This window comes from Anomaloglossus baeobatrachus, chromosome 1, assembly GCF_048569485.1.
Source record: "Anomaloglossus baeobatrachus isolate aAnoBae1 chromosome 1, aAnoBae1.hap1, whole genome shotgun sequence".
NCBI classification, from domain to species: domain Eukaryota; kingdom Metazoa; phylum Chordata; class Amphibia; order Anura; family Aromobatidae; genus Anomaloglossus; species Anomaloglossus baeobatrachus.
The window spans coordinates 518,447,964-518,520,052 of NC_134353.1; positions in this window are offsets into that span (position 1 = coordinate 518,447,964).

A 72,089-nucleotide genomic window follows, 5' to 3' on the forward strand; every position below is an offset into this window, starting at 1 on the left:
ACAAGGAGGGTCAGCCTGTGTTTCCTCAATGTTTCAGGTAATGGAGGAAAAGCAGTAAAGTGTGCAGTCAATTTATAGCCAATAACTATTTATCAATGTTGACTACAACTTAAATTTGAAATATTTTTCATATGTTCAAGACAGTCTTGACACTTGGTTAACCCCTTAAGTAGAAATGAGGGAACCTAGTTTTTGGTTTTCGAACTGAAAATCAAATTTAAAAGTCAAGGTTCGGGTTTGGTGTACGGATGCTTTATGTATAAACAAAACTCGCGCGAGCAGAGCTGTGCTCAGGTATGCTTGGTGTTCAGACTTGTGTGAGCCGCTTCCAGTGTTCGAACGGCACACATTGGGGGTAACAACAGTTACGGATGTAATGTGCAGAAAAAAAAAAGTTTGAAAAACCTGCCCACACTCCCTCAAAAGTAATCTGCTTATGGCTGGCTGTATGTGGGCGAAGACTCAAACTGACAATCAGTGACTGGTTCAGGGGTTTGGATCAAGCACAAGCCTTTGGAGCTAGGCTCGTTTGCTGCCTGTGAATTGAGCCTCAACAGAACTGCTCATCTCTACCCATAAGTGCGAGCTGCTGTGTACGTTATTGACCAAGCCTCACTTTTCAAATTTGTCTAGTGTCACTTTGTGAGGTAATATCTCTGGAACACTTCAACATATTCCAGTGATTCTGAGATTTTTTTCATGACACATTATACTTCATGTTGGTAGTACATTTTGGTTGACATGATTTGCATTAATTTAGAGAAATATAAAAAAAAATTGGCAACAAATATGAGTACTTACCAATTTTATCATTTTTAATTTTGATGCCCTTAAATTAAGTGGTTATACCAAATAAAATAATTAATAAATAACATTTGTTACTTGTCAACTTTACATTAGCAGCATTTTTTAAACATTTTTTGTTAGGAGGTTCGAAGGCTTAAAAGTTTATCAGCAATTTCTCATTTTTCTAACAAAATTTACTAAACCACCTTTTTATGGACCACATCATATTTGAAATAACTTTGAGGGGCCTATGTGATAAAAAAAAAAATATCAAAAGTGAAACTGTTTTAAAAAGTTCACCCCTAAAACTGCTTAAAACCACATTTAATAGGTTTATTAACTGTTCAGGTGCTTAACAGGCATTAAAGCAATATCGAAGTGAAAAATGAACTTTTTCCTGAAAAATGTAGCTTTTTTATAAGAGTAACATGACAAAATAGACAAAACAGTCTGTTGTACAATTTCTCCCGAGTGTGCCAATACCTCTTATTGGGGGAAACTACTATTTGGGCACACAGCAGGGCTTATATGAGAACAAGCGCTATTTAACTTATAGAAGACAAAATTGGCTGGAGTTGATAGCAGATGCCATGTCGCACTTGTAGAGCATCTGATGTGCCTAAACAGTGAAAACCCCCAACAAATTAGCCCATTTTGAAAACTACACGCCTCAAGGAATTATCAAGAGGTATTGTTAGCACTTTGGACTAACAAGTGCTTCACACAATTTTAAAACGTTTTGCCATGAAATTGGAAAAATACATTTTTACTACAAAAATGTTGCTATAGCCACACATTTTGCATTTTTGCTAATGTCTGATGACTCAGTGTCATACTGAGATACTGTATGTCATTGCTGCTAAACATTAAGGGAAAGCCCACTCAGCCACGCAAAATAAAATTAGCCGACTCACTGATGCTTGACATGTGTTGCAAATATTCCTGGTCAATGTTTTGTTTCTGTGAAAAGAAAATCAAATCTCAAAGTGCTCAAATTTGCTCTGAATGGCTTATTTAAAGAGAGTTAATTTGAAGCCCTGCAGTAGCCTTCCTTTTACAAATCCCTTGGCCAGTTTCTATTAAACACTGCTCAGTAGGTATTGACAATTAACAATTTATTCTTATTGGCTAGTCAGTTCAAATGCCTTTGGCAGAATGTTACAATTCTTCCCTTCAGAGATATCGAATAGAGATCAGCAAATATATTTGAATGAAATTGAATTCCATTCAAAAAGTAAAAAAATCTTCATTCAACACTTTGTTGATCTGTAAAGGGCAACCTAAATGTTAAAAAATAATACTTATACTTACCGTATTGCTCACCTCTTTAGCCCCTTACTCGTCACTGTTACTGGTCCTCATCCCATATTCTTATCATCGGTTTGAACGCTGAATTACTAAATGGTTTCCTCTTGGTTGAAAGTATACTACAAGTACCAGATGAGTGATAGTGAGGAGCAGAGGGGCAAAAGAAGTGAATGGTGTGATTAGTTTAAGTACTTTTTATTACTTTGAAGTTTTTGATAGTCCTTTACAAATCAACAAAATATTGAATTACATTTTTTTATAGTTGAGTGGAATTCAGTTCCATTCAAACATATTTGATCATCTCTATTCAACAAATAGGTTGAGGCTTATGGCACCGATGAAGCCCTTAATGATTTTCCATATGTGCACAAGGTAACTGTTACGAACTGGCGCCACCATAGCCGCAAGCAGCCTGCTGCAGTTCCTGTTGCGCCCAGGCGCCGGCTGCCATTCTTGGTCGTGCCTCGGGTCGTCCAGTTGGCTGCTCCTTCCATCACATCTACCGGCGGCTTTGCACACTACGACATCGCAGGTGCGATGTCGGTGGGGTCAAATTGAAAGTGACGCACATCCGGCATCGCATGCGACATCGTAGTGTGTAAAGCCTAGATGATACGATTTACGAGTGCAAAATCGTCGTAATCGTATCATCGCTGCAGCGTCGGCGTAATCCATAATTAAGCTGATGCGACGGTCCGATGTGGTTCCTCATTCCTGCGGCAGCACACATCGCTGTGTGTGAAGCCGCAGGAGCGAGGAACATCTCCTACCGGCGTCACTGCGGCTTCCGTAGGATATGCGGAAGGAAGGAGGTGGGCAGGATGTTTACATCCTGCTCATCTCCGCCCCTCCGCCGCTATTGGTCGCCTGCCGTGTGACGTCGCTAGGATGCCGCATGACGCACCCCCTTAGGAAGGAGGCGGGGCGACGGCCAGAGCAACGGTCGCAGGGCGGGTGAGTGCTTGTGAAGCTGGCGTAGCGATAATTTTCGCTACGCCAGCTATCACACGATATCGTACCTGCGACGGGGGCGGGGACTATTGCGTGTGACATCGCAGCATCGGCTTGCGATGTCGCAATGTGCAAAGCCCGCCTACGTGTTGAGAGATGGCTAGTGCGCATGTGTGCGACGATTTACCCCAGCCAGAGTCTAAGCCCGGTGTTTTGCCTAGTGAGCATGCTCAGCCTGATTGTGTCATTTCTGAGACTAAGTCCTCAGTTCAGGCTACTGAGCATGCTCCCACAATTAATCCTAACAGCCTCTTTGCACAGGTACTTGGACTTCGTGCTGTGTTGAAGTTCTGGGATGTGCCTACTGAGCATGCTCAGGCAGTCTGATTTCTGAGTCGGTTGTTCAGGTTACTGAGCATGCTCAGGCACTTAGTGCATCAGAGGCTAGGTCCGGTAATGACCACACTTAGCATGTCCATGAGGTGGCAGGCCCTGATAGGGCAGAGGATGTCAGGTGTCCTGATGACGTGGCTACTCCGGACTGGCTCACAGATGCCCACCCCTATGATCTGGCACCTCACCATTGGTCGTCAGATGATGACTGGTGAACTGTTTGGGGCGTGGCTGCCATAAGGTCATCAATTACGTGGCGGTTCCGGATAGGTCGCTGGTGACGTCACTGATGACATGGCACTCTGTTTTTGGACCTTGGTGGTTCCACCCTAGGTTTGGGGCGGACCCAGGTTATAAAAGGGGCTGGAGACAACATGGAGGTGTGCAGTCTTCACTTAGAATTCATGGTGGCATAAGCCTTGTTGGAAACGGTAGGTAGGGCTAGGCGAACGGTGCTTGTCATGCCAAGATTCGTGGCTCAGCACATCAGAATCAGGCGCTGTGCTTCCTTTCTGCTGTTCCAGTTGTGCTATAGCAGTCCAGTGGCGTTAACTGGACTGCGGCTGCTTTGTCACCTGTCCGTTTGTGCCTCCTATGCACACGGACAGCATACCTGTTGCGTTACTTGTCCGGTTATGTCCTCTACGCACACGGACAGCATACCTGCTGCGTCACCTGTCCGAGAGTGCCCTCTACGAGCACGGACAGCGTATTTCAGAACCCTGTGGAATTAACAGGGTGTTCCTGGATTGGGTTTGTGAACCCTATTTCTCTCCTCGGCTTCCCAGTCAAATGCTACTGGTGTGACTACCTGGTCTGACTTGTCCTTCACACACGTGGCCAGTCGAGTGGTGACCAGAAACGCTAATCAAAGGACCGCTCGGCCTGACGTGCCTTACACACATGGCTCACAGGGCACTGTCGCAGCGGTCTTCTCGGTCAACGCTAACTGGTTACCATCCGGCCTGACGTGTTCCCTACACATGTGGTCAGAGTAGCGCCCGCTCCACCAAAATGCTAACTGGGTTGTCATCCGGTTTGACGTGTCCCTACACACATGACCGGTTCCCAGGTCTCCTGGGTTATCTCTGAGTCATCAGCTCTATAGTCTCCGCCTACCCCACAGGGTGCCAGCAGCTCCATTGCCATCTGGAGCACGATGGGCCCCGACTGGCGATTGGGATATATACCCCCTGGTCCTAATCTTCCGGTGCCCCCGTAACAGTCATGGCATGATGTCAGAACTTACACACATGCGCAGAACCATCCCGAAATTCAGCACTCATATTGGTGATAAGAAGACAAAACTAGGACACAAAAGGTGATGGTTGGGAGGGGAGTTGCTGAAATGTTGAGCAGTAAAGAGAGTATGAGTTTGTGGTCTAGATCGACGAGAGATTGTAAAAAGGATCTTTGATTCATAGACAATATCTTCTCGGCAAATTAAATTTCCTAGGCATGTCCATGTTAATAGACAGTTTTGAATTTTGCTTAATCTGCTGATCTCTAGAGTTGAATCTAAATTGAACTAGCTAAACACAAAGAGCCATTGTCCAATGTTTGAGTAAGAACAACGGCCTCTGACAGTACAGGAATGGCAATATTGCAGTACATTATGGTAACAACTTCTGATGATTGCTTCTAGAGCAAAAAAATGTTACCATCTGACCAACATACCAATTCTATGACTCCAAAATCCTCTGTGCCCATGCCCCTCCACCCGCCCAACATAGATAAATAAATGAAGTAAATAAAATCAATTCTTTTCACATGATGCTTTTTGATCATTGAGTAAAACAAGTATATATCAAAAGTTAATATTTATTATACTGCAATAAATAAAATTGTCAGATAAAATGCAATCATGAATCTCAGCAATAATGAATGTTGGTATATTTCAACCATTTTTACTTGGAGTTTTCTCTCAGTTTCTGTTCTAAAAAGGGTTCTGTTTGCATTATGTCTTGTAAGTGCACATGTAAAAACAATTGCTGTATCCTTGAAACCATCACTTCTCATAGTTCAGCAAGCAGATCTTAATGAAAATGACAAAAGAAGAGGAATGACCAGGAAACCAGAATAAGCTTTATAAAGTCTGTTCAAATAACCATCATAATGGAACTGTCATCTCTACTTAACTATGATTTCCCCTAACTAGAAAATGATGGTCACTGACTTTAACATTGTTTTATGTGCCCATACAAACAGGCATCGGAGCTGTACAAACCTTTTATACACTAGTAAGAATAAAAGCTGAAAGTAAAATGATGACCGTAACTAATGCTATATTACTTATTTTAGTTTCCTTTTGGAAATGTGGCTGGGCAGTAACATAAAAGAAAATCTACACAAATAATCTCATTTATTAACTTTATAACAATATCCTCAAAATGATTTTTAAAATGTCATGTAACAATATAAATATAATAATATGGTGAAATATGCCATACTAGTCTAATTAGTATTGATCTCACTCTTGGACCCCCCATCTATGTCCTGTGATAGCTGCTAAAATGATTAGGTACATTTCAGGGCTGGACATGAATTTATGCTCCCTTACCATTACACTTTGGGGCATTTACAGAAACAGATGGCTATACAGCTGTCTTATGGCTCTGGATTACAGATTGGAAGTGCATGAAGAGACACATGCTGCAAATGCTCATTGCTATGTACTTCAATGTAAAAAAAACCCTACTATTAGATCCAAAGTGCATATTGTTAACTTATTCTCTTATTATAGTCATTTCTATAGAGCCAGTAATTTCACATCACTTTTCAGAAATCTTTTTCACTCAACCCATTGGAGTTCACTGTGTAAAATTCCTATCAGTGTTGTTCCTTAGTATATTGGAGGAAACCTATGAAAACATTGGAAAAATATATGTTGCAGATGTTGTGTTTGGGCAGAGTTTAAACTCAGGACATCAGATTTGCAAGGCTACTGAACTAATCATGGACCCATCAGGGTTCAATACAGATCAAGTAATTTAATTGAAAACAAGGGTGAATAATATCAGCTTAACTGAGGTATGACCATGTTGTACAATACATTAAACAACAGGGGTAGACACATTATTGGTGCAGCCACAAAGGATCTCAAGAGTTAAGATAGCCTCCAAAGCAGGTCATTATGAAATATTGGAGAATAAAGGCCCATTTTTTTTTTGCATAGGGCATATTTCTGTCTGTCTTTACTCCTGGTAGACAATACAGTAGAATCACATCCATGAAATGGAGCATAATAGTCAATATCATTAGTTGTTCTATTTGTCCTTAACACCGTTGTTTCAAAGAAGACTCCCATTAAGATTATTCATTCTAAAATGGTTGATCTTGCTCACAGGTATGTGTTATTTTTCCATAAAAATACAACTGTTGAAGATAGATAAATCATTATATGAAGTTATCTAAAGTATTTTAAATACTCACATTGTTTACATGGTCTCTAGTAAAGACTGTAACAGAAAACCTTTTTGGGAAAGTTTTTTGGAAGACACAAAAGGTTTCTTGGTCTGTCAGCACTAGTCAAATCAGGAAATGATGCATCACAAGATAAGAGATATAAAGTGTCAGTGCACAAAGCTGGTCAGTCTTGTTAACAGAGACAAAGATTTTTATTGAGTAAATAAAATCCCTTTCACAAAACAGTATTTTGCCATCAGTCGCAATTTGTCGAAATGAGAAAAAAATTGATCCAGCGCTGGATCAGTTTTTTTCTTATTGACTTGTACTAGAGACGGATTGCAATGGATGGCCTGACGTTGAATCAGTCGTAGAACAAATTCGTCAAAAATGTCTTTGCGGCTGACGGAAGCGACGTCCATAGGACGTCACCGTCAAAAAAAAGCATGGCGCTGGATCTGTCACCATCCGTCATCTTTTAGAATGGAAGCCTATGGGCGCAGGATCCATCCTATGATGAAATCCAGTGACGGATTCCATTTTTTTAAACAGAGCATGCTCAGATGGGGTAAAACAGTGTCTGTCTGAACAAATCTCACTCTCTCTCTCTCTCTCTCTGTGTCTGTCTCTCTCTCTCTCCTCTCCTCTCCTCCCCTGGGTTCATACGTAGGTTTTTACTAGCAAATAACCTTTCACATGAAAAAAAAAAAAAATTATACAACGGATCTGTTTTTTTACAGGATCCGTCACATCAGTTTTACCACAATCTACAACAGATCCGTCATATCAGTAACAAGACGGATTGTGAAAGAGGCCAAAGTAAGAGGAAACGTACTGGCAATGAGTGAATTATTTCTGCCTACATGGTGATTTTAACTGCTTAACGACCTCTGGCAGTAATATTACGTCCTAGCAGTCATAGTATTACTGCCCCCGGTCTGTCGCCGGCAGCATGCCGCGATCGGCGCACATCTCAGCTGATTTTCACAGCTGAGATGTGTGCCTGTTAGGCATGAGCAGAATCATTATCTGCTCATGCCGTTTAACTCCTTAAATGGCGCTGTCAATATGTGACAGTGCCATTTTAACAGCATCGGTGGTAAACATTTACTTACCACCCGATACAGGAAGTCACATGACGTGGTGACGTTACTTCCGGTAGTTGTCATAGTAGCACAGGGTCATGTGATGACTCCTGTAGCTGACATGAATTACTTTCGGTTTCACTCGGCAAGGAGCCGAGTGAAGCAGAAAATGAACATATCTGCTGTTTACAGCTGTATAGCTGTGATCAGCAGATGTGGCACAGCGATTGGATTGTTGATCCATATAGCCCCCTAGGGGGACTAGTAAAATAAATAAAAAAGTAGAAAAAAGTTTTAAAAAATTAAAAAAAAAAAAAAACCTAACATTTTAAATCACCCCCCTTTCGCCCTATTGAAAATTAAAGGATTAAAAAAATGAAAAATATACACACATTTGATATCACCGCATTCAGAAACGCCCGATGTATCAAAATATAAAATCAATTAATCTAATCAGTAAACGGCGTAGCGGCTAAAAAATTCCAAACGCCAAAATTACATTTTTTGGTCGCCACAAATTTTGCGCAAAATGCAATAACAGGCAATCAAAATGTAGCATCTGCGCAAAAATGGTACCGTTAAAAACATCAGCTCGAGACGCAAAAAATAAGTCATCACTGAGCCAGAGATACCGATAAATGAGAACGCTATGGGTCACGGAATATGGCGTAAAACGTGCGTCACTTTTTTTGGACAAACTTCTGATTTTTTTTAACCCCTTATATAAAAGTACACCTATATATGTTTGGTGTCTATGAACTTGCAGTGACCTGAGGCATCATATGCATACATAAGTTTTACCATATAGTGAAGACAGTGAATAAAATATCTCAAAAGCAATAGTGCTATCGCACTTTTTTTGCAATTTTTCTGCATTTGGAATTTGTTTGCTATTTTCCAGTACACTATATGGTAAAACATATGTTTTCATTTAAAAGTACAGCTCGTTCCACAAACAATGAGCCCTCACATGACCATATTGACTGAAAAATAAAAAAGTTACGTCTCTCGGAAAAAGAATGGCGAAAAAAAAGCGGAAAGCGAAAAATCGGCCGTCGTGAAGGGGTTAAGTCTTGAAACAGTTTCTTGTAAGACAATGCCCTGTTATGCTGCCTTTATAAGCAAGACTTATAGATTTTAAAGAAAGAGAGTATATCTAAATTGAATTAATAAGTATATATGATTTTCTTGCCATAACAATTGCTGTTTTTTTCTTATTTACAAACATTTCACCTACCAGCTTCTTCTCTAAGCCCTGATAGCAAAAAGGGGAGTTAATCCATTTACTGGTGGGTTTCCTGTCTGTAAATCATACTCATCAGGAGTGAGAGCATTGTTTTTTATTACTACATGATTGGACTAATGATGTCTGATTGTGTTACAGGTAAAATATATATTTGTACCATGCTAGCCAGTATATAGAAAACAAATTGTTTAAAAGAACTGAGAGTCCTCAGTGGTTGATACCTTTTAATGGCTAACTGAATAGATAGTAATAATTGCAAGCTTTCCAGACTATGCAGGTCTCTTCATCAGGCTCAGTATAACACAAAATCTGAAGAGTCACATATTTATACACAACAGGACATAGAATGGAGCAGTAAATAATACAGGTGACATGAACCAGAACTATCAGTATATGAAGGAGACAAATTGTTGTAGCAGTAAATATTACAGCTGTTCATAGATAAGGAGTGTGAAAGTTTTATTGTCCTCTGATTGTGGTCTGGTCCAGGCTGTGATGCCTCCAGATGGTCTGAGGAGCACCTTTCTTAACTGATGTAAAAATATATAAATCCATGTGACACATTCATTCCTGCTCTGAATGTGTCAAAGGTCATCATAAGTCTCTCTGGGATTTGAAGTTTCCTTTCAATACCAGCAATTTAATTTCCATGATGCTGTGGTCTGGGTTACAAAAATGTTTGGCCACAGGTAGATCTATCTTTTTTTCTCTAATTGTGTGGCAATAACAATTCATCTTTATTCTGAGCTGTTGTCCTGTTTTCCCTACATACAGACCTCCAGTTGGACATTTGGTACATATAATTAAGTACACCACTTTAGTTGCGGTGCAGCTGAAGGTACCTGGGAACTTGTAAGCCTGATGTGAGCTGGGAATATTTACTGTATCTTGTCCATTGTGAATATAAATGGACAGGTTTCACATTTTTTCTGGTTGCAGGGAAAGGTTCCCGTTATTGTAGGAGAGGACAGTGAGCTTCTGACAATGATGCTTTTTAGATTCAGGGGCTGCCTAAAACACAGAAGTGGGGGTCCTGAAAATAGATTTTAATCGGGCATCTTTTTGTAGTAATGGTTGTAGTTTCCATGCAGCTCCTCTTAACACCTCCAGATTTGGATTGTAGAGGATTACAAGAGGTACCCGATTGTTTTCTTCTTTAGTTTTACAATGTAGGAGATGATTTATTGATATTCTGGTTAGAGTTGAGCAAGTACCCAACTATTCGTACTCGCTATACTCATAACATGTACTGTCTACTAGTCGTGTATTCATTCCAAATAGCATGTGCAATGTAAGCCACTGGGGAAAAACTCGCAAAGTAATGAGTAACCAGAATGCCATACTATTCGTGCGAGTAGCGAATAGTACTGAATGCAAGTAGCTCATTACTTTGCGCGTATTCCCCATTGACTTACGTTGCACATGCTATTCTGAACAAACATGCAAGTAGTAGACAGTACTCATTACGAGTATAGTGAATACGCTTAGTTAGATACTCACTTAACTCTAATTCTGATGGCTCTTGTAATCTGATTTTGTGTAATTTCTACATAGAGCTTTGAAAGATAAACTCTAGTAACTACATATACATACAATAAAAGCACAAAAACCTGAAGTATACCCTGCAATATGTCCACCAGCCACCCACAAATGCTGTTGGCTGCAGTGGCAAAAATATAATTACTTGGATGGGTCTTGTTTTGTTTTTGCCCTAACCCAATGTTTTTATTGAAATCTTGGGATAGATACGATGTTTTCATCAACTGTTAGAAATTTTATATGTTGTTGCTCCTTCCAAAAAATGCAATTCTGTTTTTTGATTTTTTTCTATCAGACTTTTACGAGCACAATGACATCACATGTGTATATTTGTATTTTATTTATTATTTTTAATGGGACCAAAGGGGGGTCGTTTGAACTTGTAAACATAAATTAAAAGTCTCCTATGAATAACAGCAATGGGTTAGATTTAACAGGAGTGTTATCATGGGAGGCAAAAGGTCATCAGAGATCTCTTCACGGGAGCACTGATTGGCACAAATAATCATGTGACCCACTGCTGGTGAGTTGGAAATGCTGCTGTCAAAGATTGTCAGCAGCATTGAACAGGGTAAAAAGAGCAAACAGAGCTACTTCCTCAAATAATGTTTTGAGATAAAAGAGACACATTAACTGCCAACAATTTGAAAATAAAGCAACTGGGAACCCATTATCCTCCAGTGCAGTCATGTTCCAGAACTCCAAACTCCATGGGGCTCAAAGACATGACATAGCTAAGGGACCCTGAAATCCGGCCATCACTGAACAAAAAATTTAAGTTGAAACTTCAAGACTGGGGCAAGAAAAATTTAAAGACAGATTTTTTAAAGGTTTTATGGACTGATGGGCACAAATCTCCAATGTGTATAAGACATCAGCAAGGTGAAGATGTGGTTGTTCTATGGACTGTGGTTAATAAAAAGAGCCAGTTGACTCAAAATAAATTTCCTAACCTATTGCCTGTTTTTTAAACATACTTTCTTCAAACAGTTTTAAAGAAAAAAGTCTGCATCTTTTCAGAAAACCATGATTTTGTATGCAGGATAATTCTCCATAGCCCATATTGAATTACTCTTCTGATTGGGTAGCCAATAAAAGCCTAAAGGCCCCATTACACGCTATGATTTATCTGACGATATGTCATCGGGGTCACAGTATTCGTGACGCACTTCCGTCGTCGTTAGCGATGTCATTGCATGTGACACATACGAGCGACTCAGAACGATCGTAAAACTAGCAAAAACCATTGATCATTGACACATCGTTCATTTTCAAAATATTATTCGTCATTGCGAATGCAGCACACATATTGCTACGTTTGACACCCTGCCAAAGACGAACAACATCGTTAGTGCGTCCGTCATCAGCGACGCGGGCGTGTCATTACAAGCAATGCTCCAAGCCTCCTCTGCTCTGATTGGTGTCACACCAGGGTGTATGCTATGGACAATTATACGCCTCTGAGGTTGCCGGAATTGTTGGGAGGAATGCTGTATGATGGTGTCCACACGACCGCCTTGGTCAAACAATATATCGCTGAACGATGCAGCGTCGTTTGTAAGATGGGTATGTGTGACCACTACGAAACGACCTATGAGCGATCTCGGGAAATCATAGCAACAATCTGGGCATGTCACATCGCTAACAAGATCACTAGTGATGTTGTGTGTAAAGCGGCCTTTAAAATTAAATAAATAATTACAGTACATGGATCTCTTCATCCCCTGATCTAAACCTTGAACTTGTGGTTCTGTCATGCCTTTGGATTCAAACCAGCAACCCTGTGCTGCGTGATTGTCTTCCTTCTCTGCTCAGGCACATCAAGTTCAGTCTCTTTCTAGGTGGTGATTATTTTGTACCTTTGTTTCATTCTTTTTGGTCAGCAGGTGTTTTCAATTGTCATTTGGTCTGCCCTAACACATTAAGGGTGCTGCTAGTTATATATTCCTCTTGCTGCTCTTCTCTGCTGGCTAAATGCCAATGTGGATCCTGCTTGCAGTTTCGGTAATGCTGCCAAGGATTTAAACTGATGAGCTAAAGTGTAACAATGTTTTGAACTTTTGAATTTCAGGTTCCATATCTCACCATTCACTACAGCATCGAAAGTGAGACTACCTTCATTTTATAGACAATCAGCTATATCGTACTTAAATTTAATTGCAACTATTCAGCATATGATTAGTTAGGAAAACATTTTTTTCTTCTAGTGTATTACAAATTACAACCTGTTCTCACAATCTCTAATAGCTCAGTGTGTTATTATGTTGATTCCAAAGCGAAAGATCACTGTTTCAAATTGAGAAGAAGCCATGAAAAAAAAGTTCAAATAATAGAGAAACAGCATCATCCAGCTCATCAATTTTGGCCAGAAAATTGCCAAACTGCATCATGTGAGGGCCATGACAGTTTGAAGAATATGAAATAAAGCCTGTCTATGCAATCAAAAGTCAAAAGGCAGACATCCATGCAAAATATCAGAGTAAACAAATCAGCTTATTATAAGATCTCTCAATTCTGGTGTGAAAAACACGGTAGAGGAGGTGGAGCATACTTTGTAATTGTGAGCTTACACACATCTATGCAAGCACCATGTGATGCACATTACACAAATCTTTAATGGTGGCCCGAAAAAAGGTGAATAAGAAAAATATGGAAAGTGGACAGTAGAAGATTGGAAATGGGTGATTTGCAACGATGAGACAAAAGTCAATAGACTACAGTCCCTTACAGAAGTTCTGTCTCTTATCCATGTTATGTAAATAACAGCTTATAACCTGACTTTAAATTCATCCATTAGTTTCATAAATTATTCTTTCGAAAGCTGAAATCCCCCCAAATTTGGTTTAGGTTAGGAAAATAAAGTTGCTGCAAAGCTGAAATATTGATCATTTAATGAAGACAGAAAGGTCAGATTTTAGCAAGGCAAAAGTTTTGTCTCCTTGCATCCAATCCTAGTTTACATCCTCACCTGTGATCACTACATGATCGGTTAATTAGTGGGTGTGTATAAAAAGAAACCCAGCACTCCAGGCCTTCAGTTGAACTGCAACTTGACCTCTAACAACATTTTGAAAATTCACCCTGCGACCAAAGCCTTGATTATCAAGAGGCTGAAGACCACATCCACTGCAGAGGAGGCTTGGACCTTTAGCACATGCTCAACAATGCTCTTTATCTGAGCATAAGGTTCACCTGCTGTTTATTACACTAGGTAGATCATGGCTGTTGCCTGTGTCTTTCCATATTGGGGATCATTTCATTAGTTGCTTTACTAGCATCATTCTTTTTCTAGTATGCATCTTCTATGTGCATTATGTTTGAGTATAGGTTTATATGCATTGCTATGATCATTGTGGACAATTGCTTTTCCCCTGTGCATCAACAACGGGCTACATTATGCTTGTGGTTGTCAGACTTTATTTATTTACTTGCATTATATCACATAATAATATACATAAAAAAAGGTTTTTGGGTGTTGGTTCTCATGCATTGTGACATACCATTTTAATTATTTTTAATCATGTAATTGTAATAAAAGTTTTGTTTCTATTATCTTTCTTATCTTGGTTGTGCTTGATTTTCCATGTGCAATAGCTTTTCTCTTTGTCTCTAGTTTGTCTATCTATTGCACTAACAAGCACTCTGTTGATTCATTGTTTTTTTTTATATACACACATTTAGTGGTGCACGCCTTGCTTTTTCTAATGAAGCTGATTGAGAGCATACCCAGAAGGATTCAGGCAATGTACAAAGCCAAAGGTGCATATATAAAATTCTAACAAAATAACACAAATTTAAATTTAGATTTTTAGGAGCAAAACAGTAACAATGCAGTGACATGACAAGAATCTGCATAACTAATCCTGTACTAAATAATTGAAATTATTTTGATGTATGAGATAGTCCAGATGATTGTCTATAAAATGATGTAGTCTAACTTTGAAAGTTGTAGTGGATGGTGAAATACGGAGCCTGAGATTCAAAAGTTTAAAAAATTTGTTACCCCTTTATTGATTACTGTATACCAGTCAGAAAGAGATGAGCTAGGTTTATAATCTTTGCTGTCACATCTATCTATCCTACTCTTTTCTTCTGCCAATAATAAGGTATTGAAGGCTATTCTTTCTTGCAAGAACTACTTTACTTTTTCCACTTTGTATTTGTGGTTTCTCATTTTGGGATTATTTCTATCTATTTAAGCATTCATTATTCAGGATCCTCTCTCTACAATTCCTAAGGAGGTATGAGAAACACTTCATGACTTTTGAGGCAGAGAGGTCCAAATTGTCATCTCCTAGTGTTGCGGTTTAGGTTATTCTAGCGTGCACACGTTCCAGCAGTAACTGTTCCGTTAGGAGCTTTAGTCTGTACAGGAACCATTTGGGTTAGGTGCAGGACATAAGAGATAGGCCTCATTTTCCTGTGTGAGCATACCAAGTTTGCATAACAGGTTCCTTCTTAAATGTGAAATTTACAATGAAGGAAAACACTACACCTCTCTAAATAATTAAATATTGTGGTTTATATTGCCTAAAAAGGGATCAGCAGCAGATTATGAAACTGTCAAACTCCATGAATGGAAGGCATATGATCGCTTTTCAAAAGAAGATTGGCTTTATTAGTCATTAATATTTCTGAAATGTCAGAAATTTATTTTTGCAGATTTTGAGTTGCTTAGTTAATATTCTCACCTTTACAAATGAAATAAAGAAATGAGATGTGATTTTTGCAAACTAATAGTTGTTCAATAATTCTGCCACATACAGTACAGACCAAAAGTTTGGACACACCTTTTTATTCAAGGAGTTTTCTTTATTTTCAGGACTCTGAAAATTGTAGATTCTCATTGAAGGCGTCAAAATTATGAATTAACACATGTGGAATTAAATACTTAACAAAAAAGTGTGAAACAACTGATAATATGTCTTATATTCTAGGTTCTTCAAAGTAGCCACCTTTTGCTTTGATTACTGCTTTGCACACTCTTGGCATTCTCTTGATGAGCTTCAAGAGGTAGTCACCGGAAATGGTTTTCACTTCACAAGTGTGCCCTTTCAGGTTTAATAAGTGTGATTTCTTGCCTTATAAATGGGGTTGGGACCATCAATTGTGTTTTGCAGAAGTCTGGTGGATACACAGCTGATAGTCCTACTGAACAGACTGTTAGAATTTGCATTTGCAAGAAAAAATCAGCTAAGTAAAGAAAAACGAGTGACCATCATTACTTTAATATATGAAGGTCAGTCAGTCCGAAAAATTGTGAAAGTTTTAAAAGTGTCCCCAAGTGCAGTGGCCATCAGAGTCATGAAAATAAAGAAAACTCTTTGAATGAGATGGTGTGTCCAAACTTTTGATCGGTACTGTATATATTTTCATAAAAAAGATAAAGCCTCACTCTTATTTTCTTACATTTTTAGATTTCACATGTATTTATCTTTTGGATTGACCTACAGCATTGGAGTTATTCAATTATAAAATTAATAATCAAAAATACAAATTGCCTAATAATTGTGCACACATAGCTACCCGCTGTGGAAAATTGCATTATGGTTTAGAAACTTATTACATGTGACATGAGAATAGGTGAAAAAATCCTTGTAGGCATAATAAACATAGTGCAAAAGCAGAAGTTTGTTGTGACACGCCTGCACTGGGGCCTGAGGGTTACTCGTTACGGGGCCGGCTCTGTTCTGCTCGGTGGATGTCTGGTGACAGGGCCCAGTTCCGTGACCCCCGGCAGTGTCATTTTAATAAATGGCTGATGATGGTGGGGGAATATTTACAGGGGAGATGTCGTGACACCATCTGTGGTATGCGGCAAGATATGTTCCGCCGCTGCTGTTCAGTTTCCTCTGGGGTCGGTGGTGACGCAGCAGAGTTGGAATCGCTATCCACAAGTAGAGCTGGGCCTCACGGATGTTGGGAGTAGTAGTCTGTAATAGCGGGGTGCAGGGCCGGAGGTGCAGGGAATAACCGGTCAACACAAAGATGCAGTCACAAGGTATTTACTCACAGTTAAGAGTTCCAGGTTAGCATGTCTAGACAAATGCTGCCCTTGGGATGCTGAGACCTGTTGTGATGGGCTCCAGCCGATCCTGGATAGTTTGGAGGCACAACCCGGTACACCCTTCTGTGTTCCTTTCCTGGTCATTTTCCTGCGCTGACATCCCCTGCCTGTCACGTGCCTACAAACACAGAAGCCCGAGCCAGCGTCCGCGGACCCTGTCAGGTGGCTTGATGCTCTATCCCTTGGCCCTATGTGGTCACCTATTCACTGGATATATGTGGATATGACTTTGGCACTTGAAGTAACCTCAGTCTCTGGTTTGCTAGCTGAGTCTTAAAGTTCTCCACTAGTTGAGAGGTGGTCCCCTTCTGTGGCCAAGTCCCTCCACTCTGGTATGTCATTTGTGGAACAAGACCATGGGAGTATGGCACACTTCCCGTGGGCTCTAGGACCCTTTCTGTCATGTGCATGGGCCGAACTACTGCAGCGCCAGACCACAGGTCTTTACTCCTCCACTGCTCCTTCCTGACTGCCCAACATTCTACAGTCTGCTCCCACTAACTAGACTTCACCTCCCAGCCTGGCTCAGACTGTGCATTCTTATGGCCTATCAAAGGTGCCACTTGCTCTAACCACAGTCTAGTGGAGTGTTGCTAAATGAGAGTGTCTGTGTTGTGTGTATACCAGTTTGTGTCCCCCCTTACCCAGTGCAGTACCTCTGTGGCGACTAAAGCCTCAGGGGCGCCACACTTGCATAAATTAGAGGATAAAAATATAAGGTTTATTATAATTCAGACAAGCAGAGTTCACACAATGATAAGCAAGGGAAATAATGCTGCACATTTTTTGCTGTTTTTACTTTATATTTTCAGCTATCATTTCATCAAGATCGATTAAAGGATTTAAATAATACAATGCTAAATGACTACTGAGAACTGAATTATCAACATATTTAATTATGCAGATTGTCAGAGGAGGAACCTGACTGATTCATAATTATATACAAATTACTATTTTAAACACTTCATACATAATTGCTGAAACAATGTATCTATCAATAAAATGATTAATGTTAAAGGAATTTTTAATCAATGTAGTTTTACTGATAATGTCATTTACATCATAGCAGAATACAATTAAGTCAGAATGATATTAATTAATGAGTTAGATTATAACTGACTTATGAATACTCTATGAACATATTTATCCATTATGCTATTTTTGTGATATAATTTAGCAAACCAACATGCAAATAATTCCTTAACATTGAATTGTTTGTGTTATCCTATTTTGTATTTTAATGCAAAATTAAAACTTAAAATCACAATAAAAACATCAAAGACTTACAAGAAAGTACAAAAAAACACTTCAACAGCAGAAATATGGTGTCACTCACTGGTAAATATAAAATAAACTCCTAATTCTATATAATTTACAACCTCGTCATAGTTAAGCCACCATTTAACGACAAAGGACGTTTGACTATAAGGGAACCATGTCACTCAAAAGCTCAATCTTAATCAGGCTACTGATTGAAGACAGAATGTACCCCCAACTGGTCCACATACCTAGTCCACTTAACAAATGCTGTTACTACTTACCGAAATGAGAGTAAAGGGTGCTTTACACGCTGTGACTTTGCTAGAGATAGCTACTTGTGCGTGATACTACCCGCCCCCGTCATTCGTGCGACAATTAGTTATCGCTGCCGTAGCGAACATTATCGCTACAGCAGCGTCACACGCACATACCTTTTCAGCGACATCACTGTGACCGCCGAACAATCCCTCCTTCAAGGGGGATGTGCGTTCGGCGTCATGGAGACGGTACTGAGGCGTCACTGAGCAGCCGCCCAATAGCAGAGAAGGGGCAGAGATGAGCAGCCGGAACATGCCGCCCACCTCCTTTCCTCCTCATTGCCAGTGGACACAGGTAAGGAGATGTTCGTCATTCCTGCGGCGTCACAGATAGCGATGTGTGACGCCGCAAGAACGACGAACAATCAGTGGCATGTACCACCAACGATATTATGAAAAGGAGCAACGTGTCAACGATCAATGATTTTTGACATTTTTGTGATCGTTGATCGTCACTCCTTGGTGTCACATGCTGCGATGTCGCTAACGGCGCCGGATGTGCGTCACTAACAACGTGACTCCGATGATATATCATTAGCAATGTCGCAGCGTGTAAAGCACCCTTTAGTCCTAATATCATGCACACAGTGTATTCATTGCACGCAGGCCATAGAGAAGTCACTTAATGGTTTTGAATACTTAATCAAAGCCATAAAAGATTTAGGCTTTAGTACACAAAATGTATGGTATTTAATATTTAAAAACAATAAGAATCAACCAAACCTACAAAAAAGTTCTGAAATAAAAGGTGAAAAAGCAGGAAAGTTCTATACTTATCAGTATGCTATAAGAAAGCCTTCACTTCTCCCTGAGACATGCGTCAGATTGTGGATATGTCCAATTATTTTTTGTTCCTAACTTGTTTCACTTAAGAGAAATAATTAATTATATGCAGCCCATGATTGGGGATAGAGTGGAGCATTACTGTATTATCCTCCTTCTTGAGTTCAATCATTAGGAAGGTTTTTTTATTACACAAGCGCACCCACCATTACCCCCTTCAACTACTGTATTTGACATATGCAGACACACATGAATCTTAAGTGAAAAGTTTTACAGTTACATGATGTCCAGGATGCAACTCAGTTGGGGTAGCAGCTTTCACAGCAACATATGGGGATCAGTGCCATTCTGCGATCTGCTTCATGTCACAGATGAATTCTGTACACGAAGAGAAAAAAGACACACACACAAGGAACTTTGAATATAACAAAATTCCCCCTTTATTAAAAGGAAATTGTTCTGCTGTAAAAAACAGTCCTCAGAGTTGGGGAACATTGCCTGAGCAGAAGGAAGCAACTGTTTTTCCAGGATAATCTTGTATGTCGCTTGATTCATTCATCCTTCGCAAAATTTAATCGGCATAATTTCAGCCTTGCTGAAGCATCCCCGGATCACCACCGATCCTCCACCAAATTTCAAAGTGGGTGCAAGAAACTGTAGATTGTACGCCTCTCCAGGTCTCCGTCTAACCATTAGATGACCAGGTGTTGGGCAAAGCTGAAAATTAGACTCATCAGAGCAGATTACCATACTCTAGAAATTAGGCTGGAATTGGGCAGATTAAACTTTGCGAAGAACGTATAAATCAAGCCGCATAGAGGGTTGTAGTGACCAAAGTGACACCGCCTCTCTACTGTGGCAGTGACTGGGGCCCGTTGAAGAGGGGGTCACTGGGGTTTAACACAGTTAAGTAATTACCCCGGGGCCCACCAGGCCCCCCCTCTTCACTAGGCCTGATACACCAGTCATGGTTGTAATGCCCTGATGGCAGCCCTGCATGGGAGTGAGCATCATGTTCTATGGTGTCGGATGTGAGAATGGGTGAATTAGAGATGCCATATGGGAAGCTTACAAGTCGGGGTATGTTTCCAGAGTAATCCCCAATTCCTTGCAAGCTTCTTGTATTTCTGACGATGTTCTTGCCTGGATGCATTTGTCTTTGCCTGAGATTGCAATGCCGAAGGGATAAAGCAAGCAATATTGAAGCTGGTTCTGGCATAAAGCATCTGTGAGAGACTTTAGTAGGCGCTTTTTGTTGAGGATAGATGTGGCAAGGTCCAGGAAGAGTATTTTGGCATGTAATGGTATCTGACTCCCTTGCTCTTCTCAAGATCAAGTCTTAAATTTCAAGTCTAGAAAGCGGACATTACATAATGTATCAGCTCATTCTGTTTGGTTCTCAGTCTCAGTGACCTGTGTGCTCTTAGTAGTTCAATGGCAAGTGGGTCCTCAGATTGTAGAAGGTTTGTGAAAATTTCCAGGATGGCAGTATTGATGGCTTCTGCTGCTACTGACTCTGGGAGACCTTTAATGCAGAGGTTATTTCATCTATCTCTATTTTTGAGAATGTTGTACATTTGGTTGACGTGCTGTTCTTGGGATTGCAGACAGGTCAAGGAAGTGTTAGACTGTTGGCTTAAAGAAGATTGTCTGTATTATATTGCTTCCACTCTGTGACCTATTTGTGTTATGTTCTGTTTTATATCTGTAAGATCTTTCATTATGGGCTCCATTGTTTTTGCTACAATGCATTTCTTGAAGGATCTAGAGACAGAATTATAATTTTGGGAGCCTTTGCCTTCTTTGTCATTTTCCCCATCTGAATCTGATTCATCCCTACATTGGATGTCTGGGAGTGATGAAACCAGGGGTCCTGGTATGGGCAGGTTTCTTTGAAGGATTTGTCCACATCTTCTTGAGTAGTACACACACATGGCCCTGAGACGACTCCTGCAGCTTTGTTTCCTATTTTAACTATCGTGGTGTTTTACGAGGGTTGCGTTCTAAAGTTAGACAACTCTCATCTCCCTTTCTTCTGGAGAATTTGAGTTATTCCCTTATTATTTGGTAGGGGGGTGTTACGAGGGGGACCCGGGGAAGCGTGCCAAGATGGGAAATGGACTGCTTCCGCCGGTCAAGGTCCACTGTGCGGTGTAAGGGACCGCCGCTATGGTGGGTGAAGAGTGAGCGGGTTGCTGCTAGCGATCGTCTGGAATGTCACAGACGATCTATGTACACCGATCTGCCCTAACCCGTGAGGGTTGTATGGCACAGATCTCACGGCTCGGTGTACCTGTTGCACGGGGAAGCACAGAGGTGCCCACGCACGTGTGCCAGTGGAAGTCACGAGAATATGGCACGAGGGTAGCACAGAGGTGCCCACGCACGTGTGCTTTCAATAACCAGGTGAGTCCAATGGAGACTTGAGGAGCTCACCTGGGACAGGAACACGGCCTGTTGACGGGGGTACTGCCGGAGCAGCAAGGCAGGAACACGGCCTGCAAACGAGGTACTGCCGGAGCAGCAAGGGCCAAGCCCACAAGAGACAGTAATGCCTGAGCAGTGGCGTGGCAGCACGCTGCCAGACATCCAAACATAGAAGGACGGTCGCGCGCCGCCATGATGGCAGGGGGAGCTTTTAAGGAGGTGCAGCTCCACCCGAGGGCGGGCGCGAGGCGGAGATGACGGACTTGACCCAATCAGGGTCCACGACGTCCCAGCCTGGCCAGTCAGGATTCACCACGTCACCAGCCTTGTCATCAAGCCGTGTGACGTCAGTGAGCGAATCAGGACCCACCACGCATTGCACATGCTCACCCTCCTGCCTCTGGGAAATAGAGGCGGGATCCTCGGTCTCACAATGTGGAGAGATAACGGGAATCTCACTGCTTCCCTGAGCAGTAAACCTCTGCACATTGCGCAGCCTCGCAGACCTTCGGGGCCGCTGAGCAGGAGAGTCTGTGGCAGGCCAGGAATGGGAGACCGCTTCACTCCTTGTAACAGGAGAACCACTAGGTGTCACCCTTCTGCTGCCTCTCTGAGAAGGTATCTCCTGCAGTCTGGCAGACCTTCGGCGCTGCTGAGCCGGAGTGCTCGTGGCAGGCAAGGAATGGGAGACTGCCTCAGTCCTTGCCTCAGGAGAGCCACGAGATGTAACAGGGGGGGTTATACAGATTAGAAAGGTCTAGAAACCTAACCCACCAAGCTTGTAAGGGATTCCTGGATGGAGTACAACCAAAGATACTCTGCTTTAGGCTTCTTCTTGTATGGTGAGCTGATGAAGTTGGGCTGTGTGTTAACGGTTTCACCATAAGGTGGAAGCAGAATTCTGTTTAAATTTGCCTGGAAGTAAAATCCTAATATAGTTTATTAGAATTGAGATGTTGCAGTGGGGGAGGGGTAGGAATCCTTAAGATGTTTATTTACTGATTTATTTTTTGTTCCCTTAGAGTCTGTAGTGGGTGTCCTGCTGATGTCCTCTTAGATGATATGGACGTCAGAGGTCCTTATGGCAAGCTTCTCTTCAGGGGCACCAGCACCTTAGACCTGGGTGTTTTTGCAATGCAATCTGGCCCACTGGTCGGCATGTGGTATAGTGCTTTGTGCACCACACGACGTAGGAAAATAGCTGTGCTCCCTGATGTGCCCTTATAAGCAAATGTCCTTTGTGCATTGCGAAACAGCTTGTCCCTCTCTTGGTCATGCTCTAAGCTGGGCGATTCGCCGCTCCTGTGAGGACTGAGTTCCTCTTGCAGTGCGCAGCAGGGCGCACGAGCGACCTCTAACTGCAATTACTAAATTGATAGCCCTGGACTCCGAATTGCATGCATTGGCTGGCAGACCTCCTTTCAGCAGTGGCTATCAGGGTGATAGTGCAGGTAAGAGCAGTCCTCCCAAGGGTTGGGAATCACTGGTGAGATTTGGCCCAGAATGCGATATAGGGGCGCTCCTGAGCCTAAGCTCTGGGCTCTGCAAGATGGCGGGGAGTACCCCTAGCCCTGCTGCTTAGGCTGCCATGGGTGTTTTGGGTCAGTGAGATGAGAGGACTGAGATGACGGTGTTTGAGGCAGCTTCCCGACACTGGGAAAGACTCAACACAGCCCTCAGAGGAGATGCCTGCTGTCTTCCTGTCCCAATGTCTATTTAATTTAAAGGTTTTTAAATTTGAAGACTCCAATATGGGTCTCTAAGTTGTGTCTTTTCTGTGGCAGCAGTGTTCTGTGAGCAAGAGGCCTACGCATGTCACTCATTCATCTCTTGATTTTTTCAATGAAAATGCCAGCCCACATCCTGTGTGTTGAATGGACAATATTCCCTGATGTGCAAACAGACTATGGGGAAATGAGGGAAATTGATGCCGCTGTCTTGCTGTACTGCTTTCTGCCTGAAAGGTCTTTAAATATAAAGACTTCAATATGGGTCTCCAAATTGTGTCTTGCCTTTAGTGCCAGGGTTGTGGGAACAAGAGGCTTAGGCCAGTCACTCATGCATCTCTTAATTTTTTAAATGAAAATGCCAGCCCACAACCTGTGTGTAAGTCAATGCAATCAGGCAATGCTTAAATTAATATGTATTGGAGAACGCAATCACACAGCTGCAGAGTTGTGGACCACTATCCAGGCTCAGTTTGATCTATGGGGAAAGGGGGGGAGGAAACTGATGTTACTGTCCTGCTGTCTGCCTAAAATGTTTTTAAATATCAAGACTCCAGGATGTGTCTCCAAGTTGTGTCTTATCTGTACTTGCAGGGTTATGGGAGCACCAGCCTTATGTGACGCCCTGGGCAAGCCAGGGGTCACAGGTCATTACACCACCACACCCTACACCCCAGTTAGGTACACCAAAGCTAAACTAAAATCCTTGTTGCCTTACTCCAGGGGCTGATGTTCACACCAGGGGGTGGGCCAGGCGGTTGGCTCCGCCCACCGAGGAGTACACAGCCCTGGAGGCAGGAGAAACCAGGCAGATTAGCTCAGGGGGAGCTTGAGTAAACAGCTAAGTGAAAGTGAAGTAGTAGTGGAAGTGGTAAAGGAGGAGTAGGAGAAGTTGAAGGAAGGTGAAAGGTGACAGAAAGAAAGCCTGAAGAGAGTCCAGCTGTGTGCAGGACAGGGTCAGCAAGGTCAGCAACGGCGGTGACTGTCTGGAGGGGGACTGTTTGGAAGTTCCTGGAAGGACCGCGGACGGGTAGTGGCCCGGCGGTCTGGAGCAGTGTACCAAAGGACAGTCAGCACCAGGGCAGGGGCCTCTCGGACCCCGGCAAGGCTAGGAGTCACCATAATTTGCCGAATCCGTCAGTGAAGGGGACGTAGATCCCCCAACAACCAAGTCCCGATTGAAGGCAACAGCCCAACCATTGTAGCAGAAACACCGCCACCGCCAGTGCACCAGTTTCTCAGGGCCAGCGCCTGCGGGCAAAGAGTAGAGCTCCTCCGGTCCAGCTTGAAGCCGGGGAGCGGGTTACCGGTGGGAACCCATCGCTACCAACACAGAAACAAAGGTGCAAGGAAAAGGGACATCACCGTCACCTACTGGGAGAGCAAGTGCAGCCGTCCGTGGGAACCGTCTTTCCAGCCGTGTGGTTTACCGTAAAACTGTGTCAACGTCTCAGGCTGAGTGAGTACCACAGTGCCGCAAGGCACAGCGCTGCCCCCGCGTCCCTGCGCCCACCAGGCCCTGCATCTCCCATCTCATCACCGGGCCCCGGGATCACCAACCCCTACCCACGGAGGGGCAACACAACACCTGGCTGCTCCGCATCACCACTCCCGGGATCCCCATATTGAGCAGCGGTGGTGAAATCACCACAACCGTGGGTGGCGTCACGGACAATAAACAATCCCCACACCCAACAAACCCCCTTTCACTCACGGGCGAGGAGTGCCGCTCGAGAACCCCCGGGATCCGGCCCACAGCTTGAGCCACCACTGAGCAGTAGCCGCCGGACCCGAGCAGAAGGGGTGAGCGTAGTGTGCTGACACCCTCCTCCCCGCCCGCGACAACTTGGCGTCACGAACAGGATCTTACCGCTCTGCCGTTTGGTAGAGGTGCGCCTTGTTACCGCCGGAGGTATCCGGCTGTAAAATTTCAGAAGCCGCCATCTTTGGCGCGAAAAGTTCCTGCTCGAGCGTCTTCTCGAGTAGCAGAGGCGCGAAGGCCAAAACCCCGCCCTGAGAGAGGAGGGGCCGGAAAGAGCTAAGGGGGACGCGATGGCGGCTGGCTGCATGTAGCTGCAGCTATAAAAGCAGGGACGCCAGGACTCTGCAGACCTACTGGGTTCCTGGAAAGCACGACTGCCAAGATGTCCGCCCCACCTAGTTCTGCAGAGACTACCGAGCGGGTGTCTGCAACAGCGGCATGGTTGAGGGCCCAGGCGGCGGGGATCTGCCGTCGCTACCAAAGTCAGATCGGCGGGCTGATGGAGCAGTGGGCCGCGGAGGTGGAGGCCCTAGTTTCTGTGGCGCGAGTGTATGGAGTGGAGGCCGTGATGGAGGAGCTGGAGAATGACCCATGCCCCTGTGTCCCCGAGGGATTGGTCGCTACGGCTGAGGGACCCGGTCTACCCTTGGCTCCTGTGTTACCTCCGTCCTACTCGCTCGCGCACTGCACCGCACCTGCCCCGTCGGATGTGCACCCCTCTTTAACTGCGGCGGGGGCAGAAGATAGCGACTCCGGACCTGACACTGAGCCTGTGTCAGAAGAAGAGGAGGGGGTCGTTGCCCTGCCTGGCATGGAGGCCACTTATGTTCCCTGAACCGGGGGCAACGGGTATCGGGCGGCCCTTCCACGCCGTGCTTGCTACGCACTGGAGGGGCTGGTGCCCGTGTCCTTCCACCCCGAGCCGGGTGAGGAGGACGAAAACACCCAGTAGGGCAGCGGATGCCCGCTGCAGCAGTCCCCGTTGGGACCAAAGTTTGTGTGAATTCTTGTTTAAAAGTTTGAAAAGTTTGCAGAGAATGATGAAAAATGATGATACCGAGTACTTTACCTGATTGTCTGCTTGATTTGCAACCGGCCGGAGCCGGCACCTTTGTCCCAGTGGGGACCGTTTAAAAAGTTTGCATGGGAACTATCCATGGACAAGCCCGTGAACTTGCAGGGCACCCACAAACGTTAAGTGGCTTGTAAATAAGTTGTTTGCCGTTACCGTTTTCCGCAATGCCGCCTCCGGAGAGGCAGGTTGGAGGGAGGGCCCTCAGCAGAGCAGGCTGGGGCCCAGCCACCAAAGGAACCGGTGGCTACCCTCTGGAGGGGAAGGACAGATCCCGCTCGGGTACCGTGTGCTGGACTGTGGGTCAAGGGGTGCTGCCTGGGCTTTAGGGGCAGCATCAGGGCCAGGTTGCTTGGGTGGGAGAGAGCGGAAACCGTAACCGTAAACCGTTATGCAACGTTTAAGAAATGTGCCTCCCGTTATGGGAAGATTCATTAGAAATGTAAATATGTTACCGTTTACCATGTTATACCTTTTTATGCATTTACAGAAAAATAAATCCGGTGTTGGACGGGCAGCCTGCGGACGGTCTGCATTTTGCTAAGGGGGAATGTGACGCCCTGGGCAAGCCAGGGGTCACAGGTCATTACACCACCACACCCTACACCCCAGTTAGGTACACCAAAGCTAAACTAAAATCCTTGTTGCCTTCCTCCAGGGGCTGATGTTCACACCAGGGGGTGGGCCAGGCGGTTGGCTCCACCCACCGAGGAGTACACAGCCCTGGAGGCGGGAGAAACCAGGCAGATTAGCTCAGGGGAACTTGAGTAAACAGCTAAGTGAAAGTGAAGTAGTAGTGGAAGTGGTAAAGGAGGAGTAGGAGAAGTTGAAGGAAGGTGAAAGGTGACAGAAAGAAAGCCTGAAGAGAGTCCAGCTGTGTGCAGGACAGGGTCAGCAAGGTCAGCAACGGCGGTGACTGTCTGGAGGGGGACCGTTTGGAAGTTCCTTGAAGGACCGCGGACGGGTAGTGGCCCGGCGGTCTGGAGCAGTGTACCAAAGGACAGTCAGCACCAGGGCAGGGGCCTCTCGGACCCCGGCAAGGCTAGGAGTCGCCATAATTTGCCGAATCCATCAGTGAAGGGGACGTAGATCCCCCAACAACCAAGTCCCAATTGAAGGCAACAGCCCAACCATTGTAGCAGAAACACCGCCACCGCCAGGGCACCAGTTTCTCAGGGCCAGCGCCTGCGGGCAAAGAGTAGAGCTCCTCCGGTCCAGCTTGAAGCCGGGGAGCGGGTTACCGGTGGGAACCCATCGCTACCAACACAGAAACAAAGGTGCAAGGAAAAGGGACATCACCGTCACCTACTGGGAGAGCAAGTGCAGCCGTCCGTGGGAACCGTCTTTCCAGCCGTGTGGTTTACCGTAAAACTGTGTCAACGTCTCAGGCTGAGTGAATACCACAGTGCCGCACGGCACAGCGCTGCCCCCGCGTCCCTGCGCCCACCAGGCCCTGCATCTCCCATCTCATCACCGGGCCCCGGGATCACCAACCCCTACCCACGGAGGGGCAGCACAACACCTGGCTGCTCCGCATCACCACTCCCGGGATCCCCATATTGAGCAGCGGTGGTGAAATCCCCAATAAACAATCCCCACACCCAACAAACCCCCTTTCACTCACGGGCGAGGAGTGCCACTCGAGAACCCCCGGGATCCGGCCCACAGCTCGAGCCACCACTAAGCAGCAGCCGCCGGACCCGAGCAGAAGGGGTGAGCGTAGTGTGCTGACACCCTCCTCCCCGCCCGCGACACTTACACCTGTCTCTCATTTACCTCTATATTTCTTATGTCAATAGTTTAGGAAGTTTATGGCTAGGCCAAAACAGTGATACTGCACTGTAAAACATATTTTTGCTAATTTGGAAGCTATTCAACACAGCTAAAGGTGTTTTCTCTGCCGTACGTTTGACCTCCCATTGAATTCAATGGGGTTTGAAAAGGTTCAGAGTTCAGTTCGGCTAATTTAGCGTTTGCTCAGTAAGGATCAGTGAACCAACCTCTGAAAGGTTTGCTCATCTCTAATGACAACTATTTTAAAAGGGAAGGGCTCATAATTAAAAACAACCCACTTACAAATTACAAAGATATTTTAATTTAAAAATAAATAAAATTTTGTATATAATAAAAAAAAAATAGGGTGTGCAGTGGGCACTTGCTGAGATTTGCTATGAAGCCATAGTGTACTGCTAGGTCACATTTTGCCTGCCGTTAATATGTGCAGGCACTGCTTTCATGTCTGATGACTCCAGCCTTCTTGTTTTTTTTCTCATAAATCTCACCCTCCCTTATCATTTTGCAGTGCATAGACATTATTGGCGACTGCAAAATGATACTGACTTGTGGACAGGGACCTGAAGGATGGCTGTCAGAGCTGAATGTTAGTTGGTTTTGCTCACTGTGTCACATGTTGCAATTACATATGCAGACTATCACACACTGGGGTTAAATACATGGATCAGTGTAGTGTATTACAAAAGATGGGGTTAGATGTGTGGTTCTGCTGCATAAACATCAATGGGAGGTATGGTGCAATGTGTGATTCTGTGCCATCTATTGCTATGCAAGTGGTGGTGTAATATGACCCCTATGCAAGCAGTAATGCAATGTGTGAGAGTTGTATCACAGATAAGTGACTAAATATATTGCTGGGTGGACCTCTACAGCTGATGTGCAGGTTACAGCTGGGCACCTTCAGGTAAAAGCTGGGTCTCCTTTTTGTGTGTTGAAAGGAGTGGAAGGGGTCTGAGAGCACAAGGCCTACACCTCAAACTGATGCACCTCTTACTGATCAATGTTTAAGGCAGAAAAGATGGGCCAGGCTCTGCCCTGTTCCAGACCCATCCAATGCAGCCATGGTGCACAATTATACTATTTTTACTTTGGGACAATTAATGCCACTTTGATAGTGTCTGCTCCTAATTTTTGAAAATGAGCACATAGATATCAATTAGAATTTTTCTCCAATTATATATTTGTTGGAGGCCCACACAAGTATAACAAGCTTTTCCTCTCTGATGAGATAATTGGGCAGAATCCCAAAATAATCAATCAATATTTTATGCTGAAATGCCTATTTGTGACTACCCATAGGCCACAGTGAACATCCACACATAAAGTAAAAAAAAAATAAAAAAATAAGCTACAGCTCTTCTGACCTCTCTCCACCCCCTCCCTTCATCAAATACATCCTCTCACTCATTATACAGCACCACCACAGTAGCCAAAGTAATATTACAGTTTTAGAAAAGCTGAGAATGTCTACTGATCGAAACTGAACATCGACGGCTTTTGGGACAAATGTCCAATCTGATATCAAATCTGATTTCAGATCCTGAACCTATCCCGTCAAGGATCTTACAATTTTGAAATGTTTCAATCTTTACTGATCAAGATCACTAATCTCTAGCTATAAGGAGCCACTAACACCATTGTAGAAGGCTTGATTATATGCTCAGGCACCTTCTCTTGGACGGCTGACAGGAATGCATCAGCCTTGATGTTCTTTTCAGCTGTAAGAAAATGCAGGACAAAGTCGAAGCGGGTGAAGAACAACAACCACTAGACTTGGTGTGGAATTAACCTCTAAGACGATTGTAGGTAGGCAAGTTTTTGTGGTCAATGTAGATGATGACAGAATGCATTCCTCCTTCTAGCAAATATTGCCATTCCTCCAGACCCATCTTAATCGCCAACAGTTTCCGATTGCCAATTGAGTCGTTGCACTGAGCTGGAAAGAAGGACCTGGAAAAGAATCCGCAGGTTTCATTCTTACTCATAGCAGACTTCTGCGTGAGGACCACACCGGCATTGGAGGACGAAGCATCCACTTCCAGAATAAATTGCTTGCTGATCTTCGGTATATGCAAAGCCGGTGCTGAAGCGAAGGCCTTTTTGAGGTAGATTAAGGCGTCTTCCACTTTTGGGGTCCACACTTTCAGATTCGCCCTTTTGTGGGTCAAGACTAGAGATGAGTGAACCGTTCGCCAATTTGAAATTCGAGTGATTTTGGGCGGTTTTCGAGTCGTTTGACGAACTCGAACGATTTGCTTCGCGTTCGACAGTTCGAGTTAACGTTCGATAACGGTTAGACCACCAAAAGCATGGCTTTTCACAGTAAGGCTATGTGCGCACATTACGTATCTGCATGCGTGCTGCATCCCCAGCACAATCCCTCTCTCTTTCCTACTCACCGATCATGGAGCGGCGCTGCACGGCTGTCACAAAGCTACAGCGGCTTTTCCTCTTTTGAAAATGGCTGCCGCACATTATTCAATCTGGTATTCCCTGCTTTCCCTGCCCACCGGCGCCCATGATTGGTTGCAGTCAGACACGCTCCCACGATGAGTGACAGCTGTCTCACTGCAACCAATCACAGCTGCCAGCGGACAGGTCTATTTCGTTCAGTAACATAAATAAATAAATAATATAAAAAACAAAAAACTGCAGTTCCCCAAAATTTTGATACCAGCCAAGATAAAGCCACATGGCTGGAGGCTGATATTGTCAGGATAGAGAGCGCCAGGTTATGTGGAGCCCACCACCCTAACAATATCAGCCAGCAGCCGCCCGGAATTGCCGCATCCATTAGATGCGACAGTCCCGGGACTCTACCCGGCTCATCCCGAATTGCCCTTTTGCGGTAGCAATCGGGGGTAATAAGGTTAGGTTATTCATGACAGGCATCTCCCCGAGATACCTTCCATGTTTAACCTGTAAGTGAAAGTAAATAAATACAAACAATGAAAAATCCTTTATTTGGAATAAAAGACAAAAAAAAACCCCTCATTTACCTCTTTATTATTCCCCAAGTAACAATCCAGATCCGAAGTAATCCACATGACGCCTTCAGTTCTGCTACATGAAGCTGACAGGGAGCGCCGTAGAACACGTGAGCTCTGTGTCAGCTTCACGCAGCAACTGAAGTGAGCCGCGCTGTCACCGGAAGCTTCCCCCTGGTAGTGCCTGCATGTGACATCTCTCCCTCTCCATCTCTCTTTCTCTCTCTCTCTCTATCTCTTTTTCTCTTTCTCCCTCTCTCGCTCCTCTTTGTAGCTGAATAATCCACCTCTGCATCTGTACTGCAATACAGAGGTCAAGATTACCAAATCTCCCTATGCTCTTTATTACAGGCTGTGGCTCAATGGGTAGTGCCGCAGCCTAAGTAGGATTAGTTCACAAGTTCGAGTCCCTGCCGTCCCAGTAAAGAATTTAATTTCTTTATAATTATTATTTATGTATAATTATAATTTAATTTAATTATGCACTGAGGGGAGGAGCCGGACATCAGCTGTGAGCCGCGGGACACACCTCTAAAATCGGAGCTTTCTGTCTTTCTCTCTCTCTCCCTTTCTTTCTTTCTCTCTCTTTCTCTCTTTGTCTCTCTTTCTCCTCTTTGTACCTGAATAATCCACTTCTGAAATCTCTCCTGCAATACAGAGGTCAAGATTACTAAATTTTCCTATTCTTTGCATTACAGGCAGTGGCTCAATGCGTAGAGCTACTACCTAAGGAGAATTAGTTTACGAGGTCGAGTCTCAGCCATCCCGGTAAAGAATTTAATTTATTTATAATTATTATTTATTTATAATTCTAATTTAATTTAATTATGCACTGAGGGGAGGAGCTGGACATCAGCTGTGAGCCGCGGAACACACCTCTAAAATCGGAGCAGTTAACGGAATGAGGCTGCTTTCTCTCTCTTTTTCTCTCTTTTTCTCTCTCTTTCTCTCTCTCTCTCTCTTTCTCTCTTTTTCTCTTTCTCTATTTTTCTCTTTCTCTCCCTTTCTCTCTTTCTCTCTCTTTCTCTCTCTTTCTTTCTCTCTCTTTTCTTTTTCTCTCTTTTCTCTCTTTCTTTCTCTTTCTTTTTCTCTCTTTCTCTCTCTCTCTTTTTTCTCTCTCTCTTGTTCTCTCTTTCTCACTCTCTTTTTCTCTCTTTGTCCTTCTCTCTCGCTTCTTTGTAGCTGAATAATCTACTTCTGGATTCTCTACTGCAATACAGAGGTCAAGATTACCAAAACTTCCTATGCTTTTCATTACAGGCAGTGGCTCAATGGGTAGAGCTGCCGCCTAAGAAAAACTAGTTCACGCGTTCGAGTCCCGGCCATCCCGGTAAAGAAAGAAATTTATTTATTTATAATTATAATTTAATGTAATTATGCACTGATTGGAGAAGCTGGACATCAGCTGTGAGCCATGGGACACACCTCTAAAATCGGAGCATTTAACGGAATGAGGCTGCTTTCTCTCTTTTTCTCTTGTTTTCTCTTTTGCTCTCTTTTTCTCTCTTTCTCTCTCTTTTTCCCTCCCTTTTTCTCTCTTTTTCTTTTTCTTTTTCTCACTTTCTTTTTCTCTCTCTTTCTCTCTTTCTCTTTCTTTTTCTCTTTTTTTCTCTCTTTTTCTGTTTCTCTCTTTTACCCTCTTTTTCTCTCTTTCTATCTTTTTCCCCTCATTCTCTCTTTCTCTATCTCTCTCTTTATCTCTCTTTCTCTCTCTTTTTTCTCTTTTTCTCTCTTTCTTTCTCTCTCACTTTTTCTCTCTTTTTCTCTATTTTTCTCTCTCTTTTTCTCTCTCTCTGTCTCTCTCTCTCTCTTTCCTTCTTTCTCTCTTTTTCTCTTTCTTTTCCTCTCTTTCTCTCTTTCTCTTTCTCTCTTTCTCTCTCTCTCTCTTTCTCTCTCTTTCTCTCTTTTTCTCTCTCTTTCTCTCTTTTTCTCTCTCCCTCTCTCTTTCTCTCTTTTTCTCTCTTTTTTTCTCTCCTTTTCTCTCTCTCTTTCTCTCTTTTTCTCTCTCTCTTTCTCTCTCTTTCTCTCTTTTTCCCTCTCCTCTTTGTAGCTGAATAATCCACTTCTGGATCTCTACTGCAATACAGAGGTTAAGGTCACCATTACAGGCAGAGGCTCAATGGGTTGAGCTGCCGCCTAAGGAGAATTAATTCACGAGTTCGAGTTCCGGCTGTCCCGGTAAAAAATTTAACTTAATCTATTTATAATTTTAAATTATAATTATTATTTATTTATAATTGTAATTTCATTTGATTATGCACTGAGGGGAGGAGCTGGACATCAGCTCTGAGCCACGGGACACACCTCTAAAATCGGAATGAGCCTGCTTTCTCTCTCTTTTTCTCTCTTTTTCCCTCTTTTTCTCTCTCTTTCTCTCTCTTTTTCTCTTATTTTCTCTATTTCTCTCTTTTTCTCCATGTTTCTCTCAATTCCTCTCTCTTTTTTCCTCTGTCTCTCTTCTTGTCTCTCTTCTTTCTTTCTCTTTTTCTTTCTTTTTCTCTTTTTCTCTCTTTCTTTCTCTCTCTCTTTTTCTCTCTTTATCTCTCTCTGGCCATGTCTAATATCGGCGTGACACTATGAATTTCGGGCTTAGGACCAGTTGATAATATACAGCTAGCCCTAACCCCATTATTACCCAGCAAGCCACCCGTCACCAGGGCAGCTTGAAAAGCTGGATACAGCGCCAGAAGATGGCGCTTCTATGAAAGCGCCATTTTCTGGGGCGGCTGCGGACTGCAATTTGCAGCACGGGTGCGCAGAAAGTTTGGGCACCCTGCGCATCGGATTCCAATCCCCAACTGCCTAGTTGTAATTGGCTGAACACAAAAATTGGGCAAAGACTACGTCATTTCTTTTTAAAAATATTTCGTGAAATTTATAAAATAATTAACAAAAAGGGCTTCCCCATATTTTTGGTTCCCAGCCAGGTACAAATAGGCAGCTGGGGGTTGGAGGCATCCCGTAGCTGCCTGCTGTACCTGGCTAGCATACAAAAACATGGCGAAGCCCACGCAATTTTTTGAGGGGGCAAAAAACTCCTGCATACAGTCCAGGATGGAGTATGCTGAGCCTTGTAGTTCTGCAGCTGCTGTAAAAAAAAAACAACATGGGCTTCGCCCAATTTTTGTGTCCAGCCAGGTACAACTAGGCAGCTGGGGATTGGAATCCGCAGCACAGGTTGGCTCGAGATTTCTGGGCCTTTCTGCTGCGAATTGCAGTCCGCAGCCGCCCCAGAAAATGACGCTCTCATAGAAGCGCCATCATCTGGCGCTGTATCCAACTCTTCCAGCTGCCCTGGTGACGGGTGGCTTGCTGGGTAATAAAGGGTTAATACTAGCTTTGTTTTACTAGCTAGTATTAAACCAGAGATTCTTAATGTCAGGCAAGTTTGACCCGGTCATTAAGAATCTCCAATAAAGGGTTAATAAAAAGACACCACACAGAGAAAAAATACTTTAATAGAAATAAATACACAGACACACTTAGAGACTCCATGTTTATTACTCCCTCTCACCCCTCCATGATCCTGGTCTTCTGTCTTTTTTCTCCTTCAGCCCATGCAGCTCTGCTACTTTAGACAACACTGCATGGGAGGAAGACGCTTTTGCTCCTGTACAGTCTAATCACTCAGTGAGTGAGCAGAGGCTGCGGGTTGTAAGCGGTGATGTCACCGCTGCCAACATTGGAATAATAATTTGACAGACGGGTTCCTATAGCAACGATGATCTCCGATCACCTGATTCCCGGCGCCGCTATTCACCGGCTGTTTCATCCAGTCCCTGCATGTGGGCTTACCCTGTAAAGAGCACCAACATGCAGGAACGGGGAGCCAAGCATGTGCCCAAGCATCTTGCCAGTACACGGAGATGCTCAAACGAGCACTGCGTACCGGAGAGATGCACTGACAGGACCTAGCATGATGTCATAGCCATGTGATCAGTCTGTAGCCAATGAGATAATACACACGTGACTGGTAACATGCTATGACGTGACGGAAGGTCGTATCATTAGTGTTGGTTACCGGGAGGGCACAGCGATGATCGGAAGGAGAAGCGGCGGGAGACAGAGTCTGCAGGACGCATCGCGGGGACCTGTACGTATAATGGCAATGTTTATTAATTGTATGTGTATATGTATAATGTATTTTTATGTGTTTGTGTTTGCCTGCCAACATTCGACGAACACACCCACCGTTCAACGAACCTAACTGAACACAAACACTAGAGGGGTGGCTCATCACTAGTCTCCAGAAAGATATGTAAGTGGGAGGTAAATGGATCGTCCTTCTCCCATAACAGATTCATCCAGGCCAAAGCCTTTCCTTCTAAATGAGACAGACTTGGCTTGATCCAAGGCAAAGTGATGAGGGGGAAGCTTAAAATGGAGTGGGCATTGATTCAGGAACCCTCAGCATAAGCAAAATGTGAGCAACGAGAAGGAGACTGGAGGCAGAGGCAGAACTGACCTCCAGATCAGGAACTATGCCCTGAATGGGAGCCGGAGAGATGACAGCTTGCAGACTGTTGAGGCGAGTATCCACTGATGTCATAAAGGCCAGTATCCCGGTCTGTGCCTCATGTTGGCAAACAAGCTCCTGTTGTACTCTGGCCAATTAGGCAGCATTGAGGCCAGTAGGGTCCATGGCCTGGGTAAACTGTTATGCTCACAAGGTTAGCAATGTATTAGTGGACCTACTGGGCCACAGCACATAAAAACCCAGAGGGGCTTGACTATGGAACCACATCTGGTTTTACCCAGAGCTTCTAATGGTGAGGGTGTTTCACTGCATGGAAGAGACCAGGTGCCACTCGGGAATACTGATGCTGTGATAGCTGGCACAATTGTATGGGCACAGACAGTCTCTGAAGATAAGAACAGCAGCAACAGTTGTGATTTGGCCAGGATGATAAGATGGATGGAGTAGCAGCAGCCGATGAGGTACTTGTGGTAGTGGGTATAGAGGTAGGCAGCTGGCGTGGATACTTTCAGCAGTAGCAGATTTGCAATGCACTGAAACACAGATACAAATCAGCAGCAGCGTACAGTACAATGACAGCAGAAGCAGCACAATGGGATCTGAGATCTAGCAACGTTAGTAACTCACTGCTCAAGAACCTTCCTAAAAGGGAAGGTACATTAAATACTTTACAGCTGACCTGAGAGGTACTTCTGGGACCATCCTGATTAGCAATTTTTTACTGCAATTTTTGGATTTGGTCTCTAAACCAGTTTTCTGTCTAAAAGACAATTATTTTTTACATTTCAGACATCAAATCAGAAGTCATAAAAGAGAGAGTTAAAAGTGACACTGCAAAGTAAAATCAAAAGTTGGCAATGCATTCTCACGTGGTAATAGACAAATAATGCCTATAGTCTATTACAGAAAATACACTACAGCTTATTACCATCTTTTCAGTTAGCCATTAAAAGGTATCAACCACTGAGGACTCTCAGTTCTTTTAAACAATTTTTTTTTATCTCTACTGGCTAACACGGTACAAAGATATATTTTACTACAGCTTATATCATTTTAGTTACATGAACAAACCTTGTATAAGTGTAGTTATTTTAGAATACTGGAGAGATCAAATCATTCCATAAAATACATTATATTTTTTTTATAATGGTTCACCAATATCTATTTTACTCAAAGTAATCGTATACAATTGGAGTTCAGGTGTCTGCTTCTGCTTCATAAGCTGATGACACAGTCTTGGCTCAGAAATGCAGAATGTTTACTTAAAAGCTCATTTCCTTTTTTCAGTTCCTGGTTAATGATAACAGATTGTGTAGCTTAAACTTTTCCTCTTACCACTAATGCGATCAATAGAACACTACTTTTACAAGTATCTCAAGCTGTAACACTGTACAAACTACATTTATCCTATTATTGCGGTGTATAATTATTTATATAGAAGATTTTTTTTTTTACTAATCCGTTATTCATTTTAAACATCAAATCAAAGTCAAATTTAGTACAAGTGCTTTAATATAACTGTCATTTTGTGAGCAGCAATCTTTGAAACTACTTTTTAAATATGATATTACACTGTTGACTTTGCAGTATTGCAAAGGGCATATACCTTAAGTATGTAGATACAGATTCACATGTAAAATGCTGATCTGCTGAAACTGCAAAAATAAAAAAAACCTGATGATTAGATTTCAGACAAAAAGGAAGACAGTTTCTGTAATGTAATTTAATTTATTAACTAATTAGAGACAGATTGATGTCATTTCTTCTAAAAGACCATTGAATATGAATAATGGGGGTAGTTTGATGGGAATGGCAGATAATAATAGTTTAAATTTTATTTAAAAGATGAAGAACATTCGGACCCAGTTCCAAGGGGTAATTGGACTGAATAATAGGATACAAGCAGATGAAATGCTGTGCTGACTAAAACTGAATAAGTTTATTTGTTCTAAAACGTGTTCGCCAACAAATCTGGCAGTATAATTTTTTAATTACTTTCTGTATTCTTTTGTACGGCAGAATCATGAAAGTTGAAAGACTATATTTTGCTTACATTTTATTGATAGGTATTGAGCACAGCGAATGTTTTAAAATTTGAATACACTGACTTTGACACATGTTCTGCCTAAAATGAAGTGTGATAAATAAATCTGCACCAATTTTAGTACTGGAAAGATTGCAATTGCTCAGAAAATACACATGGGGAAAAGGAGAGAAAGAGAGAAACTAAGCTGTCTTTAACAGCTTATACACTACAGCCATGCTAGAGAGGACCATGTTAATCATAAAATCTTACCCTCTATCTGAGAGAGAGGACTCCACTGACAATAGAACCATAAAATTTACAAGAGAGAGGACAATCCTGTGCCATAGGCTGGACTTGCATCCGATGCAAGAGAATTGGATGCGATATGCTAATAACCCCCGGCTCAGGCTCTGCTGCGCGCCTGAGCCCGTGTCATGCGACTGTGACCCGATCTTGCAATCGGATCACAGCTGTGAAGCTGAGAGTGGGCGCTGCGGAGGAAAGGGAGGGTTAATCCCCCCATCTCCTCCATTGTCAGCCTGGGCGTATATTGCATTGCACTGGGATAACATCCGAGTGCAGTCCGATGTTTCTCTCGCACCCATTCACTTGAATGGGTGTGAGTGATACGGCTCTCGCAAAAAATTGCAGCATGTTCAACTTTTCTTGCATCCAGAATCTGGATGCGAGAAAAGCTGACCCACTGCTCTCCCTCATTGACTAACATTGGTCAGAGTGCAATGGCAGATTTTCTCGCATTGCACTCCTTCATTTTTCATGCTCGTGTGAGCCCATAAGAGCATAATTTTATGATTGAGACCTACCACATACACACGGAGATGAACAAACAAGGAGAGATGTAATACCTGTAATTAATAGGTCCCTAGTCAGATTAGTAAAAGCCCTAAATCCAATACTGATTTGTGCCTGACTGTACGTGGACAATGGCACCCTAATATTATGAAATGGAGCTCCTATGCAATTCCCCTGAAAAGATACAGCTTTTTATTAATAGTATTAAAAACACACCACAAAAAAACTCCCGGTGACAAAGTGCATATAGTGGTATTTTACAAAAAATGAACATAAACATGAATATCCACCCAAAGGGCTAACCAGACAATCAAAGAAATCGCAAACATTAAAGAAAGGGAAGAATACTTTGAAGGCAAACACAAAAAAAACTGATGGGAAAATCAATATTGATTATTGAGCAAGATTATCCTTAACTCCAAACATCCTTCTATGCAGGAATACAGCCAGCAATGAATGCATGTGTATGCTGAGTATAAAAAGCCTCACCCAAGATGTGATAGGGCAAATCAAATGAAGAAGTGAACACACCTGAAATGAAATAAAAAGGAAGGCAAAGTAAAGGATAGGAAATACAAGAGAACTATCAGCAATAAGACAAAGACAAAAAAGGCTGTGGTCCAACAGAAAGGGAAGCAGACCCCATTGCCAGAGGTAAACAGATGAAGTTCTGGAGTCAAGCCATGACACTAACAATTTACAGACTAGAGAGAAGAAGAAAGAACTCCACTAACCATAAAAAAATTACATTCTATGGGTGAGAGGGACCCCGCGTTTTTTTTTTAATTATACTTTTAACTAAAAAATAATAATTTAAAACAACAGCGTGGGGGGATCTCTGTTTTGGATTACCAGAAAGGTAAAACTACCAGCTGTGGCCACTGTCTCTTTTACTTTGGCTAGCTAGCAAATATAAGGGGGACCCCATATCTTTTTTTTAATTATTGAATTTGTGGCCAAATACAAGGACAAACAACCTTTAGTGCTACATGAAAGGCACTAAAGGGTGCAAGCTTACAATCTGTAGGGGAGTGTGATATTAGATATATGTTTCACCTTTGTCTATCTATTTATCTATGTATCATCTTTTTATCCATCCATTCATCCATATATCTACCTATCTGTCTATTTATAGTATGTAAAAGTCCATTTTTTTTTCAAATGGACATCATACAGATGTAACACATGTCACACAGATGTCACATGGACATTGCACGGATTAGACGGACATCACACGGATGACATATGGATGACACATGGAAGACAAGTGGATATCACATGAATGTCACATTTATATCCCAACGAGATTAGGCAAGTAGGGGGAATGCACTTGCATAGCACTCCCATCATTCCACGATGGTTAAGGAGAACAACGGAGCAATATTTCAAAAGCAGATGTGAGGAAACCCTTAACCCCTTCATGACCAATGACATACTGGTATGTCATTTGTCGCCTCCCCCCAGTTTCTGTGGACTACAGCAGGGAGCCGTTGATAATTTCCACACATCTCTGCTGATCTGATCAGCAGGAATGTGTGGTTACTAGGCGTAGGTGGATCAGAGATCCACCCACACCTGTTAACTCTTTAGATCGCGCTGTCAAATATTGACAGCACAATTTAAATGCCAGTGCCAGGGATCATACTGTTCACAACCACCATCGGCAGCCCTATGATGTGATTATGGTGCACCAATGTGTTGCCATGGTAGCGCGGGGTCAGCTCATGACCTTTCATGCCACCATGATGAACTTCATGTGAGAGGCGAGAGAGAGCCGGCTCTCACAGAAACTGTCAAACGGTGTTCGGCTTTGCACTCACTGGGTGTCATGGTGGCATCAAACTCTGTTCATATCGCAGAGTCTGACAAGCAGCCTGAGATCTTTTAGTTGTACAGCCTGTCAAGGGTGTTGGCTGTGTTATGCTTCACTGCTCTCCAGTACAACACAGTTAATTCCTGCTGGCTTGTGAATGTGTTGTGAATGTCATCCGAGGGGGAGATGAATTGTAGCTCCCTCTGGTGGTTAGGATTGGGGGTGAAACTGACTGTGACTTAACAGGTGTGGGAGTTAATTGGGAGTTTGGGAAGTCCGATTGCAGATCAGCCTGAGCTATATGGAAGAGCAGGGCCTGCTGGCTGCGGCTGGTGATAAATGTTTTTCCTCAGTCTCTGAATTGGCTTGGAGTTTGCCCTTCTATTTATTCTATGCCTGTACCATTCCAGATAAGTTGCAAGTTCTTTGCTTTATTGCCTGATCCACAACTAAGGATAGGTTCACACACTGCGTTTTTTTGCCGCTGCGTTTTTGTGCGTTTTTTGCGGCAAAAACTGTACAAAAACGCACCCGCGTAAAAAAAACGCGGCAAAAAACGCACGCGTTTTGCCGCGATTTGGTGCGGTTTTTTTGCTGCGTTTTGCTGCGTTTTTGCTCACTGCGTCTTTATGCGTTTTTTATCAGTAAACAAAAAAAAAGGTCTGATGTCATTTTCTTCTTCAATGTGTTCTTCTTTCTCCACTAGTGTATGCAGAAGAGCAGACAGCTGCAGAACTACAAGGCTCAGCATACTCCATCCAATAGTGTATGCAGGAGAGCAGACAGCAGCTGCAGAACTACAAGGCTCAGCATGCTCCATCCAGGACTGTATGCTTGAGGGAGAGTCAGGGGGAGCAGACCTACAAGGCTCAGCATCCTCCATCCAATAGTGTATGCAGGAGAGCAGACAGCAGCTGTCGAACTACAAGGCTCGGCATCCTCCTTCCAGGACTGTATGCAGGATTTCTTTGCCCCCCCCAAACAAAAAAAATGACGTGGGCTTTGCCATATTTTTGTATGCTAGCCGGGTACAGCAGGCAGGTACGGGCTGCCCCCAACCCCCAGCTGCCTATTTGTACCCGGCTGGGAACCAAAAATATAGGGAAGCCCTTTTTTTTAAATTATTTCATGAATTTCATGAAATAATTAAAAAAAAATGACGTGGGCTTCGCCCAATTTTTGAGTCCAGCCGGGTACAACTAGGCAGCTGGGGATTTGAATCCACAGTGCAGGGTGCCCATGCTTTCTGGGCACCCCCGCTGTGAATTGCAGTCCCGCAGCCACCCCAGAAAATGGCGCTTTCATAGAAGCGCCATCTTCTGGCGCTGTATCCAACTCCTCCAGCTGCCCTGATGCCGGGTGGCTCGCTGGGTAATAATGGGGTTAGGGCTAGCTGTATAGCTGGCCCTAAGCCCGAAATTCATGGTGTCACGCCAATATTAGACATAGCCACCATGAATTTCTAGTAAAGATAAAAAAAAACACAACACACAGAAAAATATTTTTATTAGAAATAAAACACAACACAATTAGTGACTCCATCTTTATTGAAATAAAGATTCCCCCCTCCGCAGTAATCCTGGGTCAGGGTCCCACGCCATCCAATCCGGATCCAATATCATCTGATCGGTTTGCTGGAAGGCAAAGCGATCAGATGATGTGTCAGGATCAAGTGCCTGAATCACATCACACATCAGCTGATTGTATAAAAGCCGTTTATACAATCAGCAGATGCATCGGTGCAAAAAAAAAAAATAATACTCACTTATGTGCTGATTACCGGCAGCTCCTAGAGCCATGGGGCGGGAGTCTGATCCCGTCCGATCGCTGCAGCAGCTGCCGGTAATCAGGGATAAAGTTTCCTGACGCATCTGCTGATACCGGCCGGGCGCCCGCGTCACCGCGAAACTTACGATCACCTGATGCGTCAGGTGACTGCATCAGGTGATCCATCGCCAGGTCCTGCATCCATCGGAGGTTTCCCGGCCGTCTGCACACAGCCGGAGCGGGGGTGGCGATACCGTGAGAGGAGATGGGAGCGGGCATGGCACCGGGAGGCTGCAGACAGGTGAGTATAACTTTTTTTTTTTTTCTACTTTTGTTTTCGCAGCCGCTTCCACCTCCCGCCCAGACATGGTGCCACACGGCAGCATACATGCACAGGACGGGGGGTGGAAGCGGCGGTGACGGTACCGGGAGGATTCACGCTTCTGTATATACTGACAGAAGGAATCCTCTTCCTGTACACGTCACTTTACTACCCACCTCCTGCATTTATAGTTGCGTTTTTGGTCTTAGAAACGCACCAAAATGCACCAAAACGCAGCTATTTGCGTTTCTCATTGCGTCTTTCAACATCCCATTGAACTCAATGGATGAAAAGCGCAGTGAAAAACACGGGAATAATTGACATGCTGCGTTTTTGTGGCACCACAAAAACGCAGCTGAAAAAAAACGTGTGCAGACAGCAAAAATGAAAACTCATAGACTTTGCTGGGGAAGCAAAGTCATGCAGTTTTCTGAGCAAAAACGCACCCGAAAACTACGCAAAACGCCGCGAAAAACGCACTGTGTGAACTTACCCTAAGGGAGTTTGTGTTTCTTTTCATTTTGCTTAATGTCTGTTTTCTTGCAGGAGAAGAATTGTCTTTCTGTTTTGATGAGCATAGGGTTTCCCCCTTTGCAGGTCCCATTGCAAGAAAAGGGGGATTCTCCCTGGTCAACTTGATTATTTGCACTTTTGAAATTTCTTGTGTTTTTTGGTATTTTGGTTCTCCCATTATTTACAAGAGTACCAGATATTGTGTGGAAAAGACCGTGTGGTCTTTAGGGTTTTTGTATATCAGTTTTTGAATATCTACATTTTGATATAACACGGGCCTTAATAATCATATCGAGGAAGTTACATAAATAAATTTTTCTACAAATATCCTCATATCTACACACTAAGGGGTACTTTACACGCTGCGACATCGCTACTAACGACGTGCCCCCGACGATATCTCGGTAGCAATGTCACAGCATGTAAAGTACCCCTAACATTGTTGCTTTATGGTATGGATCAGAATGTGGGTCCAGAAACAATTCTCTGATAGGTACATCATAAGATTTTTTGACACACTATCAGAAGTGTTAGTCCAATATAAGCATAAAGGTCATCTTGTGAGATATTTCCCATGTTTTGTTTATATGTTTAATTTGTTTAATTTGTTTTGTAATATGTCTTCCTTCTAAGTTTGTACATAAAATCACATCATCTGAAATATCATCAGAATTTTTTTTTACAGAAAATGTCTTTAGTAGATAAGTATTTGGTACTTCCTGCAACACTTTGAGCTTGTGTCAGAATATTATATAAAGGAGTACATTCCATTACTGGAGGAGTATTGTCCCAAAATACATTAGTTTTAGATATCCTTTGTGTCATTTCTGCTTTATCCATTTTTTTTTCTCATTATATGTGGTAGGTATTCTACATTAGACAAAGAAAGTTCACTTTCAAAAATGATTTCTTCAATGTCTTGATCAGTCAAACCCCTTCACGAAGTCTATACCATTGTGGGTGACTTAAATGTCAATAAAACAAAAAGTTAAAACAAAAAAGAAAAGACAATGATTACAACAACCCAGTAACGTTTACCTTCAACAAAATGACACAAAAATTGATGAGTATAAGACAAATAAAATATGGGCCTAAAAGGTCCATAGCATGGAAATATGTTTAAAAAAAAAAAATATATATATATATAGATATATACATGTACAGTATGTATATATATATATATATATATATATATACTAAAAGGTGGCCCGATTCTACGCATCGGGTATTCTAGAATTTACGTATTGTGTAGTTCATGTATGATTTTTGTTATATATATATATATAGATGTTGTTGTGTATAGTTACCAAGTGTTTGTATAGGTGCTGTACATGTTCTGGGTGTTGTCTGGGTGTGGCAGGGGGTGAGAGCGGTATTGTATGTGTGTTGCGTGTGTTGCGTTGTTTGTGGAGCGCTGTGTGTCTGTCGCGTTGTGTGTGTGTGTGTTGCGTGGTTTGTGTGTGTGTGTGGTGTGTTTTGGGGGAGGTATGTTTTGTGCAATGTGTGTGTTGTGCGGTATGTGCGTATATTTGTGTGTGCCGCGGTGTTTGTGTGTTGGGTGTTGTGTGTGTGCAGCGTTGTCTGTGTGTGTGGGTGTCTGTGTAGGGCAGTTGTTTGTGGTTCCCAGTGTGTGTGTGTGGTGTGTTGTGCAGTGCGCGCGCGTATGTGTGTGTTTTGGGGGGAGGTGTGCACTTCCCATCGTGCTCCATCCCCCATGCAGCGCACCCCCCATCGTGCTCCATCCCCCATGCAGCGCACTCCCCATCGTGCTCCATCCCCTATGCTGCGCACCCCCCATCGTGCTCCATCTCCCATGCTGTGTACTCCCAAACGTGCTCCATCCGCCATGCTGCGCACTCCCAAACGTGCTCCATCCACCATGCTGCGCACTCCCAAACGTGCTCCATCCGCTATGCTGCGCACTCCCAAACGTGCTCCATTCGCCATACTCCGCACTCCCCATCGTGCTCCATCCCCCATGCAGCGCACTCCCCATCGTGCTCCATCCCCTATGCTGCGCACCCCCCATCGTACTCCATCTCCCATGCTGCGCACTCCCAAACGTGCTCCATCCGCCATGCTGCGCACTCCCAAACGTGCTCCATCCGCCATGCTGCGCACTACCAAACGTGCTCCATCCGCCATACTCCAAACTCCCCATCGTGCTCCATCCCCCATGCAGGGCACTCCCCATCGTGCTCCATCCCCTATGCTGCGCACCCCCCATCGTACTCCATCTCTCATGCTGCGCACTCCCAAACGTGCTCCATCCGCCATGCTGCGCACTCCCAAACGTGCTCCATCCGCCATGCTGCGCACTACCAAACGTGGTCCATCCACCATGCTGCGCACTCCCAAACGTGCTCCATCCGCCATACTCCACACTCCCCATCATGCTGCATCCCCCATGCTGCGCACTCCCCAACGTGCTCCATCCGCCATGCTGCGCACTCCCAAACGTGCTCCATCCGCCATGCTGCGCACTCCCAAACGTGCTTCATCCGCCATGCTGCGCACTCCCAAACGTGCTCCATCCGCCATGCTGCGCACTCCCAAACGTGCTCCATCCGCCATGCTGCGCACTCCCAAACGTGGTCCATCCGCCATGCTGCGCACTCTCAAACGTGCTCCATCCGCCATGCTGCGCACTACCAAACGTGGTCCATCCGCCATGCTGCGCACTCCCAAACGTGCTCCATCCGCCATGCTGCGCACTCCCAAACGTGCTCCATCCGCCATGCTGCGTACTCCCAAACGTGCTCCATCCCCCATGCTGCGCTCCCCCCATCGTGCTCCATCCCCCATGCTGCACCAGCATCAGCCTCTCTACCCGCAGCATCAGCCTCTCTGCCCGCAGCATCAGCCTCTCTCCTCCCAGCATCAGCCTCTCTGTCCCCAGCATCAGCCTCTCTGTCCCCAGCATCAGCCTCTCTCATCCCAGCATCAGCCTCTCTGTCCCCAGCATCAGCCTCTCTCATCCCAGCATCAGCCTCTCTCCTCCCAGCATCAGCCTCTCTCCTCCCAGCATCAGCCTTTTCTGTCCCCAGCATCAGCCTCTCTCCTCCCAGCCTACCCCAGCCTCAGCCTCCCCCAGCCTCAGCCTCCCCCAGCATCAGCCTCTCTCCTCCCAGCATCAGCCTCTCTCCTCCCAGCCTACCCCAGCCTCAGCCTCCCCCAGCATCAGCCTCTCTTCTCTCAGCCTCCCCATCCCAGCCTTCCCCAGGATCAGCCTCTCTCCTCCCAGCCTCCTCCAGCACGCCGTGCTCCTCTGCCGACACTCACAGATCCGATCGCATACACTCACACACACCCACACACACCCGATCGCATACACACACACCCGATCGCATACACTCACACACACCCGATCGCATACACTCACGCACACCCGATCGCATACACTCACACACACCCGATCGCATACACTCACACATACCCGATCGCATACACTCACACACACCCGATCGCATACACTCACACACACACACATTGACGATATTGCACATACGCGCTCATGCTCACAACATCCGGAGATACCACATGCTTCTGGCCATGTGATCCTCCGGCAGGTCCTGGAGGCTCACAGCACAGTATCGCCGCCGAGAAGCAAGCGATATCCCAGGATGTTGTGAGCATGTGGATGCGATGTGATGTGTGTGTGTGATGTGTGTGTGAGAGTAAGTGTGACCTGATGTGTGTGTGTGTGTATGTGTGTGTGTGCTGTTATGTGTGTGCGTGTGTGTATGTTCCGCCGCTGCAGGACCTTGATGTGTGGATGCGATGTGATGTGTGTGTGAGGTGTGTGTGAGAGTGAGTGTGATCTGATGTGTGTGTGTGTTTGTGTGTGTGTGCTGTTATGTGCATGTGTGTGTGTATTTTCCACCGCTGCAGGACCTTGATGCGCTGGTAGCTATGCTACCATGGTTACCAGCGTATCGCGTCCCCCGCTCGCACGGGAGCCCAGACCAGCATACGCCGGCCAGCCCCAGCAATGCGAGGGTATGTGTCGGCTGGTTTGGCGGCGTACGCTGATGTGGGCTCCCAGGGGTACAGTACTCACCTGGTAGTCGTGGCTCCATGACCGTGTCGGTTCGGGGAATGCGTGGGGGGGCGGGGCCAGAGCTAGCGTGCATTGCGTGAGGGGGGCGGGGCGTGGCCGAGTTGCCAATGCCTGTAGGGTGCCGGGGCGAGAGGCCAATCTGTGGGGGGGGGCGGAGCCTGGGCGAGCGGCCGGCCAATCCGTGTGGGGGCGCAGCCTGGGCGAGCGGCCAATCCGTGCGGGGGGGCGGGGCCATGGCGAGCCCAGCGGCCAATCAGCTTTGTGTCACCGTAAGGACACAATTTTGGAGCAAGACAGACAGACAGACAGACTGACAGATAGACAGACAGACAGACAGAATAAGGCAATTATATATATAGCTATATATATACAAAAATAATTGAAGGCAGCACTCAGAATGAGATGAAAAAAAAACGCCTTTTTTTGGCCCATAGGATACAGCAACGTTTCAGTCACAAATGCTGCCTTCGATTATTTTTGAATATTGGAATCAGGTGAGACTAATTGAGAGGAATTTGCACCAAAACTTTTAAACTGCTGCTCCAATTTTTGGATTTATATATATATATATATATATATATATATATATATATATATATATAGCTTCAAGAGGAACCTCAAGACCCACCTCTTCCACCAAGCCTACAACCTACAATAGCCCTCAGTCCAGTAGACCACGGCGCAACCAGCTCTGTCCTCACTTATTGTACCATTAGCCATTCCCTGTAGACTGTGAGCCCTCGCGGGCAGGGTCCTGTCTCCTCCTATACCAGTCTGTTTTGTACTGTTAATGATTGTTGTACGTATACCCTCTTTCACTTGTAAAGCGCCATGGAATAAATGGAGCTATAATAATAAAATATAATATATATATATATATATATATATATATATATATATCAGAAAAAAGAGTAAAGCCAGGACTGCCTGAAAATGGCATGCAAAAAAATAATAAAAAATTAGATTTTTAGCAATGGATACATTTTTTTAGCCAACCCTGCCACGTCACGACAAATCTCAGTAGGGGGGTCCTACTCTATATTTTATATTTTCATTGTGCCATATGGCCTCCTAATTGTATTAAAATCAGAACCATTTTGAGGCAACAAATATACCTGTAACATTTCAGAACAGCTTCCATGTTGCAAAGAGGAGTATATATAGTATATATATATATATATATATATATATATATATATATATATATATATATAAAATAATAATAATTTTATTCATTTATATAGTGCTATTAATTCCACGGCGTTTTACATACATTGGCAACACTGTCCCCATTGGAGCTCACAATCTAGAGTCCCTATCTGTATGTCTTTGGAGTGTGGGAGGAAACCGGAGAACCCAGAGGAAACCCACACAAACATGGGGAGATCATAAAAACTCATTACAGATGGTATCCTTGGTGGTATTTCAACCCAGGACCCCAGCGCTGCAAGACTGCAGTGCTAACCACTGAGCCACCGTGCCACCCATATATATATACAAATGCCTTTCACAAAAAAAGCTATTTAAACAATTGAAAATTATCAAAAACTAATAACCTGAGGAATACGTAGAGCTTCAAAATAATAAGTTAAGTAATCTTGTAAAAAATGGCAAAAAAGTAGCTAGTGAGCCTAAAAGGCCGCGTTATGTATCTTAGGGTTAACCATTCCATTTAACTAATCAACTGGTAACCTTCAAGAGAAGTTGCAGTTATGACAAAACTTTGACTGCATTTTCTGACAGAAAGACTACACTTGGAAGTAAATTAGAGGTTGCCAGGGAACAGGTGGTTTATTTGCAATCACTATGATGCCAATAGCTTCCAGTGTCAAACAGTTGAGTAGACAATTGGGTCAGCTACTTTGCCTGCTGCTTTTTCATATTTAAATGTATAAAAATTCCACTTTGAAAAGAATTAAAAATCTGATATTTTTTTTCAACTGCTAGAGTTAAAAGGCCCTTCTTAGAAGAGGAAAAACAACTAAGTTAGCTTTACTGTCAGCAGGAATCAACACTAATAACGTTTTAGTCTTCTGGCTTGTCTAGCTTAGTGGTTTCTAAACCATCTCTTCATATATGCATTCTTATGAATGTCACATGTGTGAAATAACGGTGGCCAGGTGGATAATTCTGAATTTCTCAGGAGTGTGCTACCATCATAGCAAAGTTTTCACAGCCACATAACAATGTGGAGTATTTCAAATATTTTAATACCAAGAACCTTGCACTATATGCTTTTTGTAAGATATTTCCTTAGATCAGATTCACAAGAGAGAATGTGGCTTTATCAACTTACCAATTGAAAATGCCTTATTCAAAAGTATGGTTACAAGATAAGCAATGCATGAATGGATTGAAGAGAGTAAAGTAATAATTTATGTGAAATGTGTCTTCCCTTTCACTGGGATATCTCAAGATCCACCATGGAATAATACCTATTGGGCGGCATAGTAGTAGAGGAATGAGATTTGTGTCTGTGGAGGAGTGGAACTGCCTCATAGAGATGGAGATTGTTGACAGATTGGAAATTGGAGCCACCACAAATTAAATCTACAATGGCTGCTTTTAGGTATTAGAGAAATTCAGTGCTAATTTCATAGTTGGTTCGTTGCTTATCAAGTGTCATTACCCCTCCAGTCCTTCAACATATGGTAGTTCATAGCTAACTAGTAGTCTTTGATGGGAGAAAGGCCTAAGCCTTCTATTTTTCTGGCCCATATGTTTATGTTAGTCAAATATGTATCTTGCCTTATGCAAGACATGGGTTAACAGTGTAATGTGAAGTGTCCTTATATAAAACTTGTCACCAAATAAAAAGTGAACAGCTTCTGCTCCTATTTTATCATTGCCGCTCCCCTGAATAATCCATTTTTTATGGTTGTAGAGATCCGTAACATTTTATTTAGTGCTAATTTATATGGTCTTTACCAAGAGGGTAGTGCGCACAGGATTTTCTGGAGGCTTGTCTTTAGGCTGCTCTGTAAAATTTGAATTGCACCTTAATAAATTCTATAAAAATTGAACTAAATAACTAAAAAATATATGGGGAATTTATTATTATTATTATTAATAATAAGTATATACTGTACGTTATATAGTACATAATGGGTACATATAGTACATTATGGGTTGCATAATAAGTATGATCTATTATAAATTAAATACACACTGCTATAGGCCTCCTTCATAAATCTCTGCAAAACACAAACATTTGGCACTGTTCATGGTGAAAGTGTATGTGTGTTCATGTGACCGTGTGAATGACCGGGAAGGTCTGCTGTAAGTTTGCTGGTTGCTCCTACTTCTACTCCATGTGGTACTCGCCCCCGGTGGTTGTCCTAGTGACTGGGGTAAGTCCCATGATTTGTGATGGCTAACTACCCTGTCTGCCCTAGTCCAATTTCCTGTGGGAGTGCACCTTACTGTTGTTTGTGTGTGTTTTGTGAAAGCACCGCCAGTTAACCCCCTCCTAACCCGGGATAGATATTACCCCTGAAAAGTGGTGTAATACCCTGTGGCGCCTGAGCACCAGGGGTGCCACACTATAACCCCAGTAAAGAGCTGCAAGTAAATTCAGTCTCTGAAGTGAATTGGAGAAACGGAAACAACTAGTTAAAGAATTTGTCTATTTCCATATTTATTCATCATTTCATTGTAGATTGGAAAGTATTCATACACAACCACATTATAAGTAATGCTTATACTTATATAAAAAATGCATGGGGTAACAAATCATAGGTTAATTAGACTTCCAATATACTGGAACTCTAGAGATAAGAAAATAATATTTCTGTCTCTTTAATTCTGTTGAGTGACTTTTAAGCTGAATTTATGCTTACAGGTTTCGAAAGTAGTAAAAAAAATACAGTCATACTGTATGCCTTATGAGATCATCCCTTTTTCTACTTGTTTCATACATTTATTTTTACCTTTAGCCTAATCTCTTTTAGAATCCAAGAAGAACCAAATAATGAATAATTCTAATATATTTTCTGATTTGATCTTGTTGTAAAGGCATTGACATATATTAAATTAACCAGCTAGCAAATTCCCTAGTCAAACCAACTGGTTAGGGAAAAATTGTGCTTTGGCTTAGAATATCACTTTAATATTTCATTTTTTTCATAAAATATATATTGTGAAACAGTTAGTTGTAATCCATTTTTCAGTCTGTTGAGTACATTTTTATGTTAAAATATAAACCCAGTGAAATCTTTTAAAATATTCAAAAAGCTAAGTTTTAAGTAAATCCTTCACAAAAGAATGCAAAGATCTTAAAGCATGCACATTGATTGAGGTAATTTAAAAATAAAAAAAAAAACAGCCATCTTGTATTTTTTGCAAAAAAATAACACATTTCAATTATATATAAATATAAGTATTTTAAATTTTTTACCAGATTTCTTGTCTCAAGGCTATATAACTATAGTGATTGTTAGTTAGACCTTAACTCCACAGAGAAGAGGAGATAATGCTATTCTATTGGAGGACATTATCGCAGTAATGAGCAGTGTTTCTGTGAACCCAGCAGTGAGAGGAGGCAGAAATAGTAGCAATGCATAATTGTGTCTTTTTCTCTGCAGCTTCTCTATCCTATTTCTGGTCCATTCTGTAAAGATGAATTTATGTAGTAGCTGTAGCCTGATTCTTATGTTATTTAAAAATAAAGGCCACTTTACACACAGCGACATTGCTAGCGATGTTGCTGCCGATCGCACCCGCCCCTGTCGGTTGTGCGTCACGGGCAAATCGCTGCCCGTGGCACACAACATCGTTAGTCCCTGTCACACATACTTACCTGCTCAGCGACGTCGCTGTGGCCGGCGAACCTTCTCCTCTCTAAGGGGGAGGTTCGTTCGCCATCACAGCTGCGTCACTAAGCGGCCGCCCAATAGAAGTGGAGGGGCGGAGATGAGCGGCCGGAACATCCAGCCCACCTCCTTCCTTCCTTATTGCCAGCAGGTACAATGTTGTTCCTCGTTCCTGCGGTGTCACACATAGCGATGTGTGCTGCCACAGGAACGACGAACAATCTGTGTCCTGCAACAGCAATGATATTTGAGGTTAGAACGACGTGTCAACGATCAACGATATGGTGAGTAATTTTGATTGTTAGCGGTCGTTCGTGCTTTTCACACGCAACGACGTCGCTAACGAGGCCGGATGTGCGTCACGAATTCCGTGACCCCAACGACATCTCGTTAGCGATGTCATTGCGTGTAAAGCCCCCTTAAGTCTCATCTCTGCCTATTAGGTTTAGATGAGAAAAAGGTTGAAGGATAGTGATGGGTGAACCCGAACTGCAAAGTTCGTGGTCCGGACACCTAAAGTCCATGCACAGACCCCAAACATGGACTTCTCAGGGAAGTTCATGTTCGTAGACCGTGTTCGTACGCCCAGATAAAAAAAATAAAAAAAAAAAGCAAAAAAGAATCAAAATAGTGATTAAATCAGTACAATTATACAGTGTGTCCACCCATATCCTGTCCACTGCCATTAACTTGAGAACGGCGGTAGCTATACGCATAGACGTAGTGTCTAGGTATAGTAAAGTAGTCATGCGCTACCCAATGAAACCACCTATAGTGCCACCTGGTGGAAAACAACGGAGTCAGCATTTTTATCTTGAAAATGGAACGAGATAGAGAAAAAAAGTGAATTGCAAAGTTGTAGGGCATCATCAATTCAATACAAATCGACACCTTGCATACAGAAATGCTATGATTAGAATGTGTAAAACTCACAAGACTGCGGACGTGAAGCGATACCTCATGGAGACCTTCCTACAAGTTATTGGGTATAGTGGCCTCCACGCTCACCTGACCTGATCCCATTGGACTTCTTTCTGTGAGGTCACATCAAACAGCAGGTGTATGCGACCCCTCCACCAACATTTCTGGAGCTACGACGACGTATCACAGATGCTTGTGCAAACGTGTCACCTACCATATTGCACAACGTGCAGCAAGATACAGTATGTGGTCCAGAGTCCAGATGGGCATTGCAGCTGACGGTGGCCACTTTGAGCATCAAAGTTAAATGAGCACCATATGCGTGACCAGCATTCAATGTTTTGGGGGAGTCATGGGTTTCATATCATAGCATTTCTGTATGCAAGGTGTCGATTCGTATTGATTGACTACAAATTTTTAATTCACTTTTTTTCTCGATCTTGCTCCGTTTTCGAGATAAAAATGCTAACTCTGTTGTTTTCCACCAGGTGGCGCTATAGGTGGTTTCATTGCATAGTGCATGGCTACTTTACTATACCTAGACACCACTTCTATGCCTTTAGCTGCCGCCGTTCTCAAGTTGCTGGCTGTGGACAGGATATGTGTGGACACACTGTATTTACCAAGTTTCCACATGGCTGTCACACTGTTTATGGGTTCGCACATTAAATCTTATGACTATTCACTTCTTCCCCCATCCACCCTCTGTGACAGCATATAAAATTGGCAGCAGTCAGACTGTGCCACCACCTTCTGTATTGGCGTCTGTGATTGGTTGCCCTCATACTAGCTGTCTGAGTCCCCAAAGTGGAGTGTAAAACAGACAGCTGGGGACTGGTATTCTCAGGTTGGGAAGGCCCATGGTTATTGGACCCTCACTAGCCTAAAAATAGCAACCTGCATCTGCGCCAGAATTGTCACATTACTGTAGATGTACCAATTCTGGCAGTTTACCTGGCCTATCCTGATTGTCCTGGAGCAGTGAAAATTGGGGTAATATAAGGGGTTAATGACAGTTGTGATTTATCAAAAAATCCAATCTGCCAAAAAGTCCTGGATCAGCAATGGGTAGGGGTGTATGAGAATGGATTAGTTACGGGTAGGGGTCTAGGAGTAATGACCCTACCCATTACTAATCATGTAAGTAAAAAGAATAGACACAAAATAATGTGAAATATGTTTTACTTAAAAAAACATTCTTTCCACAAATTATGAACCCAAAAACACCCCTGCAGGTCCAAAATAATTCATCCCAGCTATACTGAAATTACCTCAGGTGAACTCATTCAACTCAATCCCAGATTACCAGATTAGGCTATGTACCCACGTTGAGTATTTGGTTGCAGAAATTTCAGCACCAAATCTGTATTTCCTCAGCGATGCATTTTTGACAAATGTCTAATGCGTTTTTCTGCCAGGAGATGCAGATTTGGTGCAGAGCTAGGATCCTCTTGAGACATCTCTGCATGGATTACATCAGACCTGCATGGGTGTTTTGAAGTAAATACATTGGAGAAAGAGGGTGTTTTTTAATGAAAGATTTTCTCTGTTTTATGTTTATTTATTTTTACTGACATGATTAGCAATAGGGAGGTCTCATAGACCACTACCCATTTCCAATCCAGGGCTTCATGGCAGCTATGACTTTTTGACAAATCATAGCTGTCATGAACTCCTCAAATTACCCCAATTGCCACTGCTCAAGGACAATTGGGATGATCCTTGTAAGCACTTGGATTGGTGCATCTAATGGATGTGCCAATTCTGGGATGGCTGTAGGCTCCTATGTTTAGGCTGGAAAGGGTCCAATAACCATTGGCCTCCCAAGCCTGAGAATAGCAACTCCCAACTGTAAGTTTCACCTTGGCTGGGTATCATAATTAGTTGAGACCCCTCCAAAGCCATTTTTGAAATTAAATATTTAAATAATAAAAAATCAGCGTGAACTGCCTCATATTTTCATACACAGCTGAAATAAAGCACATAGCTTGGGGCTGTAGAATATCATAATATGGGGGACTCTACACCATTTACTCAAATTATTTATTTATCTTTACACTCCACTTTGAGGACAGCTAATGTGAGGTCAACCTATAACAGATGCTGGCACAGAGGATGGGGGCGCAGTCTGATTTCAACCAGTCACAGATGCTGTCACAGAGAATGGTAGGGGAAAGCAGTGAATATTCATAAAATGTAACAGAGAATAGTAGAGAAGGGGTTTATGCCGCGCTATTCATCATGATGGAGGACAAGGAGTAATCAATGTTCCTTTATTATAGCTTGTACTATAGCTTGTACTATGATATAGAAGGGTTAATAGTTTCTCTATTTCTTCATTAAAGATATTTTATTGTTATTAGTAAGTATATCTGATGGTAGTTCATAGTCATTATGGAGCCTTCGGAATAAGAGACAGGCTCAAGGATTATTATTGTCTCTAAATGTTCTTCTTATCTTCTTCTTATCTCATATGCATGACTCTACATTTTTGTTTTGCTAAAACTTAAAGGTCATATGATCAACTTTTAAAGTCCAGCTAGAAGCCTTTTTTGCAATATCACATTGATCTGTAAATGGTATAAATAAACTGTACTTTGGCTGAATAAACAGAAAATTGATCATGCCCACATGAATGCAGGTCTTTTTCTCTGAGCGCTCGATCTTGATTAGGTCTGAAGAGGCCTAATTCAGAGGACCTCACTGGTGATCCCATAAGCTGACTTGTGACAAAACAGAACAGCTAAAACCTTTTTTGGTGCCCAACGTGGAGCCGTGGCCAACCAGCCTATTCGGAAGACGTTTTGGGGACTCTGGAGACAGTGAAATTTCAGCTGCAGCAAGGTGAGAAGCTTTATTCTTACACTTTATTTCACTCTCTCTGATTTCCCAAATATTCTGGGTAAGGCTGTACACACGGTTCAAGAACTCTATTGTTTTTTCATACATGTCTGAATGAGAGTTGAAATATAGAGTAATAAGATAATCTGTTGTCTGTCCATTACCTGATTGCATAGAGTGCATAGCACGGAATTTGGGACAGTCTCTGTATAATTGCATTTGCTGTGTTGCTGTGTTTTGTGTTTTGCTTTGGCCATCTTTGCATCTTTGATGGGCAATACACTGGTCTAGGGATATGTGTTCATAAGTGGTTTCATATTAATGCCTAGATAAAGTAGGCAGGCAATAGGTTGTTGTATATTGATGAGAAGCCTCTGAATAACAAAGTGACAAGTAATTGAGATAAGAGACTTGGTGAAATAATATGTATGTATAAGTTTAATGGTTATAGGTCATACTGTGGACTGTGAAAAGATGTTCTGGTTGTGAAATGTCACAGGGCATAGCCATATAGAGTATTTGAGTGGATACCTGACATATGTATTTTTTTTTCCCATCAGTTGCAAGAGCGGTTTAGATAATTTTATTTGCATGTGAGGTTAACTGATCCTTGGAAGGTGTATTGTTACATATGTTTCTAGAATCAAGTGCTGTGAAGGTATATAAGTAGTCTCAATTTTCTGCTGGGATTGTGTATTATACCAGTGGGTAGTAGGGATGTTTTGGAAAAGCCGAATCTGGACGAAAAATTCTTTTGAGATAACACTCTTGCTAAACAAACTGTGCGCTGCTGCTATTCTGTTGGGAGGGGGCAAGTGAACAGCTGCGCGATTTTTTTTTGTCTTCTGCCCTCTGTAAGAAGTCAGCTCTGAGGATTGTTTTGGTTTAACTCTAGTTTATGTTCGTTGCTGGAATACTTTGTAAAGGACCAGCATGGAGTACCCAACAGCACATCAGGTCTAAGTGGGTTAGAGAGCAGTGTGGCCTTCCCACTTACATGGAGGTGGTCTAGTAGGTGAGAGGACTATAACACCTGGTCCTTCCTGCTTTAGTCATCTGGTCTATTGGGTGAGAGAGGTGTTTTTTTAACCCTTCCCAATACGCCCTGCAAGTGTAGCAGGTGAGAGTAAATGCTGATTTAGCCTTCCAGCTACCACTTGAGAGCCCATTCTGACTTGCCAGGAGAAGTGTGGCCTGTTAACAAGGTTCAGGGACACTGAGAGGGCATTTGCAGAAAGGTGGGCTGTGTGGGAATAAGTTGAAGCCATGGGCAACTTGTTCAGTGTGCAGCGTGGGGCTCCAGCAGGATGCAAAACAGCCAAACAGATAGTGCAAGAAAGAGAAGGCAAAGAAGCAGTGAAAAATGTCAGGCCGATACTCAAAAAGGCAGACATGCCAGAGTACGGATGTTTGGATGTTGAGAAATGGCACAGATTAAGGGAAGAAAAGAGAGGTTGGATAAAAGATAAGAGGGTAGAGCAACAAGTAAATAAATGGTGTCGTGTGGCTGAAGAGGTGCAGCATTGTGGATATAAAGAGACCACAGCGGGAGATAAGGTGTATTATGAATGTTTTAATGCACCAAAAGCAGGAATTGTGACTGCTACCGCCCCCCCCTTCACATAAGCAGAAACCCAGACCAGATGAATGGACTTGTAAACATTGTAGTCAGAAAAACCCAGACTGGAGAGGTACTTGTGCTACGTGTAATGTTACTCGCCCTAAGCAGATTGCACTAAATCCTGTTCGAACCAGATCACATGTGATGACAGAGGACACTGACTCTGAGACAGAGGTAGTGAAGGAATTGAGTTTTGGGGAGGAAGCTGACGGTGACTAAAGGAAAGAATGCCCTGGGACCAGTACAAAAAAATCAGATACATCCCGACCGAGGAAGGTCACAAGAATCAGACAGACACAGGAATATCATCCTTGGAACCCCTCTGACCAGCTAGCTATGTTGAAACAATTACCTGACCCTGAAACCAACCTTTCCCATTTTACAGGCAAATACAGACAATACAGGTGACTTATAAATGCACTTGGGCAGACCTCGAGAGTTTGGTGACTGCAAAGGCAGGTGACGTGCTGGGACACATAATTAAAACACATACTGATATGATAAAGGAGCAATCATGGGTCATGGATGTTCAGTCTGAGAGGTCTGGAATGACGTACTGTGAGGCATTGAAAGGATGGGCTACAAAGAAACAAACAGAGCAGTCTGTACTGATGACTGACGTGACACAGCAAAAAGGGGAGAGTATAGAGACGTACTTTGGGAGGTTACAGCTGAAGTGGACAGACATGGGGTACAGTGCAAGAAACGACCTTGATATCAAAATATTGGTGAATGCATTCATTGACGGTATGAATAAGTTTTTAGGAGAAGCAGTACAGACAGCCAGACCTGAGTGGAGAAACATGGACCCAACAGACCTTCTGCAAGTAGCTAAGGGGGTTGAACTGACAAAATGCAAGCGACCAGTTATGTATGCTAGAGCACAAGGAAGACAGTGGAAGCAGAGAGGGGGGGCATCAGGTGACCGAGCGACCGTACAGTGCTGGAATTGTGGACAGAATGGACATTATGCCAGACAGTGCAAAAACTCCAAAAAGGAGAGTGAGCAGACTGATTTCCCTCCTCCCTTGCCTCTGACCTAGGAAACTGGCAACCCAGTGACAAATGGGTACCCTGTTTTCGTTCCCTCAGGACCTGGTCCCACCTTACTTACGACCATAACAATGCCAGGGGGGAAAAAGGCAGAATTTTTAATTGACACTGGGGCAGCCGGCACTGTGGTACATAAAGACCTGATAAAGCCAGATATGATTACTGACGAGATTGTGGAGTGTGTCGGGGTGGAGGGATTGGTGTCTGAAACTCCCTTGACAAAACAGATGAAGCTGAGATTACAAGTAGAGTTGAGCGCGGTTCGTGGTTCGTGGTTCTCCAGTTCTAGGCTCGAGTGATTTTGGGGCATGTTCTAGATCGAACTAGAACTCGAGCTTTTTGCAAAAGCTCGATAGTTCTAGAAACGTTCGAGAACGGTTCTAGCAGCAAAAAACAAGCTAAATCATAGCTTGGTTTCTGCTGTAATAGTGTAAGTCACTCTGTGAATCACACTAATATGACATTTCAGTGTATAGTGTGCGTGAACAGCGCCTTCAGATGACTGCTGTTTGTATAATGGCGATCGCCATTTTTTTTTTTTTTTCTTGTCTTCCTTCCCTAAGCGCGCGCGTCTTGTGGGGCGGGCCAGCATGTCAGCCAATCCCAGACACACACACAGCTAAGTGGACTTTGAGCCAGAGAAGCAACGGCATGTGTGATAGGATGTCCATGTCACATGTCCCTGCATTATAAAACCGGACATTTTCTTCCAGGACGTCATTATCTGCCTTCTGCGTCTTTGGTGTCAGACATCACTGTCGCAGCTCCGTCCTCCTGAGTCCTATAGCCGATACAGCTGTATGCGCTGCATACACAGCGTTAGACAGCTTAGGGAGAGCACTTTATAGCAGTCCTTTTAAGGGCTCAAACCGGCAGGGTCAGAGAGCCATAGGTGACAGGTCCTGCAAACAGCAACAGCGTCTGTGTAGCCAAGGTCAGGGATTTCCTCCCTGCATTTCACCATTAGGAGGGAATAGAAAGGCAGGCTTCCATTCCTCTACCCAGAGCACCACAATCCTGCCACTGTACCCTCTTGTCCTCTGCACACTCCAACTCATTATAACTAAGCCATTATACTAGCAAACAGTCAGTGTACCTAGTGGCATCCTATCTGTGGCTATTGGACTTTGCTATAGTCCCACTAGTGCAAAGACATTTGCAGAGCACGTCTGCCTGCATTGCACACTCCAACTTTTTTAAACTAAGCCATTTTACTAGCAAACACTCAGTGTACCTAGTGGCATCCTAAACGTGGCTATTGGACTTTGCTATAGTCCCACTAGTGCAAAGACATTTGCAGAGCACGTCTGCCTGCATTGCACACTCCAACTCATTATAACTAAGCCATTAGACTAGTAAACACTCAGTGTACCTAGTGGCATCCTAAACGTGGCTATTGGAGTTTGCTATAGTCCCACTAGTGCAAAGACATTTGCAGAGCACGTCTGCCTGCATTGCACACTCCAACTTTTTTAAACTAAGCCATTTTACTAGCAAACACTCAGTGTACCTAGTGGCATCCTAAACGTGGCTATTGGACTTTGCTATAGTCCCACTAGTGCAAAGACATTTGCAGAGCACGTCTGCCTGCATTGCACACTCCAACTTTTTTAAACTAAGCCATTTTACTAGCAAACACTCAGTGTACCTAGTGGCATCCTAAACGTGGCTATTGGACTTTGCTATAGTCCCACTAGTGCAAAGACATTTGCAGAGCACGTCTGCCTGCATTGCACACTCCAACTTTTTTAAACTAAGCCATTTTACTAGCAAACACTCAGTGTACCTAGTGGCATCCTAAACGTGGCTATTGGACTTTGCTATAGTCCCACTAGTGCAAAGACATTTGCAGAGCACGTCTGCCTGCATTGCACACTCCAACTTTTTTAAACTCAGCCATTATACTAGCAAACACTCAGTGTACCTAGTTGTATCCTAAACGTGGCTATTGTACTTTTGTCAATTCACAGTATTGGAACAATATTTGCAGCACGTCTGCCTGCATTGCACACTCTAATTTTTTTAAACTCAGCCATTATACTAGCAAACACTCACTGTACCTAGTTGTATCCTAAATGTGGCTATTGTACTTTTGTCAATTCACAGTATTGGAACGATATTTGTAGCACGTCTGCCTGCATTGCACACTCTAACTTTTTTAAACTCAGCCATTATACTAGCAAACACTCAGTGTACCTAGTTGTATCCTAAACGTGGCTATTGTACTTTTGTCAATTCACAGTATTGGAACGATATTTGTAGCACGTCTGCCTGCATTGCACACTCTAACTTTTTTAAACTCAGCCATTATACTAGCAAACACTCAGTGTACCTAGTTGTATCCTAAACGTGGCTATTGTACTTTTGTCAATTCACAGTATTGGAACGATATTTGCAGCAAGTCTGCCTGCATTGCACACTCTAACTTTTTTAAACTCAGCCATTATACTAGCAAACACTCAGTGTACCTAGTTGTATCCTAAACGTGGCTATTGTACTTTTGTCAATTCACAGTATTGGAACGATATTTACAGCACGTCTGCCTGCATTGCACACTCTAACTTTTTTAAACTCAGCCATTATACTAGCAAACACTCACTGTACCTAGTTGTATCCTAAACGTGGCTATTGTACTTTTGTCAATTCACAGTATTGGAACGATATTTGCAGCACGTCTGCCTGCATTGCACACTCTAACTTTTTTAAACTCAGCCATTATACTAGTAAACACTCAGTGTACCTAGTGGCATCCTAAACGTGGCTATTGTACTTTTGTCTATTCACACTATTGTAAACATATTTGCAGCATGTCTGCCTGCATTGCACACTCAAACTTTTTTAAACTCAGCCATTATACTAGCAAACACTCAGTGTACCTAGTGGCATCCTAAACGTGGCTATTGTACTTTTGTCTATTCACACTATTGTAAACATATTTGCAGCATGTCTGCCTGCATTGCACACTCAAACTTTTTTAAACTCAGCCATTATACTAGCAAACACTCAGTGTACCTAGTTGTATCCTAAACGTGGCTATTGTACTTTTGTCAATTCACAGTATTGGAAAGATATTTGCAGCACGTCTTCCTGCATTGCACACTCTAACTTTTTTTAACTCAGCCATTATACTAGCAATCACTCACTGTACCTAGTTGTATCCTAAACGTGGCTATTGTACTTTTGTCTATTCACAGTATTGGAACGATATTTGCAGCACGTCTGCCTGCATTGCACACTCTAACTTTTTTAAACTCAGCCATTATACTAGCAAACACTCAGTGTACCTAGTTGTATCCTAAACGTGGCTATTGTACTTTTGTCAATTCACAGTATTGGAACGATATTTGCAGCACGTCTGCCTGCATTGCACACTCTAACTTTTTTTAACTCAGCCATTATACTAGCAATCACTCACTGTACCTAGTTGTATCCTAAACGTGGCTATTGGACTTTTGTCAATTCACAGTTTAGGAACGATATTTGCAGCACGTCTGCCTGCATTGCACACTCTAACTTTTTTAAACTCAGCCATTATACTAGCAAACACTCACTGTACCTAGTTGTATCCTAAACGTGGCTATTGTACTTTTGTCTATTCACACTACTGCAAATCTATGTGCAGCACCTCTGCATGACAACCTCCTGCTCTGTTTTTAATAAGCTATAATGATTGCACAAAATACTGCCATTTAGTGGCATCATAGAACTGGCTGTTGTATTCCATTAGTGCCCCACTGGTGACAAGCTATTTCTAGCACCTCTACATCACACCCTCATGCACATTTTGATACGCTAATGTTATAGCAAACTCATGGAATTCATTGATGCATTTCATAATTCGGAGGGATAGAAAGTCAGGCTTCCTTTAGCTTTTCCTTCTGTTCATAGACAGCATCTCCAAGACAAATTTCCCCTCCACGTCTAAGTGTGGAGAGTCAGCTAGTGCGCATGCGTGTGCCGATGTACCCCAGCTGCAGCATAATTACAGTGTTTCGCGTAGTGAGTATGCTCAGCCTGACTGTGTTATTCCTGACGCTAAGTCTTCTTTTCGGGATACAGCGCATGCTCCCACACTAAGTGTGAAAAGCCTCTTTGCACAGGTGCTTGCATTCCGTGCCGGGTCTAAGTCCTGTTTTGTGCCTAGACACCATGCTAAAGCTGATAGTCTTTTTTCAGAGACTGTATTTCATGCTACTGAGCATGCTCAGGCACTTCCTGCATCAGAGACTAGGTCCGGTAATGAACTGTTTGGCCCTGGCCCTGATGTGGGGGTCCCATATAGACCACAGGGCATCAGGTGTCCTCCCAAATGGCTTGCAGAGGCCCACACCTATGACTTGTCACCGCATTATTGATGGTCAGACGATGACTGGTGAGTAGAGATGAGCGAACCGGTCCCGGTTCGGCTCGAGGCGGTTCGCCGAACGGGGGGTCTGGCTCGAGTTCGGCTCGTCGAACGTTCGACGAACCGAACTCGAGCCCATAGGAAACAATGGCAGGCAATCACAAACACAGTAAAACACCTAGAAAACACCCTCAAAGGTGTCCAAAAGGTGACAAACAACTCACAACACAACACAAACACATGGGAAAGTGACAAGGACATGTACTCATGCGAAAACAAAACAGCTGGACAAGGAAAAAGAGGAGGACACACAGATATAGGCATGGCACGCCCTTCTAAAGTCATGTAAAACACCGCAAGGTGACTCCAAGCGGAGTCTCCCTTTTTTCCAAAAATTGGGCCCCACACACCCACCCCTTCAGTGGCAGCAGTTGTGCCCCAGTTGTACACTTCACAGCTAGATTTGCATCAAGCACATTCAAAAATACGCCATTCTTATCCGTCCCCAGGATGACACCGGGGTAGGTAGCAAAGTCTTTCCTGATCCCAGCTCTGTTCATCTTGGCTTCTTTTAAAAACACAGCAAGCAAGGGTTACTCCAAGCGGAGTCTCCCTTTTTTCCAAAAATTGGGCCCCACACACACCCACCCCTTCAGTGGCAGCAGTTGTGCCCCAGTTGTACACTTCACAGCTAGATTTGCATCAAGCACATTCAAAAATACGCTATTCTTAACCGTCCCCAGGATGACACCGGGGTAGGTAGCAAAGTCTTTCCTGATCCCAGCTCTGTTCATCTTGGCTTCTTTTAAAAACACAGCAAGCAAGGGTTACTCCAAGCGGAGTCTCCCTTTTTTCCAAAAATTGGGCCACACAGACACCCACCCCATCAGTGGCAGCACTTGGGCCCTAGTTGCAAACAGGATGTTTTGATTTGCATCAAGCACATTCAAAAATACGCTATTCTTAGCCGTCCCCAGGATGACACCGGGGTAGGTAGCAAAGTCTTTCCTGATCCCAGCTCTGTTCATCTTGGCTTCTTTTAAAAACACAGCAAGCAAGGGTTACTCCAAGCGGAGTCTCCCTTTTTTCCAAAAATTGGGCCACACAGACACCCACCCCATCAGTGGCAGCACTTGGGCCCTAGTTGCAAACAGGATGTTTTGATTTGCATCAAGCACATTCAAAAATACGCTATTCTTAGCCGTCCCCAGGATGACACCGGGGTAGGTAGCAAAGTCTTTCCTGATCCCAGCTCTGTTCATCTTGGCTTCTTTTAAAAACACAGCAAGCAAGGGTTACTCCAAGCGGAGTCTCCCTTTTTTCCAAAAATTGGGCCACACAGACACCCACCCCATCAGTGGCAGCACTTGGGCCCTAGTTGCAAACAGGATGTTTTGATTTGCATCAAGCACATTCAAAAATACGCTATTCTTAGCCGTCCCCAGGATGACACCGGGGTAGGTAGCAAAGTCTTTCCTGATCCCAGCTCTGTTCATCTTGGCTTCTTTTAAAAACACAGCAAGCAAGGGTTACTCCAAGCGGAGTCTCCCTTTTTTCCAAAAATTGGGCCACACAGACACCCACCCCATCAGTGGCAGCACTTGGGCCCTAGTTGCAAACAGGATGTTTTGATTTGCATCAAGCACATTCAAAAATACGCTATTCTTAGCCGTCCCCAGGATGACACCGGGGTAGGTAGCAAAGTCTTTCCTGATCCCAGCTCTGTTCATCTTGGCTTCTTTTAAAAACACAGCAAGCAAGGGTTACTCCAAGCGGAGTCTCCCTTTTTTCCAAAAATTGGGCCACACAGACACCCACCCCATCAGTGGCAGCACTTGGGCCCTAGTTGCAAACAGGATGTTTTGATTTGCATCAAGCACATTCAAAAATACGCTATTCTTAGCCGTCCCCAGGATGACACCGGGGTAGGTAGCAAAGTCTTTCCTGATCCCAGCTCTGTTCATCTTGGCTTCTTTTAAAAACACAGCAAGCAAGGGTTACTCCAAGCGGAGTCTCCCTTTTTTCCAAAAATTGGGCCACACAGACACCCACCCCATCAGTGGCAGCACTTGGGCCCTAGTTGCAAACAGGATGTTTTGATTTGCATCAAGCACATTCAAAAATACGCTATTCTTAGCCGTCATGACACCGGGGTAGGTAGCAAAGTCTTTCCTCCGACTCACAGCTCTGTTCATCTTGGCTTCTTTTAAAAACACAGCAAGCAAGGGTTACTCCAAGCGGAGTCTCCCCTTTTTTCCCAAAAATTGGGCCACACAGACACCCCACCCCATCAGTGGCAGCACTTGGGCTAGTTGCAAACAGGATGTTTTGATTTGCATCAAGCACATTCAAAAATACGCTATTCTTAGCCGTCCCCCAGGATGACACCGGGGTAGGTAGCAAAGTCTTTCCTGATCCCAGCTCTGTTCATCTTGGCTTCTTTTAAAAACACAGCAAGCAAGGGTTACTCCAAGCGGAGTCTCCCTTTTTTCCAAAAATTGGGCCACACAGACACCCACCCCATCAGTGGCAGCACTTGGGCCCTAGTTGCAAACAGGATGTTTTGATTTGCATCAAGCACATTCAAAAATACGCTATTCTTAGCCGTCCCCAGGATGACACCGGGGTAGGTAGCAAAGTCTTTCCTGATCCCAGCTCTGTTCATCTTGGCTTCTTTTAAAAACACAGCAAGCAAGGGTTACTCCAAGCGGAGTCTCCCTTTTTTCCAAAAATTGGGCCACACAGACACCCACCCCATCAGTGGCAGCACTTGGGCCCTAGTTGCAAACAGGATGTTTTGATTTGCATCAAGCACATTCAAAAATACGCTATTCTTAGCCGTCCCCAGGATGACACCGGGGTAGGTAGCAAAGTCTTTCCTGATCCCAGCTCTGTTCATCTTGGCTTCTTTTAAAAACACAGCAAGCAAGGGTTACTCCAAGCGGAGTCTCCCTTTTTTCCAAAAATTGGGCCACACAGACACCCACCCCATCAGTGGCAGCACTTGGGCCCTAGTTGCAAACAGGATGTTTTGATTTGCATCAAGCACATTCAAAAATACGCTATTCTTAGCCGTCCCCAGGATGACACCGGGGTAGGTAGCAAAGTCTTTCCTGATCCCAGCTCTGTTCATCTTGGCTTCTTTTAAAAACACAGCAAGCAAGGGTTACTCCAAGCGGAGTCTCCCTTTTTTCCAAAAATTGGGCCACACAGACACCCACCCCATCAGTGGCAGCACTTGGGCCCTAGTTGCAAACAGGATGTTTTGATTTGCATCAAGCACATTCAAAAATACGCTATTCTTAGCCGTCCCCAGGATGACACCGGGGTAGGTAGCAAAGTCTTTCCTGATCCCAGCTCTGTTCATCTTGGCTTCTTTTAAAAAACACAGCAAGCAAGGGTTACTCCAAGCGGAGTCTCCCTTTTTTCCAAAAATTGGGCCACACAGACACCCACCCCATCAGTGGCAGCACTTGGGCCCTAGTTGCAAACAGGATGTTTTGATTTGCATCAAGCACATTCAAAAATACGCTATTCTTAGCCGTCCCCAGGATGACACCGGGGTAGGTAGCAAAGTCTTTCCTGATCCCAGCTCTGTTCATCTTGGCTTCTTTAAAAACACAGCAAGCAAGGGTTACTCCAAGCGGAGTCTCCCTTTTTTCCAAAAATTGGGCCACACAGACACCCACCCCATCAGTGGCAGCACTTGGGCCCTAGTTGCAAACAGGATGTTTTGATTTGCATCAAGCACATTCAAAAATACGCTATTCTTAGCCGTCCCCAGGATGACACCGGGGTAGGTAGCAAAGTCTTTCCTGATCCCAGCTCTGTTCATCTTGGCTTCTTTTAAAAACACAGCAAGCAAGGGTTACTCCAAGCGGAGTCTCCCTTTTTTCCAAAAATTGGGCCACACAGACACCCACCCCATCAGTGGCAGCACTTGGGCCCTAGTTGCAAACAGGATGTTTTGATTTGCATCAAGCACATTCCAAATCCACAAGCATTTACTCTCCCCAGGATGACACAGGGGTAGTAAATTCCTTCTGGATCCATGACTTGTTCATTTTGATGAACGTCAGTCTGTCCACATTGTCACTGGACAGACGCGTGCGCTTATCTGTCAGCACACACCCCAGCAGCACTGAATACACGTTCAGAGACAACGCTGGCAGCTGGACACGACAAAATCTCCAAGGCGTAAGTTGCGAGCTCTGGCCATTTTTGTAGGTTTGAAGCCCAAAAGGAGCAAGGCTCCAGTTGCACAGTCATGGCATCGATGTTCATTTGGAGATACTCCTGTATCATCCTCTCCAGCCGTTGACTATGTGTCAGACTTGTTGTCTCTGGTGGCCTTGCAAAAGAGGGTCTAAAAAAATTATGAAAAGATTCCATAAAATTGCTGTTACCGGCACCAGAAAAGGTCCTACTGGTACGGGTAGACTGTTGAAGATGACGAGACCGTCCCATGTTTGTCAAGTTACAACTGGGAGATTCACTCCCTGCACCTGCACGGTTGTTTGGTGGAAAAGCCGAGCTAAGATCTAGTAACAGCTTCTGCTGATACTCCTGCATACGTGCGTCCCTTTCTATGGCTGGAATTATGTCACAAAATTTGGACTTGTACCGGGGATCTAATAGTGTGGCAATCCAGTAGTCATCATCACTTCTAATTTTGACAATACGACTGTCATGTTGGAGGTAGTGCAACAAAAAGGCACTCATGTGTCTTGCGCAGCCATGCGGACCAAGTCCATGCTGTGTTTGTGGCATAGAGGTGCTACCCGTTCTTTCTTCCTCTGACATCTGACCCCAACCTCTTTCAACTGAAATTTGACCAAGGTCTCCCTCATCCGCTGAGTCTTCCATGTCCATGGACAGTTCGTCCTCCATTTCTTCATGTTCTCCTGCACCTTGCTCAACATTTCGCCTGCTACTATGCGCCCTTGTCGATCCCTGTCCCCCATGGTCCCATGCCTGCTGCGTTGGTGATGATGAACGTCTGGACCTTCGTGATGTTGTTGTCCCTTGCGCATATGAATCCTCCTGTAGTTCCTCCCCTTCATGTTGTCCCACCCCCTGACTCCGAATAGTGTTTAGCGTGTGCTCCAGCATGTAAATGACTGGAATCGTCATGCTGATAATGGCATTGTCAGAGCTAAACATATTCGTCGCCATGTCGAAACTGTGCAGAAGGGTGCATAGGTCCTTGATCTGAGACCACTCCATCAGGGTGATCTGCCCCACCTCTGCATCTCGTTGGCCCAGGCTATACGTCATGACGTATTGCACCAGGGCTCTGCGGTGCTGCCACAGTCGCTGTAACATGTGGAGAGTTGAATTCCAGCGTGTCGCCACATCGCATTTCAGGCGATGAACCGGCAGGCCGAAAGACTTCTGGAGCGATGCAAGTCGCTCTGCTGCGGCGCTTGAACGGCGGAAGTGAGCTGACAGTTTTCGTGCCCTGTTCAGAAGGCCATCTAGGCCGGGATAGTGTGTTAAAAATTGCTGCACGACAAGGTTCAACACGTGAGCCATACAAGGTACGTGTGTCACCTTGCCCAGGCGAAGTGCCGCACCCAGGTTTGCAGCATTGTCGCACACGGCCTTACCAGGCTGCAGTTTGAGTGGAGACAACCATTTATTAAACTCGGACCGCAAAGCTGACCACAACTCCTCAGCTGTGTGACTCTTATTACCAAGACATGTCAAGCTAAAGACCGCCTGATGCCGTTGCGCTCTGCTGCCAGCATAGTAATGAGGGGTGCGTGATTCCTTCTGCGCAGTGAGAACGCTGGTGGCCTGACCAGGCAGGCTTGGGGCGGAGGTGGAGGACCCAGATGAGGTGGAGGATGCAGAAGCAGTGGCGGAACTTGGACAGACAGAGGATTGACACACAAGTCGTGGGGACGGCAAGACTTGTGCAGCAGACCCTTCACCATCTATCACCATAGTTACCCAGTGCCCAGTCAGCGACATGTAACGTCCCTGTCCATGCTTACTGGTCCAAGTATCGGTGGTGAAATGCACCCGTTCACACACAGAGTTTCTCAAGGAAGCGGTGATGTTGTGTGCGACATGCTGGTGTAGCGCGGGCACACCTTTCTTAGAGAAGTAGTGGCGACTAGGCATCTGGTACTGGGGCACAGCGACAGACATAAGGTCTCTAAAATCCTGTGTGTCCACTAGGCGGAAAGGCAGCATTTCGGTAGCCAACAGCTTACAGAGGGATAGAGTCAACCTCTTAGCTTTGTCATGGGTCGGAGGAAGTGGCCTTTTATTTGACCACATCTGAGGGACAGAGATCTGGCTGCTGTGTGTAGACGGTGTTGAGTAGGGTGTCCCTGGAAAAATGCAGGTTTGTGAGGAAAGTGCAGGCGGAGACATGATGTTGCCTTCATCCAACGTTGGTGCTATCGATGTCTGAGAGAGCTGTACACACTCACTTGTTTCCCCTTCCAAACCAACTGACGACCTTACAAGCAAACTGCCTGTTGCGGTTACAGTGGTGGAAGTTTTGCGTGGAAAAACAGGTGTGGCAGCTGTCCCCACAGTCCTAGAAGATGAAGAGCGCGCGGATGCAGTGGAAGGGGCGGGCGGTGGATGGTTCGCTCCGCTAGGCCGCATTGCAGCACGGTGAGCTTCCCACCGGGACTTATGATATTTATTCATGTGACGATTCATGGAAGAAGTTGTCAAACTGCTGAGCTTTTGACCTCTACTAAGAGAATCATGACAAATGTTACATATCACATGAGTTGGGCGATCTTTTTCGATGTGAAAAAAGGACCAGGCTAGGCAAGGCTTAGAGGCCATGCGACCTGTTGATCCACCCCGAATAATGCTCATAGGCAGAGTGGTGGCTGAGGATGCAGTTGTAGACGTGCTACCAGTGCTCCGACTCTGTCCAGGAAGGCGCAAGGTAACTTCGTCGTCGGTTGCATCCTCCTCCACCGCCTCTGTTGACCTCCTCGAGTGCCTGACTGGGGGTTGACAGTAGGTGGGATCTAGAACGTCATCATCAATTGTTGTGTTTGCACTCCCCTCCCCCTCAGACCGAGCCTCTTCTTGCCCTGACGGAATATTTAAGTTGTCATCCCAATCGGGTATCTGCGTCTCATCTTCATCAGTATGTTCCTCATTGTCTATAACCACAGGTGTTACAGTTTGTGACAAAGGGTCAACATTATGCTCAGAAACTTGGTCCTCACGGCCTGAATCTGAGTCACAAAGGTTCTGGGCATCACTGCAGACCATTTCCTGTTCTGTACTCACTGTAGCTTGGGAGCAGACCTCTGATTCCCAGGCTATAGTGTGACTGAACAGCTCTGCAGACTCAGCCATCTCAGTTCCACCATACTGTGCAGGGCTGATGGAGACTTCAGAGCTGGGAGAAATCAAGTGTGATTGGGATGACAACTCAGAGGACTGGTGTTTTTTGGATGCGGTACTTGAAGTGGCTGAGAGGGCACTTGTTGGACCACTTGAGATCCATTCAAGCATTTTCCTTTTTTGCCCATCATCTACCTTTCTTCCTGTTGTTCGTGTCCGTAAAAAAGGGAGCACATCGGATTGTCCACGGTAAGTAGTAGACATCTTACTTTTGCTGGTAGATGGTCTATCTTCAGCAGATGATAATGGAGCTTTGCCACCTTCCCCACGGACAAAACCTTTTTTGCCTTTTCCACCACGCCTCTTCCCCTTTCCACCAGCATCTGTCATTTTGCCACTCATGTTGATTGCGACAAGATTGTGGACTGAAAATGTGGTAGTAAAAATTGAGAGGTGGTGAAGATTGCAGTGGTGGTCTAGCTTTATTAACAGCAGAATAATAAAGAATAAATATCCCTGACAATGCAACTTAGTTATAATTAGTTGGAGTGTGCAACGCAGGCAGACGTGCTGCAAATGTCTTTGCACTAGTGGGACTATAGCAAAGTCCAATAGCCACGTATAGGATGCCACTAGGTACACTGAGTGTTTGCTAGTATAATGGCTTGGTTAGAATGAGTTGTAGTGTGCAACGCAGGCAGACGCGCTCTGCAAATGTCTTTGCACTAGTGGGACTATAGCAAAGTCCAATAGCCACGTATAGGATGCCACTAGGTACACTGAGTGTTTGCTAGTATAATGGCTTGGTTTTAATGAGTTGTAGTGTGCAACGCAGGCAGACGCGCTCTGCAAATGTCTTTGCACTAGTGGGACTATAGCAAAGTCCAATAGCCACGTATAGGATGCCACTAGGTACACTGAGTGTTTGCTAGTATAATGGCTTGGTTAGAATGAGTTGTAGTGTGCAACGCAGGCAGACGCGCTCTGCAAATGTCTTTGCACTAGTGGGACTATAGCAAAGTCCAATAGCCACGTATAGGATGCCACTAGGTACACTGAGTGTTTGCTAGTATAATGGCTTGGTTAGAATGAGTTGTAGTGTGCAACGCAGGCAGACGCGCTCTGCAAATGTCTTTGCACTAGTGGGACTATAGCAAAGTCCAATAGCCACGTATAGGATGCCACTAGGTACACTGAGTGTTTGCTAGTATAATGGCTTGGTTAGAATGAGTTGTAGTGTGCAACGCAGGCAGACGCGCTCTGCAAATGTCTTTGCACTAGTGGGACTATAGCAAAGTCCAATAGCCACGTATAGGATGCCACTAGGTACACTGAGTGTTTGCTAGTATAATGGCTTGGTTAGAATGAGTTGTAGTGTGCAACGCAGGCAGACGCGCTCTGCAAATGTCTTTGCACTAGTGGGACTATAGCAAAGTCCAATAGCCACGTATAGGATGCCACTAGGTACACTGAGTGTTTGCTAGTATAATGGCTTGGTTAGAATGAGTTGTAGTGTGCAACGCAGGCAGACGCGCTCTGCAAATGTCTTTGCACTAGTGGGACTATAGCAAAGTCCAATAGCCACGTATAGGATGCCACTAGGTACACTGAGTGTTTGCTAGTATAATGGCTTGGTTAGAATGAGTTGTAGTGTGCAACGCAGGCAGACGCGCTCTGCAAATGTCTTTGCACTAGTGGGACTATAGCAAAGTCCAATAGCCACGTATAGGATGCCACTAGGTACACTGAGTGTTTGCTAGTATAATGGCTTGGTTAGAATGAGTTGTAGTGTGCAACGCAGGCAGACGCGCTCTGCAAATGTCTTTGCACTAGTGGGACTATAGCAAAGTCCAATAGCCACGTATAGGATGCCACTAGGTACACTGAGTGTTTGCTAGTATAATGGCTTGGTTAGAATGAGTTGTAGTGTGCAACGCAGGCAGACGCGCTCTGCAAATGTCTTTGCACTAGTGGGACTATAGCAAAGTCCAATAGCCACGTATAGGATGCCACTAGGTACACTGAGTGTTTGCTAGTATAATGGCTTGGTTAGAATGAGTTGTAGTGTGCAACGCAGGCAGACGCGCTCTGCAAATGTCTTTGCACTAGTGGGACTATAGCAAAGTCCAATAGCCACGTATAGGATGCCACTAGGTACACTGAGTGTTTGCTAGTATAATGGCTTGGTTAGAATGAGTTGTAGTGTGCAACGCAGGCAGACGCGCTCTGCAAATGTCTTTGCACTAGTGGGACTATAGCAAAGTCCAATAGCCACGTATAGGATGCCACTAGGTACACTGAGTGTTTGCTAGTATAATGGCTTGGTTAGAATGAGTTGTAGTGTGCAACGCAGGCAGACGCGCTCTGCAAATGTCTTTGCACTAGTGGGACTATAGCAAAGTCCAATAGCCACGTATAGGATGCCACTAGGTACACTGAGTGTTTGCTAGTATAATGGCTTGGTTAGA